General features: G+C 37.8%; 1 protein-coding gene across 1 annotated transcript; it reads left to right on the forward strand.

The window, feature by feature from the left end:
- The first annotated feature begins 4,391 nt into the window (after positions 1-4,391).
- On the forward strand, positions 4,392-51,315 carry LOC132362595 (OTU domain-containing protein 1-like). The gene is made up of 2 exons (XM_059917394.1): positions 4,392-4,421; positions 49,490-51,315. Exons 1-2 carry the CDS (start codon positions 4,392-4,394, stop codon positions 50,549-50,551), a joined length of 1,092 nt encoding a protein of 363 aa, XP_059773377.1. The 3' UTR covers positions 50,552-51,315.
- Positions 51,316-72,089: the final 20,774 nt, after the last annotated feature.

Below are 72,089 nucleotides of genomic sequence, written 5' to 3' on the forward strand. Positions count from 1 at the left end.
ATCCCTTTTTCTCCTGAGATCAGTGAGCATCTTTATGACCATTACTTTGAACTCTTTATCAGATAGGTTGCTTATCTCTTTTTTAAAAGTTTAGTTTTTATTTTCATTATTTTTAAAAAATTTTATTGTAGTATAGTTGATTTATAATGTTGTGTTGCTTTCTGCTGTACAGCAAAGTGAATCAGTTATAGATATACATATATCCACTCTTTTTTAAGATTATTTTCCCATATAGGTCACTACTGTGCTATACAGTAGGTCCTTATTAGTTACCTATTTTATATATAGCAGTGTGTATATGTCAATCTCAATCTCCCAATTTATCACCCCCCCCACCTATCTTCTTTTATTAAGGTCCTTTGCTGGGGATCTGTCTTATTCTTTGGTTTGGAACATACCCCTTTGTCTTCTTATTTTTCCTGACTGTGTTTGTCTATATATATTAGGCAAAACAGCTACCTCTCCCAGTCTTGAAGGAGTGGTTTTGTATAGGAGATGATCAATGGAGCCCAGAAGCACAATCTCCTCTGGCCTCCAGAGCCAGATGCTCAAGAGGCATTTCTTACACGGCTGTATTCCCCTGCCAACTATGGCAGGGCTGCAGCTACTGCACAGGGAGGGTGGGGTGTGATGTGTTCACCTGGTACAGCTGTGGCATAGATACAGCATAGGGTGAACAGGGCTCAAGGCATTCCCTTGGCCCAGTTGTGGCATGGCTGGTGCATGGGAAGGGCAGGGCTTGGGGCCTTCGCCTGGCTGTGGTGTGGCTGCTGTGTAGGGTGATGGGGCTCAGGACACTTGCCCAGCCTGGTTGCATGCAGCTGCTGCTCAGATATGGTAGGGCACCATGTGCTTGCCTGTCCTCCTTGAGGGGTAGCTGTTGTGTGGGGTCGGTGGGGTGCAGAGCATGCCCACAGGTGGTAGTAGGCTACAGAGAGGGCACAAAAATGGTTTGCAGTTGTGCTTCTGTGTCACGGCAAGTTCCTGTCTCTCTGGCAGCTGCTTTAGGATTAGCGAGTAGGTCTCCCTCACTTATGATCTAGGTGATATTTAGACTGTTGTTTTTGCACTAGATCTCAGGATGAGTGGGTCTGCACGTGAACCATTTAGTAGTTCCTAGACTTAATTAAATCCTGTTAATTTTCAAAGACAGATATTTGGGGGGGTTGTCTTTCTGGTGCCAGATCCACGAGTTGGGGTTCATGTCTATGGTAGGGCACAGTCCCTTCACTTCTCTCCAGAATATTTTGTATTTTGGGAATTCTTCCCCAATCGTAATACTATGCCAGGGGTTGGGTCCTGGGCAAGACCAAGTCTCTGCCTCTCCTACCCATTTTGATGCATCTCTTTTATCTTTTGCTGTGGATATGCTGTTCATCTAGTTCTCAGGTCCTTTTCAGAGGATAATTATTCCACATGTAGCTCTAAATTTCTTATGTCTGTGGGAATAGGTGAATTCAGGGCTTCCTCTACCAAAATCTTAAACCAGTTTCCTGTTCCATATTCTTTTAGGTGATGGTGAGTCAGGTGCAGCAACAAGAGGGAACACAGGAGAGACTCAGGGAAACAAAGTTTGCTATACTCATAGGTCCTAAAGAGGCAGAGGCACAACATGCTAAGAGGTCACAGGGAGAAGTGCTGAGGGAGAGGACTCAACAAGAAGATAGGGAGGAAATAGAGAGAGAGAGAACCTGTGAGCAAGTGCTTTTATCGGGGGTTAGGGTGGAGTACACAAGCAAAAAGTGCCAGGGGATTTCATTGGTGTGTTTCAATGTCAGTAGGTGACAGATAGAAGAAGGGGAACTTGTGGCAAGGTCCAACCCTATCATATTTGCTCACCTGGGCAGGGTGCTCAGAGCCTAATTGTGGAGATGTTGAGGCAGCAGGAAAAAATGAAGTTTTAAAATTTACAATACAGTTGGGGCTTCCCTGGTGGTACAGTGGTTAAGAATCCGCCTGCCAGTGCAGGGGACACTGGTTCAAGCCCTGGTCTGGAAAGATCCCACATGCCACGGAGCAACTAAACCCGTGCACCACAGCTACTGAGCCTGTGCTCTAGACCCCGCGAGCCACAACTACTGAGCCCACGTGCCACACCTACTGAAGCCCAGACGCCTAAAGCTCATGCTCCGCAACACGAGAAGCCACCGCGATGAGAAGCCCGCGCGCTGCAGCCAAGAGTAGCCCCTGCTCACCGCAACTAGAGAAAGCCCGAGTGCAGCAATGAAGACCCAGCGCAGCCAAAAATAAATAAATAAAATTAATTAATTAAAAAAATAAAATTTACAATACAGTTGACCCTGTGGGGCTCAACGTCACTGACAATTCTAATTGGGAATCAGAATGGATAATGCTTGCCCCCTGGCTTCTGGAGATGTTAAAGGTGAATGGAGCAGCTTGATTTAGCCACTGAAGGCAAATTTTGATAAAGGTGACAACTAAGAAGAGTTCTATTAGGCATATTATGAAGGTTTGGTACCCAGTTCACATCCAGGCACCATACTTTGTGGGCGAAATCCAGGCACCTCTGGATTAAGGAAATCTGTTGGAAGATGTTGGTTATATTATAAAAGATCTTTACCTCTTGGCCATTCCTCATAGCTTGGTCTGTACCTGTCCAGACTTATTCATACAACAGGAGGTATCCTGAATGGCACAAACCCCTCCTTCACTGGCTAGTAAAAAGACAAGAGCCAGTCTGTTATCCATTACCACCTGGGCTAGAGACTAATGGACTAGTTGTAAAAGGGACAATGTTTTGACCAGCCTTTTAATATTACTGAAAAGTCAACTGAAAGGTCCTAGTTTGCAGTTATAATTTGATTTTTTTCGACAAAGACTGCTGTTCTGATGCCAATTCTGGCAGATCCTATAGCTATGGCAAGTACTATTAAGATAGGGATAAATATAACCCATTTTGCCTGGTGTCCTTGGGTTGATAGAAACAAGGAGGTACCCAGTGGACAAGGAAATAGAGGAATCCCCTATGTAATCATTGCACACTAGGGTATGGTTTCATTAGGGAAAACCTGTGGGGAAGTTGGCAAAGAAAAAATACATAAGGTGCTATGCCTGTGAGTTTGGACCACAATATAACTGGAAGGTGCCATTATTTAGAGCACAATGTATCCTTGAGGATGTTATCATAAGAAGGGTAAAAGCCTCAGCATGGGGAAGTGGCCAAGTGCAGTTGACTCCTCAGTAAAATTGGTAAGACTGTGGGGATGACTTGACTATCATGTGCAGCTGTCCCAGGTGAGTAGAGTTAGGAATGAAGGCAGGTGTGTTTAAGTGACTATGGGCTTTCCTTGGAAGTCATGATAGAACTTAGTCTAGCATGGTGTTGCTGAGGAGGACATTAAGGTGGGGTCCCATCTCTAGAGGGACTTAGTGGCAGGCCCAACAGTTTTAAAGGGCTTGTGTCATGACTGAAACTTCAGTGGCCTGTACATATGAGTTAGAGGTTTTGATTTGCATCCAGGGTGGTGTGGTAGTTGATATAAGTGAGTGGAGACAGGGAGCAGAGGTGTTAATGGGAGTGGTATGTGTGCATGTAGGTATGCACATGTGGTATGTATGTATGTAGGCTTTGGGGTGCCAGCCTCAGGAGTGCTGGGAGATCATCTTTCTGCTATTGGCCTGATCAGACCACAAGGCCGTTTGCAACCACTCATGAAGCAAGAAAAATCCAGACATAGGGAATCTACCTAGCAAAGGGCATCCTGTAGTGTAAGCTGGGCAGGCCCAAGGATATCATCCCTAGTCACTTGAGGCCGGATGATAGGTTGTAGCACTCCAGTGGACAGCATTGCATACATTGGTGGTGCTGCCATCAGTGAATACCAACTTCCTTTCCGTGTCAGACATTTGGTCACAAGGGGCTCCCCATTTTGCCAGAGGATGAGGCAATGGGGACACCATCGCTGTCTCCAGGTCCATGGGCAAGGTGCTGAGCTTGGGGGAAGCCACATACTCCTGTAACTTAGAAAGACCCTGTTTGTAAGGTTTAACCAATTACTGAAGGTTCCTTTTCCTCTTAAGCAAAGTAGTTTCCATGGTCATGCCAAGCCACTCCTGGGAAGAATCTCTCACCCATGACAGGATAGAAATCTGGGTTGGGACAGTGAGAGCCTCAGTATCTATCAGTGCCCAGTAGACAGCTAATATTTGGCTCTCTAAAGGTTTGTATCAGGCAGTGGATGATGGCAGCCTTCAGCTTCAAAAGCCCATTAAGAGCACTTTGGACCATGCTTAGTTCACAGAGTCTCCAGAAAGCACAGTCAGGGGTGATCAATGGCTCAAGTACAAAATCAGTTTGGGGGAACCAGTGGCCTGGCTTGTGGTATGGTCTGCTGAGTTAATTCCCATGTCCCTTGCTGGTGCTCCCCACAATGGAAGATGGTCAACTTCTGAGGGAACTGGTAAATAGGCAGAATTAAAATTGAAAGGCATAGAATGTGATGTTTCCAGACATGAAGAGGTCTAACAGACTTAGCAAGGCATCTGGGGCAGGCTGAGCTCTAAAAGCTGATGTTTACTATAGTAGGGATTTGGTGACCATCAGAAGACCAGATTATGTCCAAGAATTAAACTGAGGTCACCAGGCCTTGGATTTTGTGTGGAGCTATTGCCCAACCCTGTTTTTGGAAATGATATGTAAGTGCATGTAAATTCTCCTTAAAGGGGACCCTGTATCAGGATATTATCTATGTAGAGCCAGCAAAGAGAAGTCTTGAAGGGAATCATGTCCAGGTCCTGAAGGCACAAATCATGGGTAATGGTTAGGTTTAAATAACCTATGAACAGCAGGGTAAACGTATAATGGGTTCCTTCAAAGACAAAGGCAGGGACTTCCCTGTGGTGCAGTGGTTAAGAATCCACCTGCCAGTGCAGGGGACACAGGTTTCATCCTTGGTCTGGGAAGATCCCACATGCCATGGAGCAACTAAGCCTGTGCACCACAACTACTGAGCCTGCGCTCTAGAGCCTGCAAGCCACAACTACTGAACCCGCGTGCCACAACTACTGAAGACTGTGCACCTAGAGCCCGTGCTCCACAACAAGAGAAGCCACCACAATGAGAAGCCCACACACCGCAGTGAAGAGTAGCCCCCGCTCAACACAACTAGAGAAAGCCCGTGCACAGCAACAAAGACCCAATGCAGCCAAAAATAAATAAATAAGTAAATAAATTTACAAATAAATAAATAAATAAATGGCAAAGGCAAACTGAGACTGACTGATTGGCAATAGGCACTGAATAAAACATATTGGTCAGGTACGCCATAGTGAAATAGTAGCCAGATGACCTTTGCATATCTTTAATTAATTTGATTATGTTAGGTATTGGAGCCTTAATGAGTGGAACCTGAACACTGAAATTTCAATAATTAATAGTTAAGCACAACCAGTTGGTGGAAGCCTTTAAGACTGGCCAAAGAGAACTATTGAAAGGAGAAATAGTGGAAATAATCGCTCCCTTCTTTTAGTAAATCTTGACAAATAGGTAGAAGGCCAACAGTGTCTTGTCATGGGATTTTGTGTCATGTTCACTACCTTTACTGTCAGGGGCAGCCCCACAGGGTCTCACTGCAAATCTGACTAGTAGGGTCAGGGACTTTGGTTTGTTCCAGTGTTGCACCTGGCATGCAGTAACATTTATGCTTACAATAGGAAAATTCAAAGCCAAGAGAGCCACCAAGATGTTTAAGAAAGCTGTTTAAGAAAGAATTGTTCCAATAGTGACATCTAGAGGAATCTGTTCTTGCCATGAATGGTTTTACCCACATTACCCTGCAGATTAAAAGAGGTACCTCCTTTAAATTTGGGTGAGTTGCCTGGAATGATGGTAACTTGAGTTTCTATATCTGGTAAAGCTAGAAAATATTCTTTATTTTTAGAGTTCTGATTAACCACCAGAGTCATATATGGGCAATTACCCCAAGGTGGTGGGACGTGGCCTGGGAATGGCCAAATCCCTATTGAAGAGTTTGCAGCAATTGCCAGTTTCAGAGGTCTGGGTATTGGCTGGACACATCTTAGGTTCCCTTGGCCACCAGATATGTGGGCAAATGATGAGATCCTTTTAACGCAATCTCCTTTAGTTGTGATTTGGAGGTGACCTGTCTAGTACTTACTTCATGAGGCTCACCCTATTCAATTGCCAATAAATAGAGAGAATTTGATTGCTCAGAGGCTGTAGGGGGAGTCAGTGAGTCAGAAAACAAATAGCAGGCAAATTGGTTTAGGTGGGGGGTGGTGGCGAGGGGCAGGGTTCCTGTTGCTCCAGGAGGTGGAGTTTAACAGATCAGAATTTGTGAGTCAGGGTGGGTTGAGCCCTCCTGGAGAGCCAGAAGATAAATTCCATTCATGGTTTCCCATATGGTGTGGGAAATGCCAATGAGATTAAACAACTCCACCTGGTAGCTGGGAGGGGTGCCCTGCAAGAAACTATTCCACGGACTCTGTGTCAAAGGGGGCTGCCTCTGATTTAGAAATGTGCTGAGGATCTTCCTTGTCTGAATGTTCAAAGAAATGATAGACCCACTGAACCATACCAGTTATGCAAAGAGCATGCAGACCTCCATCATAGTTTTCCATTGGGCATTTGCCTTAGCAGCAATGATTGCAAAGGAGGGGTGAGCTTGCCGCCAAGACATGAAAATCCAAGTCAGCAGTGGAAAGACTTTGGAATACCGAAGGGTCTGAAGCTTCTATAACCTCCTCAAAAGCTTTGGCCTGTTTATCATACTTTCCCTGGATTTGAGAATGCCCTCTATACTCCCTGGGTACCTTCAGACCTAAATATCTTGTAAGAATTGAGCTCCAAGAGACAAAGAATCTCTAAGAAAATTATGCATTTTAGAATCTTTAGTAATGATGGTGGTTAATCTCTGCAGCCCAAGGCAGGTGCTCCAAGCCCATATTAAACACTCTCAGTGACCAGTTTTCTCCCTTCTCTTCATCTCTCTGAAAAAAAAATCTTTGAGAATAATTTGAATTTCTAGTCTCATCAAATTACAAATTTCAGTTTCTAATTTCTCACAATTTCCCATGCTCTTGACCTGCTGGGTTGTGACAAGAAAGACCTTAAATGCTCCCTTCCCATGATCCCCCTCACAGGCAGCAGCCTCCCACTCTAGGGTGTCCCAGCTGGGTTGGGTCTGCATCTAGGGGAGATATGATAGCCAAGGCTTCCCTGGGGAGAGCTATTAGACCTTGGGAGTGGAGCAGAAGGATCTTGGCATGCTGATATGCAGCAGCACTAATAGAGATGCAAAGAAGTTTTACGTTTCTTGAGTATTTGGTAACCTCCTCTAGCATGTTGGGAGGTGCCAGAATCAAATGCCCCTGTCCCCATCCTAGCCATCTGATCCTGAGCTACTGATCTCCAGGGATAGGGCCTTCCATACCTCATGGGATAGAGAGATTAAAAGCAACAGCAGCAAGGTATGCAGCAGAGAAGGGGTGGCCCCAGCATCAACCCTTAGCAAGCACCATGATAGAATTGACTTGAAGGGGATGTTCCTTCACTGCTTAGGATTGGGGAGGAACTTGAGAAACATGAACACGAGGAAGGAACTTAAACATGAGGAAGCTCCCCCGACCTGATGCCATCTTTGTCTGCCCATGAATCAGCTAATAGTCTGCATCTGATATCCAGTGAGACTTTACTGGGAATAGGGAAGTCACCCTTCCATTCTCACCCTCTATCCTGATGGAACCTTCCTAATATTTTTAGCTGATTGTGCTAGTTTGTCTATTAAAGCACTAAGAGACACTTTCTCCCTCTATTAACAAGTCAGAGCTGGCTAGAAGTGGAATCTCAGGGTGTTCTAGGAGAAGGAGATCCACAATATAGGGTGGGGAGACTCGACAGTACCCAAAAAAGGCAATGCAAATTTGTAGTGCAAAGAGGAACACAGGGACACCAACACTACATCAAGCCTTCCCAGATGGTAAAGCCCAACTGGGCCAGCTGATTAGTAAGCTAAGAGCAGTCAAGCGGCATCTTAAATCTCTTCTCACTGCCGGTGACTAGGCCATCCTGTTTGTTTATTTATTTATTTATTTATTTATTTAATTATTTTTTTAAAATAAATGTATTTATTTTATTTTTTTAGTTTTGACTGTGTTGGGTCTTCGTTGTTGTGTGCAGGCTTTCTCTAGTTGCAGTGAGTGGGGGCTACTCTTCGTTGCAGTTTGCAGGCTTCTCATTGCAGTGGCTTCTCTTGTTTCAGAGCTCGGGCTCTAGGCGCACAGGCTTCAGTAGTTGTGGCTTACGGGCTCTAGAGCGCAGGCTCAGTAGTTGTGATGCATGGGATTAGCTGCTCCGCGGCATGTGGGATCTTCCCGGACCAGGGCTCGAACCCGTGTCCCCTGCATTGGCAGGCGGATTCTTAACCACTGTGCCAACAGAGAAGCCCAGCCATCCTCTTTATGATGCCACTTATTCTGTGTTCTTTTAGGTGATGGTCAGTCAGGTGTGGCCACAAGAGGGGGCACAAGAGAGGCTCAGGAAAACAGCATTTATTATACTCACAGGTCCTAGAGAGACAAAGTCACCACATGATGAAAAGTCACATGGAAGGAGCACCTAAGGAGCAGACTCAGCAAGCAAGTGGGGAGCTGAGAGAGACAGAGAGAGAGAGAGAGAGGGAGGGAGAGAGAGAACCTGTGAGCAACTGCCTTTATTGGAGATCAAGTTCAAGGTGAGTATACAAGCAAAAGGTGCCAGAGATTTTATTGGTGTGTTTGGATGTCACTAGGTCACAGTCAGAGGAGGGCAAGAAGGGGAACTTGTGACAGGGGCAAACCTTATCACACTGGTGCATCTGGTCATCTGGGTAAGGTGTTCATAGGCTATTTGTTGGGATGTTGAGCAGCAGGAAAATATGGTTTTAAAATTTACAGTACACTTTCTTGGTAGGATCCTCCAATGCACAGAATTTTGATGAAGTCCAATTTATTTATTTATTCTTTCATTGCTTATGCTTTTGGTGTCATGTCAAATGTCATGAGATATTTCCCAATATTTTATTATAACAGTTGTATAGTTTTAGCTCTTAAGTTTAGATCTTGATCCATTTTCAGTTAATTTTTGTATATGGTGTAAGGTATGAGTTCAACTCCATTCTTCTGCATGTAGCTATCCAGCTTTCCAAGCACCATTTGTTGAAGAAACTCTCCATTCTCTATTGAATAATCTTGACACTGTTGTTGAAAGTCAGCTGCTCAATATGTGAATGTTTATTTCTGGGATCTCCATTCTATTCCATTGGTGTAATGTCTGTCCTTATGCCAGTACTGTATTATTTTAATTACTGTATCTTTTCAGTAAGTTTCAGACAGGAATTATGAGACCTCCAACTTTAATCATTTTTTAAGATTGTTTTGATTATTTGGCAACCCTTATAATTCCATATGAATTTGAATATTGGATTTTCTGTTCTGTAAAAATAGCTATTCAGAATTTGACAGGGATTGTGTTGTATCTGTAGATTACTTTGGGTAGTATTGCTATCTTAACAATGTTGAGTCTTCCTATTCATGAATATGGGAAATCTTTCCATTTTTTCAGATCTTTAATTTCTTTCAGCAATGTTTTGTAGTTTTTAGCATGCAAATCTTCACCTCTTTGGTTAGATTTATTCTTAAACATTTAATTCTTTTAGATGCTACAGCAAGTCCCCTACATATGAACCTTCAAGTTGCAAATTTTCAAAGATGAGAATTGAGTTCGCATGTCCAGTCACGTAAGTTAGTTCACGTGTCTGGCATACATTATCACGTGTGTGTGTCCTCTATAAGTGGTTGTGCTTTTGTGTACTTTACTGTACAGTACTGTATAGAGTACAGTATTTTTATTTCAAGCTCAGGATGTCTGGAAGCAAGCGTAAAAGCAGTGGTGATGTAACTGGTATTGCTAAGAAGCGCCCAGTGATAATGATGGAAACAAAAGTGAAAATAATTGAGAAAGTGGAGCAAGGTGAAAAGATGGAATTGCAGGCCCAGAGAAAGGATGAAGAGAGAGAGACAAGAGGAAGAAGAAGTAACTTAAGAACCAAAGAGATTCATGATGCAGGAAATGGCAAGGGGATTTTCTTTATTTGAAGAGACACTGTTAGTTTTGGAGGCACAGAACCCAAACGTAGAATAGTACACAAAGTTTTCAGCAGCCTTTCAGAATGCAATCCAGGGCTACCGTGTCATCTATGATGAGAAAAAAAAAAAAAAAAAGCTGCTACCCAGACATCACTAGATCGCTTTTTCAAGAGAGTAGATAGAGTTGACTCCAGCAAGGAACCAGAACCTGTGCCATCAACATCAGGCATGAGTGAAATTGCAGCTTGCCCTCCATCTCCTATTGCTGACAATCCTTCAGTTCTACCATCTCCCACCTCCTTTCCCTCCTCCAGTCAGTAACTCTTCTTGCCTGTTCACTTGATGCCAGCCCCTGTATGCCAGCTGTTGTACTGTACTACTGTACTTTTCAAGGTACTGTACTGTAAGATTAAAAATGTTTTCTTTATTTTTTGTGTTTATTTTTTATGTATTATTTGTGTGAAAAGTATTATAAACCTAATATAGTACAGTACTATATAGCTGATTGTGTTAGTTGGGTACCTAGGCTAATTTTGTTGGACTTATGAAAGCACTCTCAGAACGGAACTCATTCGTATGTAGGGGGCTTACTGTATTGTAAATGGGATTGCTTTCTTAAATTCTTTTTTGGATCGTTCATTGCTAGTGTATAGAAATACAACTGCTTTATGTGTGTTGATCTTGTACTCTGTGAATTTTTAGCTTAAGTAGCTTTCTTGGAGATTCTCCAAGATTTTCAGTATTGTGTCATCTGCCAATAAATATAGTTTTACCTCTTCCTTTCCAATTTGGATTCCCTTTATTTTTCTTGTCATATAGCTCTGGCTAGAACTTCCATAATGATGCTGAATGTGGGCATAGTTGTCTTCCTGATCTTTTTTTTTTTTTTTTTGGCCACACCACGTGGCATGTGGAACTTCCCCGACCAGGGATCGAAACCATGCCCCTGAAGTGGAAGCATGGAGTCTTAACCACTGGACCACCAGAGAAGTCCATGATCTTAGAGGGAAAGCTTTCAGTCTTTCACCACTGAGTATGATATGACATTGAGTTTCTCATAAATATCCTTTATCATGTTGAGGAAGTTTTCCTCTATTCCTAGTTTACTGAGAGTTTTTGCCATGAAATGGTGTTGGATATTGTCAAATGTCTTTTCTGCATCAATTGAGATGGTCAAATGTATTTTTCCCTTTTATTCTATTAATGTGATATATTACATTGACTGATTTTCTTATGTTGAAACCTACTTGCATTCTTGAACTAAACCCCACTTGCTCATGGTGAATAATCCTCTTAATATGCTGTTGGATTCTATTTGCTAACTTTTTAAAAGTATAGTTGATTTATGATATTGTATTAGTTTCAGGTGTACAGCAAAGTGATTCTCTGTGTGTGTGTATACATATATATATATATATTCACTTTCAGAATATATATATGAATATATATTCATTTTCAGATTCTTTTACATTATAGGTTATTACAAGATACTGAATATAGTTCCCTGTGCTATACAGTAAATCCTTGTTGTTTAGCTATTTTATATATAGTTGTGTGTATCTGTTAATCCTATACCCCCAATTTATCATTCCTCCCTTTTCCCCTGTTTCTGCTTTGTAAATGAGTTCATTTGTGTTATTTTTTAGATTCCACATATAAGTGATATCATGTAATATTTGTCTTTGTCTGACTTACATCACTCAGTATGATAATCTCTAGGTCCATTCATGTTGCTGCAAATAGCAATATTTCATTCTTTTTTATGGCTGAGTAATATATATATATATATATATATATATATATATATATATATATTTATATATACACGCACACACAACACATCTTCTTTATCCATTCATCTGTTGATGGACACTTAGGTTGCTTCCATTTCTTGGCTATTGTAAATAGTACTGCTATGAACATTGGGGTGCATGTATTTTTTCAAATTAGAGTTTTCATCTTTTCTGGATATATGCCCAGGAGTGGAATTGCTAGATAATATGATAACTCTATTTTTAGTTTTTTAAGGAACCTCCATAATGTTTTCCATAGTGGCTGCATCAATTCACATTCCCACCAATAGTGTACAAGGATTCCCTTTTCTCTACACCCTCTCCAACATTTATTATTTGTAGACTTTTTTATGATGGCCATTCTGACTGGTGTGAGGTGATACTTCAGTTTGCTAATATTTTTTAGGATTTTGAAATCTATATTCATAAGGTACACTAAATTTTCTTTTTTGTGTGATATCATCTCATTCTCCTCTCAGAGTAATTCTGGTCCATAGAATGAATTAGAAGTTTTTCCTCTTCCACTTTTTGCAAGAGTTAGAGAGTTATTCGTGTTAATTCTTTAAATATATAGTAGAATTGACTGATAAAGCCCTCAAGTCTATAATTTTTCTTTCTTTAGAAGCTTTTGATTATGGATTCAATCTCCTTACTAGTTATATGTCTTTTCAGATTTTCTATTTCTTCCTGAATCAGTTTAGATCATTTGTATATTTCAAGGAATATTTTTCATTTCTTCTAGGTATCTAATCTTGTATTCTCTTATAACTTCTTGTCTTTGTAAGGTCACTGGTAAAGTCCCCACTTATGTTTCTAATTTTAATAACTGTGTCTTCTCTATTTTATTCTTTGTCATTCCTGCTAGAGTTTGTAAATTTTGTTAATATTTTCAAAGAAACAACTTATGTTTCCATTGATTTTCTCTGTTGGTTTTCTATTCTTTGTTTTGTTCATTCCCACTCTAATATTTATTATGTCCTTTCTTCAGGTAGCTTTGGGTTTAGTTTGATCTTTTTGTTTCTTATGATGTAAAGTTAGGTTATCAATTTAACATCCTTCTTCCTAGTAATTATATACATTTACCACTATAAATTTCCCTCTGAGCACTGCTTTTGCTGCATCCCATAACTTTTTGTATGTTGTGTTTCCATTTCATCTTCCTCTAAATATTTTCTAATTTCCCTCAAGATTTCTTTTTTGGCCAATTCATTGTTTAAGATTGTGTTGTTTAATTTCTGTGTATTTTGGGGTTTTCCAGTATTCCTCCTGTTACTGATTTCTAACATTGCTCCAGTTTGGTTGGAGAAAATAATTTGTATGGCATCTATTTTTTTTAATCTATTGAGAATTGTTTCATGGCCTGGCATACAGTATATCTTGGAGCATGTCCTATGTGAACTTGAGAAGGATATATATTCTGCTGTTCTTGGGTAGAGTGCTCTTATATATGTTAAGTCTAGTCCATTTATGATGTTTTCAAATCTGTTGTTTTCCTACTTATTTCTGTATGGTTGATCTATTCATTATTGAAAGTGGGGTATTGAAGTTTTCAACTATTACTGTAGAACTATCTATTTTCCCTTTCAATTATGTCAATTTTTTCTTCAAATATTTTAAAGGTCTGTTATTAGGTGCATAAATGTTTATAATTGTTATATGTTCTTGCTGTATTGAGCCTTTATCAATATACCATGTCTTTCTTTACCTCTTGTAATCTTTTTTTGAGTTTAAAATCTATTTTGTCTGATATTATAGCCATCCAACACACTTTTGGTTACTATTTGCATGGAATACATTTTTATATACTTTTACTTTCAACCTATTTGTGTCATTGGATCTAAAGTGAATCTCTTGTAAACAGCAAATAGTTGCATCATTTAAAAAAAATCTGTTGTGCCAATATCTGTCTTTCGATTATAGAGTTTAATCCATTTACATTTAAAGTAGTTACTTATAAGGAAGGACTTAACTTCTGCCAGTTTGCTATTTGTTTTCTATGTAACATAGCTTTTTTATCCCTCATTTTCTCTATTACTGCCTCTTGTGTTTAGCTGTTCTTTGTAGTGAAATATTTTGATTCCTTTCCCAATCTTTTAATGTATTTTCTATACATATCTTCTTTTTGGTTACTATAAAGATGGTTTATAACATCTTACACTTAAAACAATCCAATTTGAAATTATGCCAATTTAACTTCAAAAGCATACAAAAACTCTGCTCCTACATACTTCTGTCCACCACTTTCTGTTATTGATGTCACAAATTACATCTTTATACATTAAGTGACAAATAACATAGTTTAATAATTACTTATGTATACATCTTTTAAATCCTATGGAAAATAAAAAGTGAAGTTATACGCCATAATTACAATAATAGTGAATTTTACAAGTTCCCATATATTTGTATTTACCAAACATTTTTTTTCTTCAGCTTTGAGTTATTGTCCAGTTTCCTTTCACTTTAAACTTAAGGATTACTTTTAGCATTTCTTGCAGGGTAGTTCTAGTGGTAACAAACTGACTCAGCTTTTGTTTATCTGGGAATGTCAATTTCTCCCTTATTTTTGAAGGACATTTTTGCCAGATATAGACTTCTCAGTTGACAGTATTTTTTCTTTCAGCACTTTGAATATAGCATCCCATTACACTCTGATCTCCAAGGGTTCTACTGGGAAATAGACTGATAGTCTTATTGAGAATCTCTTGTAGATATGAGTTGTTTCACTCTTGCTGCTTTTAATATTCTCTCTTTGCCTTTGTCTTTGAACATTTTGATAATAATGTGTCTCAGTGTGGGTTCCTTTGGATCCATTGCTCAAGATTGCTTTGGCTATTCAGAGTCCTTAGTGGTTCCATACAAATTTTAGGATTGAATTTTTTACTTCTGTGAAAAATGACATTGGAATTTTTAAAATAAATTTTATTTATTTATTTATTTATTTATTTATTTATTTATATTTTTGCTGCATTGGTCTTTGTTGTTGTGCGTGGGCTTTTCTCTAGTTGCAGCAAGCCAGGGGCTACTCTTTGTTGTGGTGCACGGGCTTCTCATTGGGTGGCTTCTCTTGTTGCAAAGCATGGGCTCTAGGTGCGTGGGCTTCAGTAGTTGTGGCACTTGGGCTCAGTAGTTGTGGCTTATGGGCTCTAGAGTGCAGGCTCAGTAGTTGTGGTGCACGGGCTTAGTTGCTCCATGGCATGTGGGATCTTCCTTGACCAGGGCTCGAACCCATGTCCCCTGCATTGGCAGGTGGATTCTTAACCACTGCACCACCAGGAAAGCTGTGCCATTAGAATTTTGATAAGAATCGTATTGAATCTGTAGATTGCTTTGAGTAATATGGACATTTTAACAATATAAATACTTCCAATCCAAGAACACAGGCTATCTTTCCTTTTATTTATGTCTTCTTCAATTTCTTTCATCAATGTCTTATAGTTTTCAGTGTATAGGTATTTCACATCCTTGGTTGAATTCACTCCTATTGTTTTGTTGTTTTCGATGTTACTTTAAATGGTATTGCTTTCTTAATTTCTCTTTGAGATAGTTCATTGTTCATGTATAAAAATTCAACTTATTTTTATATGTTGATTTTGTATCCTGTAACTTTCCTGAATTTATTGATTAGTTATAAAAGTATTTTTGGAGTCTTTAGGGTTTTCCATGTATAAGATTATATAATTTGCAAATAGAGATAGTTTCACTTTTCCCTTTCTGATTTCGATGTCTTTTATTTCTTTTTCTTGCCTAATTGCTGTGGCTAGGACTTCTAATATTATGATGAATAAAATTAGCAAGAGTAGGCATTTTTCTCTTGTTCCTGAGCTTACAGGAAAAGTTTTTATCTTTTCAAGTTGAGTTTGATGTTAGCTGTGGGCTTGTCATATACAGCTTTTATTATGTTGAGGTATGTTCCTTCTATCCCTAATATGTTGACAGCTTTCATCCAGAAAGGCTGTTGAATTTTGTCAAATGCTTTTCTTCATGGACTGAAATGATCCGATATTTGTATCCTTCATTCTGTTAATGTGGCATATCACATTGATTGATTTGCATATATCAAACCATTTTGCAACCCAAGGATAAATCTCACTTTACCATGATGTAGGATCCTTTTAACATACTGTTAAGTTTGGTTTGCTAGCATTGTGTTGAGGATTTTTGCACCAATGTTTATTAGGAGTATTGGGCTGTAACTTTCTTTTCTTGTGTCCTTTTCTGGCTTTGGTATCAGGGTAATGCTAGCCTTGTAAAATGAGCTTAGGAGTGTTTCTTCCTCTTCAACTTTTGGAAAGAGTTTGAGAAGTACTGATATTAATTATTTTATAAATACTTGTAAAATTCACCTGTGAAGTTATCCTGAACTTTTCCTTATTGGGAGGTTTTTGGTCACTGATTTGATCTCCTTACTCATTATTAGTGTTTTTCACTTTTTCTGTTTTTTCCCCTAATTCAGTCTTGGAAAGTTGTATGTTTCTAGGAATTTATCATTTCTTCTATTTTACCTAATTTGTTAACATACAATTGCTCATAGTAATCTCTTATGATCCTTTGTATTTCTGTGGTATCAGTTGTAATGTCTCTTCTTTTGTTTATAATTTTAATGTAGTCTTTTTATTTTTTAATTTAGCTTAGGTAAATGCTTGTCAATTTTATCTTTAAAAAAAAACCAAAACCTTTTTTACCCCTTGGAGTATAGTTGATTTACAATAATATATTTGCTTCTGGTGTACAACAGTGATTCAATATTTTTATAGGTTATACTCCATTTAAAGTTATTATAAAATATTGGCTGTATTCCCTGTGCTGTACAATATATCCATGTATTTTATTTATTTTATACATAGTAGTTTGTACCTCTTAAGCCAACCCTTTGTTTTATTGATCCTTTCTATTTTCCTTGTATTCTATTTAATTTATTTCAGCTCTAATCTTTGTTGTAGCCTTCCTTCTGCTATCTTTGGGGTTAGTTTTTCTGGTGGTGATGAACTCCCTCAGCTTTTGTTTGTCTAAAGAAGGTCTTTTCTTTCTTTTATTTCTGAAGGACAACTTAGTCAGGCAAGGTATTCTTGGTTGGCATTTATTTTACTTTCAACACTTTGAATATATCATCCCACTGTCTCCTGGCCTGCAAGGTTTCTACTGGGAAATCTTCTGATAGCTTTACTGAGTATCCTTTGTAAATGAAGACGTTTTTCTCTCACTGCTTTTGAAAATTCTCACTTTATCTTTGATTTTTGAGAGTTTTTCATAGTGTGTCTTGATGAAGACCCTTTGAGGTGAGTCTGTTTGGGGACCTTTGAGATTCATGTACCTGAATGTCCATGTCTTTCCCCAGATTTGGAAAGTTTTCAGCCATTACTTCTTTAAATAAGCTTTCTGCTCCTTTCTTCTTCTTCTGGGGCTCCCTTAATGAATATATTTGCTCTCATAATGGTGTCCCATAATCCTGTAGGCTTTCTTCATTCTTTTTCACTTCTATTTCTATTTTCTTCTCCGACTGGATAATTTAGAGATATATCTTCGAGTTCACAGATTCTTTCTTCTGTTTAATCAAGTCTGTGGTTGAAACTCTTTTTTGCATTTTTCATTGCATTCATTGTATTCTTCAGCTCCAGCATTTTTGATTGGTTCTGTTTTCATGATATCTATCTTTTTGTTAAACTTGTCATTTTGTTCATGTATTGTTTTCCTGAGTTCATTGAGCTATTTGTGTTCACTCGAAAATCCCTGAGCTTCCTTAAGTTAATTCTTTTGAGTTTTTTGTTTTTTCAGGTAACTGGTAGATCTCCATTTCTTTTGGGTCAGTTACTGGATAATTATTTTGTTCCTTTGGTGGTGTCAGGTTTCCTTATGTTTTTCTGTTTCTAGTGGCTTTGTGCTGATGTCTGTACATTTGAGAGTGCAATCACCTCTTCAAGCCCTTTTGGATTGGCTTCAGTGAGGAAAGACTTTAACCTGCAGGTGGTTGCAAGGGCAGTGATTGATGAGGTGCAGTCTCCAGTTCTGGGAAGGGCACAGTGATATAGTCTCCATGAAGTTCTGTCACCTGTAGTCAGTGTCAGCAAAGACTGTGGGAATCTTTAGTGATCAAGGCTGCAGGTATCTTTGGTGGCAGTGGTAACTAGGGATGTTGGGGTTCTTGGTGACAAAGTCTGCTGGGGTCCTTCTGTTCTTTTTGTCTGTGAGAGGAAATTCTAGCCAATAAGATCCTTTCTGGCACCATGTCTAGAACAATGACACTCAGATTAGCAGCAAAGATGGTGTCTTGTGCCCAGGAGCATGCAGAACTACCATAGTGCCTGGAGCTGGGGGCAAAGACACATTTGCTGCTGTGGTGGCATGAGTGTCTGTGGTAAAGTCATGTGAGGCTATCCAAAGAAGTGAAGTTAGAGCTGGCTGTGGTGACTTGGGCCCCAGGGGAGTGGAGTGGGGGTGATGAAGTAGTGACATGGGCCCTGGGATAACAGGGTGCAGTGGTAGCCTGGACCTAGGGGACAGGGTGCACCAGGAGTGCAGCTCTGGTGATGTCAGGTCATAACTATAACTCAGGCCTCAGGTATCTGAGTGCAGAGCAGCAAAAATAAAGTCACAGCCACAGCTTGGGCCCTAGGGTTGGAGCCCAGAGCAGTGGCAGTGCAGCACTACTGATGGTGGGTCAAAGCCCTGACTCAGGACCCAGGGGATGGGGCACAGCACAGCAGCAGCTCTGGTCCCATATATGGTAAGAGACTGTGGCATCCAAATCTTGGAAATTGGTATGCAGCAGTGACTCATGTCCTAGTGAGCAGGTCTCAGCACAGAAACAGCAACAGCCCTGGGGGAGTGGGGGAGATGTAGTGACAGGGGCTCTGGGCAGCTATATCAACTGCATTCAGAGTTGTTAAAGACTGTGGGTGTTCTTAGTAGCAAAGGTTACAGATATTCCAGCAGTGACAAAGATTGCTGGACTCCTCCTGTTCTCCTCTTCGCCATGCCTAAAATCCCTCCAAGGAATTCCTCTTGGTGCTGAGATGCTTTGGACTGGAAGATGGGATGATACTGGTAAAATACTACCTATGCTTTTCTATGCAGCCATCCTAAGTTTTTGTGCTCTATGGGATTTCTGCTGATCCTTCATTGCAGTCCACAGCTTTTACAGAGCTGTTTTTGTTGGTTTGTAGTTGTTTATTTGTTGTTTTTTGGGGGGAGACAAGCATTGAAATCCCCACTTCCATCATCTTGCTGATGTCACCTCTCAAATTGAGATTTTTTTTTTTTCAGGTTTAACTAAGCACTCAGTCTTACAAAACTATTATAGGCCACCCTTAGTCTACTCAGAGGCTATGAGACAGGCAGCACAGCATGCTATGCATTCTTCTTCTTGGAAGTAAACCTTGCAGCAGTCTTTGTAATAGTTCGCATAGCCACTTCGGATATACTTTCCCTGACCCCACAAAGAAGAGCTCAGTTTCAAAGAAGTGAGATTAACATTGAGTGAAATGTGGAAGTTTCTCTGTCTTAAAAGCCCCATGCTCCTCAGAAGCTTACCACAACCCACAGACGTAACTTTCAGGGTTCCCTCAAGGATATTGTCCAGTTATGAGTCTCACAGTAAGGAAATGCCCCCAAATATGGCTTCTCATGAGGTATTTATAGCTCTCCAAGTCCAGATTCAACTTACCAATCAGGTTCATTTTAACTGAAGCAAATGTTGCTTAGTAACATAGTTGATACATAAAATCCATATTTATTTCCAGAGCTAGAAAACAAACTGAAGATAAAATTTTCATGCAGAAAAGAAAAAAATTTAACCCTTTATTCATACTCTTATCTCCCATGACATTAGCATTTCCTTTAACATAGGAAAAGACAAATTAATACATTGTATAATCACCAAATTTTTTATTATTCAGTGGGACTTTTACAACATTCCTTCTGTCCCTTAACAAATTGGACTTTTCTTTAGCCAATTAGTTTTTAGAATGCCACAGGTCTTTGTATCCTAGGGATGAAATGTAAGTTTACATCAAATATCAACACATCAGAACATTTAATAAACCAAACGTAGTACAGTGTCATTTTTCTCTTTTCAGTAAAATGTTTCTTTCATATACCATCAGTAAATTAGTGGTTTATCCAATCTGGAACAGTCTTATCTCAGTAACTCAAAAATAAGTTTTTGTCCATAGTCTCTTGGCTTAATTTTTCTAAAAAGTTTGTCACTTGAAATCATTTAAGAAATTTTTGCATTCCCATCAGTTTTCACTAGGTGACAACAAAGGACATTATTTAAACTCCAGTAGAGGTTCATACTATATAAAAATGCACTGGCTGACTTGGTTGGAATGATTTTTGCTGCCTGGCTGTGATTTACGTGCTCCCACACATAGTGGGAATTTTGGTAAAACCTTTTTTCCAATGTCCCTTGGCCTTATTAAGTTGTTATCAGTGTGTCTTTCCAAGACACAGCAGATGCTACCATTCCTTGACAGAGGTCTATTCAATATGATATAGGATAGGAACCACAGCTGCTAGTGGGACAGCTGTAAGCATACCTCTTTTGTGGAAGTAAAGCTTGCATTTGTCCTTACAGCAGTCTACACAGCCAGGTAGGAGCTAGTTTCCCTGGCTCCCCAATTATCAGATCAGATATGAAAAAATAAGACTGATTTAAAAAATTCATATCCCTCAAGAGCAAATATCTATTAGAGATGTCATCTTTTAAAATTCTAGATATTGGGACTTCCCTGGCAGTCCAGTGGTTAAGACTCTGCCTTCCAATGCAGGGGGTGAGGGTTCGATCCCTGGTTGGGGAGCTAAGATCCCACAGCCTCACAGCCAAAAAACCAAAACAGAAAACAGAAGCAATATTGTAACAAATTCAAATTCAATAAAGACTATAAAAATGGTCTACATTAAAAAAAAATCTTAAAAAAAAATAAAATAAAATTCCAGATATTGAAAACTTATGGTTTCTCTCACTTTTTCCTCCTAATTAGTCTTGCTAGCTGGTTAGTAATTTTATTAAACTTTTCAAAACAAACTTTTAACTTTTCTTATTTTCTCCATTGTGTGTCTGTTTTCTGTTCACTTATTTCTGCTCCTGTCTTGTTTCCTTTCTTCTATTTTTCCTTAGGTTTAATTTTCTTTCTTTCTACTCTTAAGGTGGAAGGATAGATTTTTAAACTTTTCTTCTCCTATAACTGATGTGTCTAAAGCTTTACATTTCCCTCTAAGCCCTGCGTTAGATGTGTCCCATAAGTTTTGAAATATTTTTTATTATTCTTCAACTTAAAATATTTTCTATTTTCCACTGTGAATTCTCCTTTGAACTGTTGGTTATTTGAAGTATGTTGCTTAATTTCCAAATATTTAGACTTTTTTAAAAGTTGCCCTTTTTTTTCATTGATTTCTAGCTTAATTTCACTTTTGGCAAAGTGAATACTCTGTGATTTCAGCCCTTTGAAATGTATTCAGACTTGCTTAAAGGCCTAATATATGGACAGTTCCCTTGTACACTTGATAAGAATGTATATTCTGAAGTGGTTGGGCATAGTCTTCCATAAATATTGATTATGGTTCAGTTGGATAATAATGTAATTGTAATTTTCTAAATTCTTACTAATTCTTAATATGATTGTTCTATTAATTACCAAAGGTGTGTTAAATCTTACATTATGATTGTGGATTTGTCTTTTTGTCTTTTTAGTTCTGTCAATTTTTGCTTCATATATTTTGAAATCATGTTATTAAATGCATATAAATTTAGTGTTTTTATGTTTTCATAAATGTCTCTTAGCACTTCAAAATGTAGTCTTTATCTTTGGTAATATTCCTTGTCTTGAAATCTACTTTCCCCTATAATAATATTGTCCCATTGGATTCTTCTATAATTAGTATTTTCATGTTGTATCTTTTTCTATCCTTTTTTCAACTTAGTTCTTACACTTAATGTTTCTTTTAAACATAATATAATTAGGTCTTATCTTTTTGATCCAAGAAGAAAGCTACAAAATAAGCTCATCTTGGGGAGGATCAAAATGATGGAGTAAGACAACGTGGAGCTCTCCTGTTCCCATAAACACATAAAAAATACATCTACTTGTGGAAAAATTGTCACTGAAAAGTAACTGGAAACTGGCAGGACTCCTGTACAACCAAGGCTGTAAGAAAGATACACATATAATTGTGTAGGAAGGGGGGAAAAGCAATTGGGTCAGGACCTATGCCCCTGGGAGTGGACTCAGAGGAAAATGGAGATTTCAGGGGCAGACACCCACCCTGGGGAGTAAGCAGGTCAAGACACATAATGGACGTCCTAATCCTGTGGTCCTACAAAGAAGATACAACCACTTTGGCTCGCTGGATGATGCTGGGACAGATACAAAGACAAGAGAAACCTTGACTCTTTGCATGAGGAGAATGCATATGCTCGATAGCCCCCAAGGGAGGGCTTAGAGAGGTCCATGCTAGCAGTTTCCAGGTTTCCAGCCACTGCCTCAACATGCTCCCCAGCCCAAACCAAGTGAATGCTCTGGCACCACTCATTCCAACCCACAGTGTGTAACTGGATCTGGGGTGGCCAGAACCAGGGAAAAGAATTGACCTTGGGATGAAGAGGTGACGCATTCCTGGGGTGTAGCCTGGCTGGGGCAATGGTGGCCATTGTTGGTACTTACTCAAGCAGCACCCAGAAGAAGACTAGAAATCTGATGGCAGCCACTCCACCACAGGCCACACCCTGATACATGCAGAGAAACCACATGGGCCCACCTGCCCTGCAGAGCAGTTCCACACCAGGGCAGGAATGGAAGAGGCTGGGGACAGTGATCAGTGGTTAGAGACAAAGGGGTACTGAACCCAAAGAAGGATGGAGAGAGGTCTGCCTTAGAGGATGCCGAGTTTCCCGCAACCACCTCATTGTGTGCCCCAGCCCGAGCCAACTGAATAATTTGGCCTGACTCAGTGCACACCACAGTGTGGCACTAGATCTGGGGTGGCCATGTCCAGAGAAAATACAGAAACATGGGCTGAATCTGAGCAGATTTGCATATGCCTACAGAGGCAGAGCATCAGACCTCTGTATGCACACAGGTCCCACTTGCATTTGCACTACCCTCCCAGTGCAGGAAGAGGGAAAAACAAACACTTAAATGAGACAGAGCCACTTTCAGCCTGACCCTTAAGGCTTCTGCTCCAGTAATGGGAACAGACCTTGCTCCTGACAGGGTACTAATGGCCACTGAGCAGAAAGGAAGTCCCAACTCAGCATTGGCTCTAGCCACTCCATCTCCAGCCCCACTCACTACCAAGGTGATAGCTACCAGCGCACTGTGATGAAAGACTTGACTGGTGTCCACATCAAATCCAGCCCCCCCACCAGAGGCAATGGGCACACTCAGTCTGCACAGGAGGCTCCTACATAAGAACACCATTTCAAGACCACAATAGGTAACTGTTTCATCTAAATTCATAGAGGCAGAGAAAGTTAAGTAAAATGCAAAGGCAGAGAAACTACTCTCACTTGACAAAGCAAGAGGAAACACCTGAATAAATAACAAATGAAATAGAAATAAACAATTTATCAGATAAATAATTCAAAACACTGGTACTAAAAATATTAACTGAATTAGGGGAAATAATTGATCTAAAACTTGAACATTTTAACAAGAAACAAGAAAATACAAAAAAAGATCCAATCAGAAGTGAATGATTCAATAGCTGAAATGAAAAACACACTAGAAGGAATGAAGAGTAGATTAAATAATACAGAACACAAAAATGATGTGGAGATAGAATAATGAAATCCCCCAATTAGAACAGCAGAAAGAAAAACAATTTTTTAAAATGAAAACAATATAAGAGATCTTGGGGATAACATTAAGCATTCCAACATTTGCATTATAGGGCTCCAGAAGGAGAAGAGAGAGAGAAGGGATTTAAAAAGTTATTTGGAGAAATTAGGGCTAAAAAAGTTCCCAAATCTGAAGACCTACACCAAGACATATCACAATTAAAATGGCAAAAGTGAAAGATAAAGATTGAATTCTAAATGAAGCAAGAGAAAAACAGAGTCACATAAGAGGGAATCCCCATAAGAATATCAGCTGATTCCTCTGCAGAAACTTTGCAAACCAGAAGGGAATGGCGTGATATATTCAAAGTGCTGAAAGGGAAAACCCTGCAACATAGGATACTCTACTCAGCAAGATTATAATTTAGAATACTAAGAGTGATAAAGAACTTTTCAGACAAGCAGAAACAAAAAGAGTTTATCAATACTAAATCTACCATAAAAGAAATGTTAGAAATGTAAAGAAATAAGAATCTATAGGCAAGGGAAAATCCCATTAGAAAAGGAAAATATATAGTAAGGATTGAAGATGGCTTAAATAAGTCATTATGTAGATTAAAGCAAAAAAATTGTAAAAGTGAATATAACTACAATGAACAGTTAAGAGATAAGCATGAAGATATAAAATAGAACATGAAAAATACAAAATGTGGGGAGAAGAGTAAAAAATATAGCTCTTTTGAATGTGTTTGAACTTAAATGACTACAAGATTAAAACAAGTAGAGATAATTATTGGTCAACATATATAATCCCCATGGTAACCACAAATCTAGAGCCTAAAATAGATATGCAAAAACCAAAAAGAAATGAACACAAAATACTACTAAAGAAAATCATCAAACCACAAGGAAAGAAATAAAAAGAAGAAATGAAGACAGAACTACAAAAACAACTGGAAACCAAGTAATAATATGGCAATAAGTACATAACTATCAATAATTACTTTACTGGACTTCCCTTTTGGTGCAGTGGTTAAGAATCCATCTGCCAATGCAGGGGACACAGGTTTGAGCCCTGGTGTGAGAAGATCCCACATGCTGTGGAGCAACTAAGCCCATAAGCCACAACCACTGAGCCTGCACTCTAGAGCCCATGAGCCACAACTACTGGGACCCATGTACCTAGAGCCCATGCTCCTCAAGAAGAGAAGCCACCACAATGAGAAGCCCATGCACCACAACGAAGAGTAGCCCCCACTTGCTGCAACTAGAGAAAGCCCATGCATAGCAATGAAGACTCAATGCAGCCAAAAATAAAAATTAATTAATTACAAAAATAATTACTTTAAATATCAATGGACTAAATGCTCCAATCAAAAGACATACATGTCTGATTGGATTTTTTAAAAAAACACTTAATATGGTACCTACAAGAAACTCACTTCAGATCTAAAAACACACACAGACTGACAATAAAGGGATGGGACAAGATATTTCATGCAAAAGGAAATGACAAGAGAGTGGGGTAGCAATATTCATATCAGAAAAAATAGACTTTAAAACAAAGGCTATAACAAAAGACAGAGAAGGGCACTATATAATGATAAAGGGAACACTTCAAGAAAAGGATATTACACTCATTAACATACATGCACCCAACACAGGAACACCTAAATATACAAAGCAAATTCTAAAATACATAAGGGAGAAATAGACAGTAACACAATAACAGTGGGGGACTTTAACACCCCACTTACACCAATGGACATGTCATCCAGACAGAAAATCAATTAGGAAACACAGGCCTTAAACGATACATTAGAACAGATAGACTTATGCATATATAGAACATTCCACCCCAAGGCAGCAGAATACACTTTCTTTTCAAGTGCACATGCAACATTCTCCAGGATAGATCACATGATAGGCCACAAAACAAACTTCAGTAAATTTAAGAAAATCGAAATCATATCAAACATCTTTTCCAACCACAGTGCTACGAGACCAGGTATCAGCTACAAAAAAAAAAAAAAAAGTGGAAAAAAACACAAACACATGGAGGCTAAATATATGCTACTATACAAACAATGAATCACTGATGAAATCAAAGAAGAAATTTTAAAATACCTGGAGACAAAGGAAAATGAAAACACAATAGCCCAAAATCTATGGGACACAGCAAAAGGAATTCTAACAGGGACATTTACAGCAATAAAAGCATATTCAGGAAATAGGAAAAATCTCAAATAAACAACCTAACCTTTCACCTAAAAGAACTAGACAAAGAAAAACAAATAAAATGCAAAGTTAGTAGAACTAAAAAAATAATAATAAAAACCAGAGCATAAATAAATGAAATAGAGACTAAAAAAAGTATAGAAAAGACAGATAAAACTAAGAGGTGCTTCTCTGAAAAGATAAACAAAATGGATAAAACTTTAGCCAGAATCAACAACACAAACATATAAAGAACAACTAATATTTATCCTTCTCAAACTATTTCAAAAATTTGAAGAGTATGGAACACTCCCAAATTATTCTACAAGGCCACCATTACCCTAATACCAGAACCAGACAAAGACACTACCAAAAAATAAAATTACAGGTCAATATTTTTGAAGAATATAGATGCAAAAATCCTCAACAAAATACTAGCAAACTGAATCCAATAATATATAAAAAGGACTATATACCATGATCAAGTTGGATTTAACCCAGGGACACAAGATGGTTCACCATTTGCAAATCAATGAATATGATACACCATATAAACAGAAGAAAGGATAAAAAAGATCACATGATCATCTAAATAGATGCAGAAAAAGCACTTGACACAATTCAACATTCATTCATGATTAAAAAACTCTCATCAAAGTTGACATAGAGGGAATATAACTCAACATATGAAGGCCATTTATGACAAACTCACAGCTAGAATCATCCTCAACGGTGCAAAGCTGAAAGCATTACCTCTAAGATCAGAAACAAGACAAGGATGCCCACTATTGCCACGTTTATTCAACATAGTGTTCGAAGTCATAGCCATAGCAATCAAACAAAAAAAAAGTAATAAAAGAAATCCAAACTGAAAAGGAAGAAGTAAACTGTTTTTGTTTATAGATAACATGATATTATACATAGAAAAGACTAAAGATTCCACCAAAAAAACGACTAGACCTCATCAATGAATTTGTTTAAGTTGAAGGATACCCAATTAATATACAGAAATTTGTTTCATTTCTATACACTAACAGCAAACCATCAGAAAGAGAAATTAAGGAAACAATTTTATTTACACTAACATCAAAAAGAATTAAATATCTACGAATAAACCTACATAAGGAGGTAAAAGATCTTTACTTGGAAAAATATAAGACACTGATAAAAGAAACTGAAGATGACACAAACTGATGGAAAGGTATATCATGTTCATGGATTGGAAGAATTAATATTGTTAAAATAACCATACAAGGGAGTTTCCTGGTGGTCTAGTGGTTAGAATTTGGTGCTTTCACTACCGTGGCCCATGTTCAATCCCTGGTCTGGGAACTGAGATCTGCAAGCAGTTTGGTGTGGCCAAAAAATAAAAAATAAATAACCTTACCACCCAAGGCAATCAACAGATTCAATGCAATCCCTATCAAAATACCAATGGCATTTTTCACAGTACAAGAACAAATAATTAAAAAATTTATATGGAAAGACAAAAGATCCTGAATAGCCAAAACAATATTGAGAAAGAAAAAAAACATGCTGGATGTATCATGCTCCCTGACTTCAGACTATATTACAAAGCTACAGTAATCAAAACACTATGTTACTGGCACAAAAACAGAAATATACATCAATGGAGCAGAATGGAAAGCCCAGAAATAAACCCATGCACCTAAGGGCAATTAATCTACAACAGAGGAAGCAAGAATACACAATGGAGAAAAGACCCTTTCTTCAATACACAATGGAGAAAAGACACTCTCTGAGAAAACTGGACAGCTACATGTAAAAGAATGAAATTAGAACATTCTCTAATACCATGTACAAAAGAAAATTCAAAATGGAGTAAAGACATGACGTAAGACCAGAAACCACAAAGCTCCTAGAATAAAACCTAGGCAGAAGAACCTTTGACCTTAATTGTAGCACCATTTTTTGGAATCTGTCTCCTAAAGCAAAGTAAACAAAAGCAAAAATAAACAAATGGGACCTAATTAAACTTAAAAGTTTTGCATAGCAAAGGAAACCATCAACAAAACAAAAGGACAACCTACTGAATGGAAAATATTTGCAAATGATATGACAATTAAGGGGTGGATATCCAAAATATATAGACAGCTCATATAACTCAATATTAAAAAAAAAACTCATTTCAAAATTAGGCAGAAGACATGAATAGAGATTTTTCCAAAAAGACATGCAGATGGCCAACAGGTACATGAAAAGATGATCAACATTGCTAATCATCAGTGCAAATCAAATCCACAATGAGATATCACCTCACACATGTCAGAATAGCTATCTTCAAAAAGAACACAAATAACAAATGTTGCTTAAAATATGGAGAAAAGGAAACCTTTGTACACTGTTGGTGGGAAAGCAAATTGGTGCAGCCACTTTGGAAAACAGTATGGAGGTTTCTCAAAAAACTAAATTTAGAAGTACCATAGGACCTAGCAATTTCACTCCTGGGTACATATCCAAAAAAACCAAAAACACTAATCCAAAAACACACATGCACCCCAATGTTCATAGCAGCATTATTTACAATTGTCAAGATATGAAAGCAACCTTAGTGTCCAGCAACAGATGAATGGATAAAGAAGATGTGGTATATATTTACAATGGAATACTGGTCAGCCATAAAAAAGAATGAAATTTTGCCATTTGCAGCAACATGGGTGGACCTAGAGGGCATTATACTAAGTGGAATAAATCAGAAAGAGTAAGGCAAACACAGTATGGTATCATTTATATGTGGGATCTGAAATATACAAGGGACTAGTAAATATAACAAAAAAGAAGCAGACTCACAGATATAGAGAACAAACTAGTGGTTATCGGGGGGAGAGGGAAGGGGGAGGGGCAATATGGGTAGGAAATTAAAAGCTACAAACTACTATGTATAAAATAACCTACAGGGATACATTGTACAACATGACAAATATAGCCAATATTTTATAATAACTATAAGTAGAGTATCACCTTTAAAAACCATGGATCACTACATTGTAAACCTGTAACATATAATATTGTACATCAGCTACACTTCTTTTTAAAAATATGAATAGAACTAGAAAGCATATCAACAAAGTAATAAAAGACTGAAACAAAACTACAAACAGGCTAGACGTAACAGACTTCTACAGAATATTCCACCCAGAAACAATAGAATATACATTCTCCAATATAGACCATATGCTAGGCCATGAAGTAAACATCAATAAATTTAAGAGACTAGAAATAACATAAAATATATTCTCCAACCACAGTAGAATAAAATTAGAAATCAATAATGGGAAAATTCAGAAAACTCACACATATCTGGAAATTAAACTACACGCCTAAATAATCAATCGTTCAAAATAAAAATCAAAGGGTACATCAGAAAATACTGAGCTTAATGAAAATCAAGACAAACCTTAGAAAATGTTATGGCATGCAGATAAAGCAGTGCTTTGAGAGAAATTTAGAGATGTAAATACCTACATTATGAAAGAAGCAATATCCCAAATCAACGACTAACTTTCTACCTTGAGACACTGGAAAAAGAATAGCAAAACTAAGCCTAAAGCAAGGAAAAGGAAGGTAATAATAAGATTAGAGTGGCAATTAATGATAGAATAGAAGTGCATTAGAGAAAAATTAATAAAATCTAAAGGTAGTTCTTTTAAAAGAACAAAAAAATTGACAAACATGTAGTTTGGCAAACTGTAAAAGAGAACACTCAAATTATTAGAATCACAAGTGAAAGAGGGGATGTTACTATTGATCTTACATAAATAGAATTATGAAAAACACAATGAACAATTGTATGCCAACAAATTAGATAACTTACATAAATGGCTCTTGCTCCTTTTTTTCTATATTATAATTGAGGTAATAGCTAGGAAATTAGACAGGATAAAGAAATATACGGAATCCAGATGGAAAAGTGAAAGGAATTTGCTTAAAATAACTATTAGAGCTAGTCAATTAATTCAGCAAGGTTACATTATACAAGATCAATTACAAAAATGAATTGGATTTATTTTTGCTGTTGTTGTTAGAAAGATATTTTTTGTTACATTTATTTTTTATTGAAGTATAGTTGATTTAAAATGTTGTGTAAGTTTCAGGTGTACAGCAAAGAGCTTCAGATAGATAGATAGATAGATAGATTCCTTTTCAGACTCTTTTCCCATATAGGTTATTACAAAATATTGAGTGTAGATTCCTGTGCTATAAAGTAGGTCCTTGTTGTTTACTTATTTTATATATAGTAGTGTGTATATGTTACTCCCAAATTCATAATTCACCCCTCCTTTCCCCTTTGGTAACCATAAGATCATTCACCATAACTGTGAGTCTGTTTCTGTTTTGTAAACAAGTTCATTTGTATCATTTTTTTTAGATTCCACATATAAATGATATCATATGACATTTCCCTTGTCTAATTTAATCTACTTAGTATGATCATCTCTTGGTCTATCCATGTTGCTGCAAATGGCATTATTTCATTCTTTTAAAAAAATATTTTATATTGGAGTATGGTTGATTAACAATGTTGTGTTAGTTTCAGGTGTACAGAAAAGTGATTCAGATATATATATACATGTATCTATTCTTTTTCAAATTCTTTTCCCATTTAGGTTATTATAGAATATTGAGCAGAGTTCCCCATGCTATACAGTAGGTCCTTGGTGGTTACCTATTTTGAAGATAGCAGTGTGTACATGTCAATCTAAAACTCCCAATCTATCCCTCCTCCCCACCCTTCCCCCCCGGTAACCATAAGTTCATTCTCTAAGTCTGTGAGTCTGTTTCTCTTTTGTAAATAAGTTCACTTGTATCATTTTTTTGATTCCACATATAAGTGATATCATATGATATTTGTCTTTCTCTGTCTGACTTAATTCACTTACTGCTTGCAGATGACATGAAAATATACATAGAAGATCCTAACGATGCAACCAGAAAACTACTAAAGCTCAACAATGAATTTGGTAAAGTTACCGGATACAAAATTAATACACAGAAATCTGTTGCATGGTAGTTCTATTTTTAGTTTTTTAAGGAACCTCCATACTGTTCTCCATAGTGGCTGTATCAATTTACATTCCCACCAACAGTGTATGAGGGTTCCCTTTTCTCCACACCCTCTCCAGCATTTATTGTTTGTAGATTTTTTGACGATGGCCATTCTGACTGGTGTGAGATGATAACACATTGTAGTTTTGATTTGCATTTCTCTAATGATTAATGATGTTGAGTATTCTTTCATGTGTTTGTTGGCAATCTGTATATCTTCTTTGGAGAAATGTCTATTTAGGTCTGCCTATTTTTGGATTGGGCTGTTTGTTTTTTGGATATTGAGCTGCATGAGCTGCTTGTAAATTTTGAAGATTAATCCTTTGTCAGTTGCTTCATTAGCAAATATTTTCTCCCATTCTAAGAGTTGTCTTTTCATCTTGTTTATGGTTTCCTTTGCTGTGCAAAAGCTTTTAAGTTTCATTAGGTCCCATTTGTTTGTTTTTGTTTTTATTTCCATTTCTCTAGGAGCTGGGTCAAAAAGGATCTTGCTGTAATTTATGTCATAGAGTGTTCTGCCTATGTTTTCCTCTAAGAGTTTGATAGTGTCCGGCCTTACATTTAGGTCTTTAATCCATTTTGAGTTTATTTTGGTGTATGGTGTTAGGGACTGTTCTAAATTCATTCTTTTACATGTAGCTGTCCAGTTTTCCCAGCACCACTGATTGAAGAGGCTGTCTTTTCTCCACTGTATATTCTTGCCTCCTTTATCAAAGATAAGGTGACCATATGTGCGTGGGTTTATCTCTGGGCTTTCTATCCTGTTCCATTGATCCATATTTCTGCTTTTGTGGCAGTACCATACTGTCTTGATTACTGTAGCTTTGTAGTATAGTCTGGGAGCCTGACTCCCGCACCTCCGTTTTTGTTTCTCAAGATTGATTTGGCTATTCGGGGTCTTTTGTGTTTCCATACAAATTGTGAAATTTTTTGTTCTAGTTCTGTGAAAAGTGCCAGTGGTAGTTTGATAGGGATTGCATTGAACCTGTAGATTGCTTTGGGTAGTATAGGATGAAGCAATCCCACTACTGGGCATATACCCTGAGAAAACCATAATTCAAAAAGAGTCATGTACCACAATGTTCACTGAAGCTCTATTTACAATAGCCAGGTCATGGAAGCAACCTAAGTGTCCATCAACAGATGAATGGATAAAGAAGATGTGGCACATACATACAATGGAATATTACTCAGCCATAAAAAGAAACATAATTGAGTTATTTGTAGTGAGATGGATGGACCTAGAGTCTGTCATACAGAGTGAAGTAAGTCAGAAAGAGAAGAACAAATACCGTATGCTAACACATATATATGGAATCAAAAAAAAAAAAAAAAAAAGGTCATGAAGAACTTAGGGGCAAGACAGGAAATAAAGACGCAGACCTAGTAGAGAATGGACTTGAGGACATGGGGAGGGGGAAGGGTAAGCTGGGACAAAGTGAGAGAGTGGTAGTGTATATATGGACATATATAAACTACCAAATGTAAAATAGCTAGCTAGTGGGAAGCAGTCACATAGCACAGGGAGATCAGCTTGGTGCTTTGTGACCAGATAGAAGGGTGGGACAGGGAGGATGGGAGGGAGGCAGATGCAAGAGGGAAGAGATATGGGGATATATGTATATGTATAACTGATTCACTTTGTTATAAAGCAGAAACTAACACACCATTGTAAAGCAGTTATACTCCAATAAAAATGTTAAAAAAAAAGTCTGTTGCACTTCTATACACTAACAGTGAAAGATCAGAAAGAGAAATTAAAGAAACAATCCATTAACCATCACATCAAAAAGAATAAAATACCTAGGAATAAACCTACCTATGGAGACAAAAGACCTGTATGGCAAAAAGTATAAGATACTGATGAAAGAAATCAAAGATGATACAAATGGAAGGAAATAACCATAACTGTGGCATACAGGCTATAGAGTGCATGTTCTTAGATTGAAAGATTCAATTTTGTCAAAATGACTATACTACTCAAGGTAATCTACAGATTCAATGCAATCCCTATCCAATACCCAATGGTATTTTTCACAGAACTAGAACAAAAAATCTTAAAATTTGTATGGAGACAAAAAGATCCCGAATAGCTAAAGCAATCTTGAGAAAGAAAAATGGAGCTGGAGGAATCAGATTCCCTGACTGTAGACTATACCACAAAGCTACAGTAATCAAGACAGTATGGTACTGGAACAAAAACAGAAATATGCATCAACGGAAGAGGATAAAAAGCCCAGAGATAAACCCACACACCTATGGTCACCTAATGTATGACAAAGGAGGCAAAAATATACAATGGAGAAAAGACAGTCTCTTCAATAAGTTGTCCTGAGAAAACTGGACAGCTACATGTAAAAGAATAAAATTAGGACACTCCCTGGCATGATACAAAAAAATACAGTCAAAGTGGATTAAAGACCTAAATGTAGGACTGGATACTATAAAACTCTTAGAGGAAAACACAGGCAGAATAGTCTTTGACATAAATCACAGCAACATGTTTTTCAATCTGTCTTCTAGAGTAATGGAGATAAAAACAAAAATTTAAAAATGGGACCTAATTTAACTCAAAAGCTTTTTCACAGCAAAGGAAAGCATAAACAGAACAAAAACACAACCCACAGAATGAGAGAAAATATTTGCAAACAATGAAACTGACAAGGGATTAGTTTCCAAAATTTACGAACAGCTTATGTGGCTCAATATCAAAAAAACAAACAACCCAATCAAAAAATGGGCAGGAGACGTAAATTTACATTTCTCCAAAGAAGACATACAGATAGCCAAGAAGCACATGAAAAGATGCTCAACATTGCTAAGTATTAGAGAAATGCAAATCAAAACTACAATGATATATCACCTCACACCAGTCAGAGTGGCCATCATCAAAAAATCTACAAACAGTAGATTGCAATCAGTAGATTGCTGTGGGTATTATAGTCATTTTAACAATATTGATTCTTTCAATCCAAGAACATGGTATTTCTTTCCATCTGTTTGTGTCATTTTTGATTTCTTTCATTAGTTTTCAGAGTACAGGTCTTTTGTCTCCTAAGGTAGGTTTATTCCTAGGTATTTTAATCTTTCTGATGAGATGGTAAATCATATTGTTTCCTTAATTTTCCTTTCTGATTTTTCTTTGTTAGTATTTAGAAATGCAACAGGTTTCTGTATATTAGTTTTGTATCCTGTAACTTTACCAAATTCATTGAAGAGCTCTAGTAGTTTTCTGGTGGCATCTCTAGGATTTTCTATGTATAGTATTATATCATCTGCAAACAGTGACAGTTCTTCTTCTTCTTTTCCAATTTGAATGCCTTTAATTTATTTTTCTTCTCTGTTTGCTGTGGCTAGGACTTCCAAAACTATGTTGAATAAAAGTGGTGAGAGTGGGCATCCTTGTCTTGTTCCTTATCTTAGAGGGAATGCTTTCAGCTTTTCACTGTTAAGTATGATGTTAGCTGTGGGTTTGTCATATATGGCCTTTATGATATTTAAGTATGTCCCCTCTGTGCCCATTTTCTGGAGAGTTTTTATCATACATGGATATTGAATTTTATCAAAAGCTTTTTCATCTATTGAGATGATCATATGGCTTTTATTACTCAATTTGCTAATGTGATGTATCACATTGATTGATTTGTGGATGTTGAAAAATCCTTGCATCCCTGGAATAAATCTCACTTGATCATGGTGTACGATCCTTTTAATGTTTGTTGGAATCAGTTTGCTAGTTATTTTGTTGAGGATTTTTGCCTCTATGTTCATCAGTGATATTGGCTTATAATTTTCTTTTTTTGTGTGGTATCTTTGTCTGGTTTTGGTATCAAGGTGATGGTAGCCTCATAGAGTGAGTTTGGGAGTGTTCTGTCCTCTGCAATTTTTTGGAAGAGTTTCAGAAGGATCAGTGTTGACTTTTCTCTAAATGTTTGATAGAATTCACCTGTGAAGCCATCTGGTCCTGGACTTTTGTTTGTTGGAAGATTTTTTTTTAAATTTTTATTTATTCATTTATTTATTTATTCATTCATTTATGGCTGTGTTGGGTCTTCGTTTCTGTGCGAGGGCTTTCTCTAGCTGTGGCAAGCGGGGGCCACTCTTCATCACGGTGCACGGGCCTCTCACTGTAGCGGCCTCTCCCGCTGCGGAGCACAGGCTCCAGACGTGCAGGCTCAGTAATTGTGGCTCACGGGCCCATTTGCTCCGCGGCATGTGGGATCTTCCCAGACCAGGGCCCGAACCCGTGTCCCCTGCATTGGCAGGCAGACCCTCAACCACTGTGCCACCAGGGAAGCCCTGTTGGAAGATTTTTAATCACAGTTTCAATGTCAGTACTTGTAATTGGTCTGCTCATATTTTCTGTTTCTTCCTGGTTCAGTCTTGGGAGATTGTACCTTTCTAAGAATTTGTCCATGTCTTCTAGGTTGTCCATTTCATTGGCATATAGTTGCTGTGGTAGTCTCTTATAACCCGTTGTATTTCTGTGGTGTCAGTTGTAACTTCTCTTTTTTCATTTCTAATTTTATTGATTTGAGCCCCCTCCCTCTTTTGCTTGATGAGTCTGGCTAAAGGTTTATCAACTTTGTTTATCTTTTCAAAGAGCCAGCCTTTAGTTTAATTGATCTTTTCTATTGTTTTCTTCATCTCTATTTCATTTATTTCTGCTCTGATTTTTATGATTTCTTTTACTAACTTTGGGTTTTACTTGTTCTTCTTTCTTTAGTTGCGTTAGGTGTAAGGTTAGGTTGTTTATTTGAGATTCTTCTTGTTTCTGGAGGTAATCTTGTATCACTATAAACTTCCCTCCTAAAAATTGCTTTTGTTGCATCCCATGGGTTTTGAATTGTCATGTTTTTGTTTTCATTTGTCTCTAGGTATTTTTTGATTTCCTCTTTGATTTCTTCAGTGATCCATTGGTTGTATAGTAGCATATTTTTTAGCCTCCACGTATTTGTGTTTTTTGCAGGTTTTTCTTTTTTCTTGTAGTTGACTTCTAATCTCATAGCATTGTGGTCAGAAAAGATGCTTGATATGACTTCAATTTTCTTAAATTTACCAAGGCTCACATTGTGGCCCAGCATGTGATTTTTTCTGAAGAATGTTCCATTTGCACTTGAGAAGAATGTGTATTCTGTGGCTTTCAGATTAAACTCTCTATAGAGATCAATTAAGTTCATCTGGTCTAATGTGATATTTAAGACTTGTGTTTCCTTATTGATTTTCTCTCTGGATGATCTGTCCATTGATGTAAATAGGGTGTTAAAGTCCCACGCTAATATTGTGTTACTGTCAATTCCTCCTTTTATATTTGTTAGCATTTGCCTTATATATTGAGGTGCTCCTGTGTTGGGTGCATATATATTTACAATTGTTATATCTTCTTCTTGGATTGATCCCTGGATCATTATTTAGTGTTCTTTCTCTCTTGTAACAGTCTTTTTAATTAATTAATTAATTATTTAATTAATTAAGTTGTGCCGGGTCTTAGTTGTGGCAGGAGGGCTCCTTAGTTGTGGCATGCGAACTCTTAGTTGCAGCATGCATGTGGGATCTAGTTCCTTGACCAGGGATTGAACCCAGGCCCCCAGCATTGGGAGCATGGAGTCTGAACCACTGCACCACCAGGGAAGTCCCTTTCTTGTAACAGTTTTTATTTTAAAGTCTATTTTGTCTGATATGAGTATTTCTACTTCAGTTTTCTTTTGATTTTCATTTGCGTAGGATACCTTTTTCCACCTCCTCACTTTCAGTCTATATGTGCCTCTAGATCTGAAGTGGGTCTCTTGCAAACAGCTAATATACAGGTCTTGTTTTTGTATCTATTCAGTAGTCTATGTCTTTTGGTTGGAACATTTAATCCATTTACATTTAAGAAATTATCAATATGTATGTCCTTATCGCCATTTTGTTAATTGTTTTGGATTTGTTTTTGTAGGTCTTTTTTTCTTCCTTTCCTCTTTTCTTCTCTTCTCTTGTGATTTGATAACTATTTTCAGTGTTGTGTTTGGATTCCTTTTTCTTTTTTGTGTGTATATCTATTATGGATTTTGGGTTTGCAGTTACCATAAGGTTTTGACATAGCAGTCTATACAAATACAAGATTGTTTTAAGGTGACAGTCTCTTAGTTTCTTTTTTTTTTAATATTTATTTATTTATTTGGCTGCATCAGGTCTTCACTGTGGGATCTTTCATTGTGGCACGTGGGCTTCTCTTTATTTGTGGCACCCGGGCCCAGTAGTAGTTGCAGCATGCGGGCTCTCTAGTTGTGGCATACAGGCTATAGAGTGCATGGCCTTAGTTGCCCTGCAGCATGTGGGATCTTAGTTCCCCAATCAGAGATCAAACCCACATCCCTTGCATTGGAAGGCAGATTCTTAACCACTGGACCATCAGGGAAGTCCTGATGATCTCTTAATTTCAAATTTATTTCAAATATCCTGCATTTCTACTCTCCACCTCTCACACTTACTGGTTTTGATATCATATTTGTGTGTGGATGATTTCCTCCCTTTACTGTATGTTTCCCTTTACCAGGGAGCTTTGCCATTTCATAATTTTCTTGTTTCTAGTTGTGGCCTTTTCTTTTCCACCTAGAGAAGTTCCTTTACCATTTGTTGTAAAACTGGTTTGGTGGTGCTGAACTCTTTTAGGTTTTGCTTGTCTGTAAAACTTTTGATTTCTCTGTCAAATATGAATGAGAGCCTTGCTGGGTAGAGTATTCTTGGTTTTAGGTGTTTTCCTTTCATCACTTTAAATATATCATGCTATTCCCTTCTGGCCTGCATAGTTTCTGCTGAAAAAATCAGCTGATAATCTTACAGGGATTCCCTTTTATGTTATTTGTTGCTTTTCTCTTGTTGCTTTTAATATTTTCTCTGTCTTTAATTTTTGTCAATTTGATTAATATGTGTCTCTACATGTTCCTCCTTGGCTTAATCCTGCTTGAGACTCTCTGTTCTTCCTGTACTTGGGTGACTGCTTCGTTTCCCATGTTAGGGAAGTTTTCAGCTCTTATCTCTTCAAAATTTTCTCAGGCCCTTTCTCTCTCTCTTTGCCTTCTGGGACCTCTATAATGGGAATGTTGGTATGTTTAATGTTGTTCCAGAGGTCTCTTAAACTGTCCTCATTTCTTTTCATTCTTTTGTCTTTCTTCTGTTCCATGGCAGTAATTTCCCCCATTCTGGCTTCCAGGTCACTTATCCGTTTTTCAGCCACATTTATTCTGCTATCGATTCCTTCTAGTGTAATTTTTTCATTGTATTCTTCAACTCTGGTTATTCTTTATATTTTCCAATTCTTTGTTAAAATTTCTCGTAACTTCTTGCACTGTGCATCCATCCTTTTTCTGAGATCTTGGATCATCTTTACGATCATTACTCTGAACTCATTCTCTGGTAGATTGCCTATCTCCACTTCACTTAGTTGTTCTTCTGGGGTTTTTATTTTGTTCCTTCATCTGGAACATATTCCTCTGCCATCTCAGTTTGTCTAATTTCTGTGTTTGTGGACTTGGTTCTGCAGGCTGCCAGATTGTAGTTTTCCTGCTTCGGGTGCCTGCCACCTTGTGAATAATGCTGGTCTAGAGGCTTGTGCAGGTCTCCTGTTGGGAAGAGCTGGTGCCTGCTTGCTGGTTGGTGGAGCTCGGTCTTGGCCCTCTGGTGGGCAAGGCCTTGTCAAGAGGTGTGTCTAGAGGTGGCTGTGAGCTCAGGAAGTCTTCAAGAAGCCTGTCTCCTGATGGGTGGGGTTGTGTTCCTGCTCTGTTGGTTTTTTGGCATGAGGCATCCCAATACTGGAGCCTACAGGCTGTTGGGTAGGACCAGGTCTTGGTGTTGATGATCCAAGCAAGTTGTTTGCCTTCTCGAGAGTTCAACTAGCTGAACACTCCCTGAAATCTCCACCATCAGTGTCCACGTCCCCAGGGAGAGCAACAGTCATACCATGCTTCCCCAGGAGAATCTCTGAGACCAGCAGGTAGGTTTGGCCCAGGTTCCTAAGAAGTCAGTCACTTTGCTCTGTGTCCCAGTATGCATGAGACCTTGTGTGTTCCCTCCAAGAGTGAAGTTTTCATTTCCCCCCAGTCCTATGGAGCTGCTGAATAGGAGGAGCCTTGTTGGCCTTCAAAGCCAAATGCTTGGGGGCTTCTTCTTCTGATGCCAGATCCCTGGGCTGAGGAGCCTGATGTGGGGCTTAAAACTCTCACTCCTGTGGGAGAACTTCTGCAATATAATTATTCTCCAGTTTGTGGATTGCCCAACCACGGGTTATGGGATTTGATTACATCATGAATGTGCCCCTCTTACCCTCTTGTTGTGGTTTCTTCTTTATGTTCTTGGATGTAGAATATCTTTTCAGGCAGGGTCTAGTCTTTTTTATCGATGGTTGTTCAGCATTTAGTTGTGTTTGTGGTGTGCTCATGAGAGGAGGTGAGTCCAAGGTCCTTCTACTCTGTCATCTTGGTTTTGACTTCTCTTCAATTGGATTTTTATACACTTGTAATTATCAATCTGAAAATGAAATTAAGAAAACATTTCAATTCATAATAGCATCAAGATGAATAAATATGTAGGAAGACATTTAACAAAAGAATTATAAAACTTAGACTCTGAAAACTTCAAAACATTGTAGAAAGAAATTAAAGACAATCTAAATCAATGAAAAAACATTCCCAAATTCATGGACTGAAAAACTTGATATTGTGAAGATGGAAATAGCCCTCAAACAGATGGGCAGATTTAACATAATTCCTATAGAATTCCAGCTGACTTTTTTTGCTAACTGATAAGCCAATTGTAAAATTCATAAGGAATTTCAGGAGACCAAGAATAGTTGAAACAATCCTGAAAAAGAAGAATAAAATAGGAGAATTTACCCTTGCTAATTTCAGAACTTACTACAAAGCAATAGTAATCAAAAGTGTAGCAGTAGCACAAGGATATACCTAGATTAAAATGCAATAGAAGTGAGAGTCCTGAAATAACCCCATACATCTATAGTCAACAGATTTTTAATGAGGGTACCAAGACCATTCATGGGGGAAATAATGCTTTTAAAATAAGTTGTACTGGGCAACAGGACAGTCACATGCAAAGGAATAAAGTTGGATTATTTCCTCATATCATACACAAAAATTAACTCAAAATGGGTAAAGACCTAAGTGTATGAGTAAAAGCTATAAAATTCTTAGAGGAAAACATAGGAGAAAACCTTTGTTACCTTGGATTTGGCAAAGGATTCTTATATACGACACCAAAAGCACAAGCAACAATAAAAAAGTAGATAAACTGGGCTTCATTAAAATTAAAAACTTTGTACATAAAACAATACCATCAAGGATGTAAAAAAGACAACTTATAAAATGGAGAAAATATTTACATATCATTTATCTCAGGATAAATTTATATTTAGAGCATATAAAGTACTCTTCCAACTCAGTAATAGAATGACAACCTAGTTTTTTTAATGGAAAAATAATTTGAATAGACAACTCTCATAAGAAAGATATACTTGGGACTTCCCTGCTGGCTCAGTGGTTAAGAATCTGCCTGCCAATGCAGGGCACATGGGTTTGATCCCTGGTCTGGGAAGATCCCACATGCTATGGAGCAACTAAGCCCATGAGCCATAACTACTGAGCCCACGTGCCACAACTACTGAAGCCTGAGCACCTAGAGCCCGTGCTCTGCAACAAGAGAAGCCACCACAATGAGAAGCCCACGCACCACAAAGAAGAGCAGCCCCCGTGGGCTGTAACTAGAGAAAGCCCGCACACAGCAATGAAGACCCAACGCAGCCAAAAATAAATAAATAAATAAATAAATTTGTAAAAAAGAAAGAAAGATATACTTATGGCCAATAAGCACATGAAGCGATACCCGACACTATTAGTCACAAGGGAAATGCAAATCTAAACTACAATGAAAAAAATAATGAGATACCACTTCACATTCAGAAGGATAGCTAGAATTTAAAAGTCAGTTAAATTTCAGTTTGGTATGTAAGGTGATTGGAAGGCTTTACTACATTTTGATAAGTAAAAAGCTGAAACTAAAAATTAAACAACTCTTCTTAGATCGATCAGAGAAGTGGGTTCACAGGGCAAACCACCACCTCCAAAATTGGAGAGATAGACACACAGATATAGAGCATCACAACTTACTAGAGCAGAAACCCATGAGTAGGAATCTCTGTGGGAACCAGCACAGGAATAGAAAAACCTAAACTTTGACAAATTGCTAGATACTTAGTGTGGACAAGTCTGAGAGCTAAAAATCCTGGGCTGGGTCGGGGCAGTCATAAGGTTGTCTCCCACACTTTTGACAGTCTTACCTCCAGGAGCTCTCTGAGGTTCACATGGTGAGTAGTAGAGAAAGAATCCCCTTGTGTTTCCAGGATGAGTTGGGGAAAAGTAACATTTTGAAATATGTTAGAGAATTCTGTTCTTCTTAACAAGGTCTGTCCTCAAGAGAAACAATCCTACCAGAACCTAACCTACCAGGTTTTTTTCAGAGCCTAACTGTAATGGTTACTTTTATGTGTAAACTTGACTACATCCCAGGATGCCCAGAAATTTCCATAAATATTTTTTTTCTGGAATTTTCTGTGAGGGTGTTTCTGGTTGAGAATAGCATTTGAATCAGTAGACAGAGTAAAGCAGATTTCCATCCCTAATGTAAGTGGGCTTCACCCAATTCTTTGAGGGGTGAAAAGGAAAAAAAAAATATGGAGGAAGGAAGAATTTGCTCTATCTCAGCCTGACTGAAAGAGCTGGGATATCAGATTCTTCCTGCCTTAGGACTAGCACTTACACCATTAGTGTTCTTAGTTCTCAGGTCTTTGAACTAGGACCAGAAACACACTACTTGATCCCGAATATACAGCATGCAGCTGGAAGATTGTGGGACTTCTCAGCCTCCATAATCATATCATATGAGCCAATTCCTGAAAATAATTCACTATATATATATGTGTGTGTGTATCTCCTATTGGTTCTGTTTATCTGAAGAACCCTGGTTAATACACAAACCAGTATGGCGGAAGAGAAATACCCAACTCCAGCCTGCTATAACCGTCCTGTTCCACTTAAGTGGGGGAAGAACTAAGAGGCATTTGTAAAGTTAACAGCTTTACAAAGGCACTTGTAAAGTTGGCACAGGCTCACTAAAGTACTGAGACCAAATCATAGTACTACAGAACGCTTCCCCTCTCACCACATCTTACCACCACATTACTAAAGGCCTATTTTGGGTTTCTTTTACCTAGTACATTATGTCTGTTTTTTGACAAAAAATTACAAAGCATACTTAAAGAAAGAAAATACAGGTGGAGCAACAGAGCATCAAAGCAGACTTAGCTATGGCAGAGATATTGGAATAATCAGACCAATAATTTAAAGAAACAATGATGCTAGGGACTCTAGTAGAAAAATATACAATATGCAAGAACAAATGGGTAATGTAAGCATACAGATCAACATACAAAGAAATGACCAATAAGAAATGCTTGAAATCAAGACCACTGTAACAGAAATTAAAAATGCCTTTGATAGGTTCATTAGTAGATGAGACATGGCTGAAGTAAGACTATCTGATATTTAGAACATATCAACAGAAACTTCCAAAAACTAAAAAAAGCAAAAGAAAAGATTGGGAAAAATAACAGAATGTCCAAGAACATTGGGGAAACCACAAAAACTGAAAGGTACACATAATAAGATTACCAAAAGGAAAAGAAAGAGAGAAGGGAACAGAAGAAATATTTGAAGGAGTAATGACTGAGAATTTCCCTAAATTAATGCTAGACAGCATATCATAGGTCCAGTAAGATTAGAAAATACAAAACAGAATTGATGCCAAAATAAAACCAAAAACCCCTACACCTAGGCATATCATGTTCAAACTGCAGAAAAAAGGATAAAGAAAAAAAATCTCTAAAGAAACCACAGAAAAAAACTACAATCTACTTTTCCTCAGAAACCTTACAAGCAAGAAGAGATTGGAGTAAAATATTTAAAGTATGAGAGGAAAACCCCATCGACCTGGAATACTGTATCGAGAAAAATTATCCTTCGACATGAAGGAAATTCAGAGGCTTCCAGGAAGATGGCAGAGTAGAAAGAACCATATATCTGTGTCTCCACCTAGACAACAATTGCTTGGCAGAATCTGTCCGATTTAACTATTTTGGTACTCTGAAGTCTACTGAAGACTCAATTTCCAAGAGAAGTCTTGGATGGTAAATTGCATGGATGGTTAATTTCATCTTTAACACAGTCGAAGTTACCCATCATTCAACTAGCAGCCTGTGACAGACAGCTGTGAAAGTGTTCCTGGAGGAACTTGCACAAAGCTTGCAGGAGCCAAGGTGAGCAAAAAGAACCCTGTCCTCTAAACACTGGGGGTCTGTGCTCTGATCACAGATTGCTGTTTCTGATCACAGAAGTGTGAAGAAAAAGTTGGTAGTCATTGTTGTTGCAACTCCCCCCATTGTTGCAAATCCCTCCTCCTCTGGCTGAATTGAACTAAAGGGGAATTAAAGGTTGGCACATTCCTATCCCTTTCTTCCCCCGCCCCCCCCCCCCATTTTGGAGCAAGACATTGAAAACTAGGACATTTAAAATCAAGCACATATATGGACGAAATTAGAAATTCACCACGCATGTCCAAGGGAAGGCACAGGCTCAGAAAAGACCTTAACTTTGCAACTCAGTCTGATCCTCAGCACAAAGACAGAATACAACAATAAAAACAAAAACAAAGCAAAACAAAAGCCAAAAAACCATGGGGAAAGGGGAAAATTTGATTTCTAGAGTTACCATATTATTAGATTCAAATGTGTGCTTTTCGACAAAAAAATCACAAGTCATACAAAGAAGCAGGAAAATATGGCCCATTCAAAGGAAAAAAATAAACAAACAGAAACTGTCCCTGAAAAAGACCTCATGGTGAGGAGGAGCTTCAAGATGGTGGAAGAATAAGACGTGGAGATCACCTTCCTCCCCACAAATACATCAGAAATACATCTACATGTGCAACAACTCCTACAGAACACCTACTGAATGCTGGCAGAAGACCTCAGACCTCTCAAAGGGCAAGAAACTCCCCACGTACCTGGGTAAGGCAAAAGAAAAAACAGAGACAGAAGAATAGGGACAGGACCTGCACCAGTGGGAGGGAGCTGTGAAGGAGGAAAGGTTTCCACACACTAGGAAGCCCCTTCGTGGGCGAAGACTGTGTGGCAGAGGGGGGAAGCTTAAGAGGCATGGAGGAGAGCAGCAGCAACAGGGGTGCAGAGGGCAAATTGGAGAGATTCCCGCACAGAGGATCGGTGCCGACCAGCACTCACCAGTCCGAGAGGCTTCTCTGCTCACCCGCCGGGATGGGTGGGGGTTGGGAGCTGAGGCTCGGGTTTCAGTCGGATCGCAGGGAGAGGACTGGGGTTGGCTGCATGAACACAGCCTGAAGGGGCTAGTGTGCCACAGTTAGCCAGGAGGGAGTCCGGGAAAAAGTCTAGAGCTGCTGAAGAGGCAAGAGACTTTTTCTTGTCTCTTTGTTTCCTGGTGCGCAAGGAGAGGGGATTAAGAGCGCCACTTCAAGGAGCTCCAGAGATGGGTGCGAGCCGAGGCTATCAGCACGGACCCCAGAGACAGGCATGAGACGCTAAGCCTGCTGCTGCAGCCACCAAGAATCCCGTGTGCAAGCACAGGTCACTATCCACACCTCCCCTCCTGGGAGCCTGTGCAGCCCGTCACTGCCAGGGTCCCGTCATCCAGGGACAACTTCCCTGGGAGAACACGCGGCGCACCTCAGGCTGGTGCAACGTCATGCTGGTCTCTGCTGCCACAGGCTCACCCTGCACCCCGTACCCCTCTTTCCCTCCAGCCTGAGTGAGCCAGAGCCCCTGAATCAGCTGCTCCTTTAACCCCGTCCTGTCTGAGTGAAGAACAGACGCCCTTAGGCGACCTACAGGCAGAAGTGGGTCCAAATACAAAGCTGAACACCAGGAGCCATGAGAACAAAGAAGAGAAAGGGAAATTTCTCCCAGCAGCCTCAGGAGCAGTGAATTAAATCTCCACAATCAATTTGATGTACCCTGTATCTGTGGAATACCTGAATATACAATGAATCATCCCAAATTGAGGAGGTTGACTTGGGGAGCAACGAAATATATATATTTTTTCACTTTTTCTCTTTTTGTGAGTGTGTATGTGTATGCTTCTGTTGGTGATTTTGTCTGTATAGATTTGCTTTTACCATTTGTCCTAGGGTTCTGTCTGTCCGTTTTTCTTTTCTTTTTTTTAAGTATAGTTCTTAGTACTTGTTACCATTGGTGGATTTGTTTTTTGGTTTGGTTGCTCGCCTCTTTTTTTTTTTCTTTTTTTTTATTACTTAAAATAATTTCTTTTAATAATTATTTTTTATTTAAAACATATTTTATTTTATTTATATTATTTTATTTTATCTTCTTCTTTCTTTCTTTTTTTTCCTCCCTTTTATTCTGAGCTGTGGGGATGACAGGCTCTTGGTGCTCCAGCCAGGCATCAGGGCTGTGCCTCTAAGGTGGGAAAGCCAAGTTCAGGACACTGGTCCACAAGAGACCTCCCAGCTCCACATAATATCAAATGGCGAAAATCTCACAGAGATCCCCATCTCAACACCAAGTCCCAGCTCCACTCAACGACCAGCAATCTACAGTGCTGGACACCCTATGCCAAACAACTAGCAAGACAGGAACACAATCCCATCCATTAGTAGAGAGGCTACCTAAAATCATAATAATGCCACAGACACCCCAAAACGCACCACCAGATGTGGACCTGCCCACCAGAAAGACAAGATCCAGCCTCATCCACCAGAACACAGGCACTAGTCCCCTCCACCAGGAAGCCTACACAACCCACTGAAGCAACCTTAGCCACTGGGGACAGACACCAAAAACAACGGGAACTATGAACCTGCAGCCTGCAAAAAGGAGACCCCACAGTAAGTTAAGCAAAATGAGAAGACAGAGAAACACAGAGCAGATGAAGGAGCAAGGCAAAAACCCACCAGACCTAACACATGAAGAGGAAATAGGCAGTCTACCTGAAAAAGAATTCAGAATAATGACAGTAAAGATGATCCAAAATCTTGGAAATAGAATGGAGAAAATATAAGAAACGTTAAAAAAGGACCTAGAAGAACTAAAGAGCAAAAAAATGTGATGAACAACACAATAAATGAAATTAAAACTTCTCTAGAAGGGATCAATAGCAGAAGAACTGAGGCAGAAGAACGGATAAGTGACCTGGAAGATAAAATAGTGGAAATAACTACTGCAGAGCAGAATAAAGAAAAAAGAATGAAAAGAATTGAGGACAGTCTCAGAGACCTCTGGGACAATATTAAATGCACCAAGATTCGAATTATAGGGGTCCCAGAAGAAGAAGAGAAAAAGAAAGGGACTGAGGAAATATTTGAAGAGATTATAGATGAAAACTTCACTAATATGGGAAAGGAAATAGTTAATCAAATCCAGGAAGCACAGAGAGTCCCATACAATATAAATCTAAGGAGAAACACGCCAAGACACATACTAATCAAATGATCAAAAATTAAATACAAAGAAAAAATATTAAAAGCAGCAAGGGAAAAACAATGAATGACACACAAGGGAATCCCCATAAGGTTAACAGCTGATCTTTCAGCAGAAACTCTGCAAGCCAGAAGGGAGTGGCAGGATATATTTAAAGTGATAAAGAAAAAAAACCTACAAACAAGATTACTCTACCCAGCAAGGATCTCATTCAGATTTTACGGAGAAATTAAAACCTTTACAGACAAGCAAAAGCTAAGAGAATTCAGCACCACCAAATCAGCTCTACAACAAATGCTAAAGAAACTTCTTTAACAGGAAACACAAGAGAGGGAAAAGACCTACAATAACAAATGGAAAACAATTAAGAAAATGGTAATAGGAACATACATATCGATAATTAACTTAAATGTAAATGGATTAAAGGCTCCAACCAAAAGACATAGACTGCTTGAATGGATACAAAAACAAGACCCACATATATGCTGTCTACAAGAGACCCACTTCAGACCTAGGGACACATACAGGCTGAAAGTGAGGGGATGGAAAAAGATATTCCATGCAAATGGAAATCAAAAGAAAGCTGGAGCAGCAATTCTCATGTCAGACAAAATAGACTTTAAAACAAAGACTATTACAAGAGATGAAGGAGGACACTACATAATGATCAAGGAATCAATCCAAGAAGAAGAGATAAAAATTGTAAATATTTATGCACCTAACATAGGAGCACCTCCATACATAAGGCAAATACTAACAGCCATAAAAGGAGAAATCAACAGTAACACAATCATCGTAGGGGACTTTAACACCCAACATTCACCAATGGACAGATCATCCAAAATGAAAATAAATAAGGAAACACAAGCTTTAAATGATACATTAAACAAGATGGACTTAATTGATATTTATAGGACATCCCATCCATAAACAAAAGAATACACATTCTTCTCAAGTGCTCATGGAATTTCTCCAGGATTGATCATATCTTGGGACACAAATCAAGCCTTGGTAAATTTAAGAAAATTGAAATCGTATCAAGTATCTTTTCCAACCACAACGCTATGAGACTAGATATCAAATAAAGGAAAAAATCTGTAAAAAATACAAACACATGGAGGCTAAACAATACACTACTTAGTAACCAAGAGATGACTGAAGAAATCAAAGAGGAAATAAAAAAAATATCTACAAACAAATGACAATGAAAACAAGACAACCCAAAACCTATAGGATGCAGCAAAAGCAGTTCTAAGAGGGAAGTTTATAGCAATACAATCCTACCTTAAGAAACAAGAAACATCTCAAATAAACAACCTAACCTTACACCCAAAGCAATTAGAGAAAGAAGAACAAAAAAACCCCCAAAGTTAGCAAAAGGAAAGAAATCATAACAATTAGATCAGAAATAAATGAAAAAGAAATGAAGGAAACAATAGCAAAGATTAATAAAACTAAAAGTTGGTTCTTTGAGAAGATAAACAAAATTGATAAAGCATTAGCCAGACTCATCAAGAAAAAAAGCCAGAAGACTCAAATCAATAGAATTAAAAATGTAAAAGGAGAAATAACAACTGACACTGCAGATATACAAAGGATCATGAGAGATTACTACAAGCAACTATATGCCACTAAAATGGACAACTTGGAAGAAATGGACAGATTCTTAGAAATGCACAACCTACCAAGACTGAACCAGGAAGAAATAGAAAATATGAACAGACCAATCACAAGCACTGAAATTGAAACTGTGATTAAAAATCTTCCAACAAACAAAAGCCCAGGACGAGGTGGCTTCACAGGCGAATTCTATCAAACATTTAGAGAAGAGCTAACACTTATCCCTCTCAAACTCTTCCAAAATATAGCAGAGGGAGGAACACTCTCAAACTCATTCTACGAGGCCACCATCACCCTGATACCAAAAGCAGACAAAGATGTCACAAAGAAAGAAAACTACAGGCCAATGTCACTGATGAATATAGATGCAAAAATCCTCAACAAAATACTAGCAAACAGAATCCAACAGCATATTAAAAGGATAATAGACCATGCTCAGGTGGGGTTTATCTCAGGAATGCAAGCATTCTTCAATATACGCAAATCAATCATTATGATACACCATATTAACAAACTGAAGGAGAAAAACCATATGATCATCTCAATAGATGCAGAGAAAGCTTTCGACAAAATCCAACACCCATTTATAATTAAAATCCTCCAGAAAGTAGGCATAGAAGGAACTTACCTCAACATAATAAAGGCCATATATGACTAACCCACAGCAAACAGTTCTTCCTCAATGGTGAAAAACTGAAACTATTTCCACTAAGATCAGGAACAAGACAAGGTTGCCCACTCGCACCACGATTTTTCTACATAGTTTTGGAAGTTTTAGCCACAGCAATCAGAGAAGAAAAAGAAATAAAAGATATCCAAATCGGAAAAGAAGTAAAGCAGTCACTGTTTGCAGATGACACGATACTATACATAGAGAATCCTAAAGATGCTACCAGAAAACTACTAGAGCTAACCAATGAATTTGGTAAAGTAGCAGGATACAAAATTAATGCACAGAAATCTCTTGCATTCCTATACACTAATGATGAAAAATCTAAAAGTGAAATTAAGAAAACACTCCCATTTACCATTGCAACAAAAAGAATAAAATATCTAGGAATAAACCTACCTAAGGAGACAAAAGACCTGTATGCAGAAAATTATAAGACACTGATGAAAGAAATTAAAGATGATACAAATAGATGGAGAGATACACCATGTTCTTGGATTGGAAGAATCAACATTGTGAAAATGACTCTACTACCCAAAGCAATGTACAGGTTCAATGCTATCCCTATCAAACTACCACTGGCATTTTTCACAGAACTAGAACAAAAAATTTCACAATTTGTATGGAAACACAAAAGACCCCAAATAGCCAACACAATCTTGAGAAAGAAAAACGGGGCGGCTCGGAGCCCGGCGCCCGCCGCCCCGCGTGGCCGCTGCCTCCTGCTGGCCCTGCCGCCCGGCGCGCCGGTCCCGCCGCGCCGGGGCTCCTCGGCCTGGCTCCTGGAGGAGCTGCTGAGGCCCGACGGCCCCGAGCCCGCCGGCCTGGATGCGGCCCGCGAGGGGCCCGACAGAAACTTCCGACTAAGCGAACACCGCCAGGCCCTGGCCGCCGCCAAGCACCGCGGCCCCGCGCCGCCCCTGGGGAGCCCGGAAGCCGGCCCCGGCCCGTGGGCCGAGGAGCGCCCGGCGGAGAGGAGCCTCCGGGGCTGGGACAGGTCCGGTGACCGCGGCGACCCTCCTCCCAGCGCCGACGAGCCGCGGCGGCCTGACCCGGAGGCCGAGGGGCCTCCAGCGCGGAGCGGCGAGGCGGTTCCAGGCGGCGCGGCCGAGGCGGCGATCGTCTCCAGGTCGGATCCCAAGGACGAGAAGCTGGCCCTGTACCTGGCCGAGGTGGAGAGGCAGGACAAGTACCTGCGGCAGAGGAACAAGTACCAATTTCACATCACTCCCGACGGCAACTGCCTCTACCGAGCGGTCAGCAAGGCAGTGTACGGGGACCAGAGCCTGCACCGAGAGCTGCGAGAGCAGACGGTGCACCACATCGCCGACCACCTCGACCACTTTAGCCTCCTGATTGAGGGCGACGTGGGGGAGTTTATCATCGCTGCTGCTCAGGACGGGGCGTGGGCCGGATACCCTGAACTTCTGGCTGTGGGGCAGATGCTGAACGTGAATGTACATCTAACTACTGGCGGGAGGCTGGAGAGCCCCACGGTGTCTACCATGATTCACTATTTGGGCCCAGAGGATTCCCTAAGGCCTAGCATTTGGCTCAGTTGGCTCAGTAACGGACATTACGACGCGGTGTTTGATCACTCCTATCCGAATCCGGAGTATGACACTTGGTGCAGGCAGACTCAAGTGCAAAGAAAACGCGACGAAGAACTTGCCAAGTCCATGGCCATATCCCTATCCAAAATGTATATTGAACAAAACGCATGCTCTTGAAGTGTCTGAAGCCCTCCACCCTGGGAAAATTGCAGACCTAATTTGTGTTTGGAGAATTACGTGAACTCTAATCAGGGTAATAGCACTTTTAAACTTTGAAGTAGATTTACTGTAGGTGTAATGCCTTAATCATGTTTTTGAATGTTTTCTCCTCAGAGCTGAAGGTTGCTGGGCACCTAAGTGATGTTTCATGATAGCTTTGGGTGATCCTACTGCTATTTATCATTTGCTGTATAAAGTTGGCACTACTTAATTTGCAAGCTGATTTCTCACAGTGTAAATTTTGTTCATTCCTGGTAATCTATTTTCTATAAAAATGTATTTTTGCACAACATTTTTAACAATTGGTGTATCTTCATCTATGACGTGTTCCATTTTGACACACAGCTTTCCGGTGTAAATCCAGAGAAGTGCTTTATATGAAGTTTATTATTTTGAACAGAGTTTGTGATTTAGTATTTTTTGTTGTTGAATTTGAAATTTACAGTTCGTAAGTAGTTATTTAAAATGGATATTGATGCATTCATATTACCAGATGATTGGCCCATTCCGTTTTGATGAAACAGATTTGTTGTTTGGAAAATCATTATTTTTCTAGAAATGGTCAACCTTTTAAAGAGAAAATACTTAAGGGGAGGTTATGGGAAGAATTTTTTTTTTCCTTTAAAGAATAGTACCAGCTCTTACTTGAATGAAAGTCTGATATTTGCTGATGGCAGAGTGATTATTCTGTACTCTGGTTGAGGTTTAGAATAGATTGTCTGGTGCTCTCAATTGTTTTTATTTATATTTGTCATTTTGTTGAAAAAATAATTGTAACGTGACAGAAGACTTTGTGACGAGATAAGCCTCCTGCTTTATATATAGCCTCTTGGATTCAACCAAGAGATTGAAAAACTAATGGCATAAATGCCCCCAACCAACCTTGGCAGTTATTTTCCAGCAGAAGAATACTGTCTTCATAGTCTATTCCTTTTAAATTCTTTCACAAGGCAAAATAGGATTGCCCTGTATTATGTACAAATAAAAATGTCTGTATACAAGAGCTTGTATGGTTTGCTGGGTCAAACAATGTTTCCAACCTAAAACCTATCTCATTTCCACTTTAACTACTTTTAGTCGTATTTATTAAGTAATGCAGTTTGTACTTTTTTATTTTGTAACATTTTGTGATTTTTTTGTACAATATCGTATTTGTACAATTGAGCAATTCTCAGCTGATGGAATGAATGAATAAAATGTGTAATTTTACTTTAAAAAAAAAAAGAAAAACGGAGCTGGAGGAATCAGGCTCCCAGACTTCAGACTATACTACAAAGCTACAGTAATCAAGACAGTATGGTACTGGCACAAAAACAGAAATATAGATCAATGAAACAGGATAGAAAGCCCAGAGATAAACCCGCACACATATGGTTACCTTATCTTTGATAGAAGAGGCAAGAATATACAGTGGAGAAAAGACAGCCTCTTCAATAAGTGGTGCTGGGAAAACTGGACAGCTACATGTAAAAGAATGAAATTGGAACACTCCCTAACACCATACACAAAAATAAACTCAAAATGGATTAAAGGACTAAATGTAAGGCCAGACACTTTCAAACTCTTAGAGGAAAATATAGGCAGAACAATCTATGACATAAATCACAGCAAGATCCTTTTTGATCCACCTCCTAGAGAAATGGAAATAAAAACAAAAATAAACAAATGGGACCTAATGAAAGTTAAAAGTTTTTGAACAGCAAAGGAAACCATAAACAAGATGAAAAGACAACTCTCAGAATGGGAGAAAATATTTGCAAATGAAGCAACTGACAAAGGATTAATCTCCAAAATTTACAAGCAGCTCATGCAGCTCAATATCATAAACACAAACAACTGAATCCAAAAATGGGAGATAGACCTAAATAGACATTTCTCCAAAGAAGATATAAAGATTGTCAACAAACACATGAAAGAATGCTCAACACCACTAATCATTAGAGAAATGCAAATCAAAACTACAATGAGCTATCACCTCAGACCAGTCAGAATGGTCATCATCAAAAAATCTACAATCAATGCTGGAGAGGGTGTGGAGAAAAGGGAACACTCTTGCACTGTTGGTGGGAATGTAAATTGATACAGCCACTATGGAGAACAGTATGGAGGTTCCTTAAAAAACTAAAAGTAGAACTACCATACGACCCAGCAATCCCACTACTGGGCATATACCCTGAGGAAACCATAATTCAAAAAGAGTCATGTACCAAAATGTTCATTGCAGCTCTATTTACAATAGCCAGGACATGGAAGCAACCTAAATGCCCATCGACAGATGAATGGATAAAGAAGATGTGGCACATATATACAATGGAATATTACTCAGCCATAAAAATAATGAAATTGAGTTATTTGTAGTTAGGTGGATGGACGTAGAGTCTGTCATACGGCATGAAGTAAGTCAGAAAGAGAAAAACAAATACCATATGGTAACACACATATATGGAATCTTAAAAAAAATATTGGTTCTGAAGAACCTAGTGGCAGGATGAGAATAAAGACACAGACCAACCAGAGAATGAACTTGAGGACATGGGGAGAGGGAAGGGTAAGCTGGGACGAAGTGAGAGAGTGGCATGGACTTATATATACTACCAAATGTAAAATAGATTGCTAGTGGGAAGCAGCTGCATAGCACAGGGAGATCAGCTCAGTGCTTTGTGACCACCTAGAGCGGTGGGATAGGGAGGGTGGGAGAGAGGGAGACACAAGAGGGAAGAGATATGGAGATATATGTGTATGTATAGCTGATTCACTTTGTTATAAAGCAGAAACTAACACACCATTGTAAAGCAATTATACTCTAATAAAGATTTTAAAAAAATAAATAGATACACATTGTAAAAATGCAAAAAAAAAAACGACCTCATGGTGTATATACTAGACAAAGATTTAAAAACAAGTATCATAAAAATGTTAAAATAACTAAAAGAAGGTGTGAAGAAAGTCAATAAATCATATAAGAGCATGAAAATATCAATAACGGGAAAAAAACGTAAGCAGAAACCCAAAAGTAATTCAAGAGCTGAAAAGTACAATAAATATAAAAAAACTCACAGTGGAATCTGAAGGCCAATTGAATCAGTCAGAAGAAAGAATAAGTGAATGTGAAGATAAAACAATGGGAAGTATTGAGTATGAGGAGGCAGGAAAAAAAAGATTGAAGAAAAGTGAAGAAAACCAAAGGTACCTGTGCAACACCATGAAGAAGACCAATACATGCAATGTGGGAGTCCCAGAAGAGGAAAGAGAAAGGGAAATGTCTGAAGAACTAATGGCTGCAATTTTTCCAAATTTGAAGAAACACATGGATATAAACATCAAAGAAACTCAACAAATTCCAAATAGAATTAATTCAATGAGATTGACAGTGAGAAAAAATATAATCAACTATTCCTGCTTCTTTGTCAAAGGCCAACGACATAGAGAACTTAGGAAGCAGTAAGAGCAAAGCAACTCTTTACATATAAGAGATCTTCAATAAGATAACAGCAGATTTCTCATCAAAACCTTTGGAGACTATAGCCTGATATATCCAAATCACTAAAAGAAAAAAAAAATCCCTGACAGCTAAGAATTTCAGTTCTGGCAAAACTCTTTCAAAAGTAAGGAAGAAATTTAAAAACTCTCAAAAAAAAAAAAAAGCTTAAGGAGCTCAATACAATTAGACTTGCCCTATGAGAAATACTAAAGAGAATCCTGAAGGAGGAAGGATATTCCATACAAAGAGTAACCAAAGCTGTTGGGGTGGATATACTAATATCAGACAAATAGACTTCAAATCAAAAGAGGTAACATGAGATAAAGAAGGATATTACATATTAATGAAAGGTCAATACAGCAATAAGATAGATCAGTTATAAACATTTACATACCTAATAACAGGCTATCAAAATATATGAAGCAGAAACAGATAGAACTGAAGGGAAAATAGACAGCTGTACAATATTACTTGGAGATTTCAATACCTCACTGTTGATATTAGATAGAAAATCCAAACAGAAGATAAGTTTAAAAAACAAAACAAAAAATAGAGGACTTGAGCAACACAGCAAACCAACTAGATCTAACAGACATATACAACACCCACTATGCAACAACAATGGAATAAACATTATTCTCAAGTGTATATGGGACATTTCAAGCAAGTATAGACCAAATGTTAGGCCATAAATTGTTTTGATTGATTCACAAATTTGTGGAAATTTAACAACACACTCTTTTTAAAAATGGATCAAAGACATAATTAGAAGAGTAATTAGAAATAATTAGAGATGAATGAAAACAAAAACACCACCTACTCAAATTTATGTGACATAGTAAAAGCAGTCCTAAGGGGAAATTTTATACCTATAAATAATTATATTAATAACTAATGTCTCAAAATAACAACCTAACTTTACAACTTAAGGAACTAGAAAAAGAACAAATGAAACTCAAAGCTAGCAGAAAAAAATAATAGCTAGATCAGAGATAAACATAAGAGAGAATAGAAAAATAATAGAGATAATAAACAAAACCCAAAATTGGTTCTTTGAAAATAACAACAACCAAAGAGGACAAATGTTTTGGTAGATGGACTGAAAAAAAAAAGATTCAAATTACTAAAATCAGAAAAGAAGGTGGGAACATTACTACTGATTCTACAGAAATAAGATGTATCATAATAGAATATTATGGGCAATTGCATGGCAACAAATAGAATAACCTAGATGAAATGGACAAACTTCTAGAAACATAAAACCTACCCAAACTGAGTCATGAATAAACAGAAAATCTAAACACATTGATAACTCTTAAGGAGATTAAGTCAGAAATGAAAAACCTACTGACCAAGAAAAAACCCTGGACTTGATGGCTTCATTGTTGAGACCTACTAATCATTTAAAGACTTAACAACAGTCATAGTAAAGTGTTTCCAAAAACTTGAAAACAGAACACTCCCTAACTCTATGAGACCAGCATTACCCTGATACCAGGGCCAGACAAAAGCACTATAAGAAAACTACTCACAATGCCCATTGTAAACACTGATGCAAAAATTCTCAACAAAATATAATACTAGCAAACCAAATTCAGATACAAATTAAAAGGATTATATGCCACAAGCAAATTAAATTTATTCCTGGAATGCAAGGATGGTTCAACATATGAACATCAACCAATGTAAAACACCACATTAACAGAATGAAGGGGAAAAAAACACATGATCATCTCACTGATGCATAAAAATAATTTGACAGAATTGAACACACACATTCATGCTGAAAACACTCAACAAACTAGGAATAGAAGAAAACTACCTTAATGTAATAAAAGCCATAAATAATAAATTCACAACAAATATCATACTAAATGGTGAAAGACTAAAATCTTTTCACTTAAGATCAAAACGAAGCAAGGATACCCACTTTTGGCACTTTCATTCAACACAGTACTGGAAGTTCTAGCCAGAGCAATTAAGCAAGAAAAATAAATAAAATCGTCCACATTGGAAAGGAGAAAGTAAAATTATCTCTGCAAATGATATAATGTAAAATATAGAAAATCCTAAAGATACCACAAAAAAACTTAGAATTGATAAATTAATTCAACAAAGGAGCACAATAAAAATCAACACACAAAAACAGTTGCATTTCTATACAGTAACAATGAACAATCTGAAAAGGAAACTACAAAACCAATTTCATTTGAAATGGCATCAAAAGTAACAAAATGCTTAGCAATAATTAGCCAAGGAGGTGAAAGACTTGTACAATACAAACTACAAAATATTGCTGAAAGAAATTAAGGGAAACATGAATAAATGGAAACACATCTTAAGTTCATATATTGGAAGACCTACTATTGTTAAAATGTCAATACTATCCAAAGTGATCTACAGACTCAGTGTAATCCCTATCAAAACTCCAATGACTTTTTGGTTTTTTTTGCAGAAATAGAGAAACCTATCCTAAAATTCATATGAAATCTCAAGGGATCCTGAATAGTTAAAAGAATCCTGAAAAATAAGAACGAAGTTGGAGTACTCACACTACCTGATTTTAAAACTTACTGCAAAGCTACAATAATCAAAACAGTGTTGTATTGGCATAATAAGATATAGACCAATAGAATAGAAAAGAGAGTCCAGGAATGAACCCTCATATGAATGGTCAAGTGATTTTTGACAATGGTACCAAGAGCATACAATCAAGAAAAGACACTATTTTCAACAAATACTACTGAGTATACACAATGCAAACAAATGAAGTTGGACCCTTACCTATCACCATATATAAAAATTAACTCAAAATGCATCCAGGACTGACCTAAATGAAAGACCTAAAACATAAAATTCTTAGAAGAAAACACTGGACAACAACTTCACGGCATTGGCTTTAGCAGTGATTTCTGGGATACGACACCAAAGCCACAGGTATCAAAAGAAACAATAGAAAAATTCAACATCCATTCATAATAAAAACTCTCATCAAAGTGGGTATAGAGAGAATATATCTCAACATAATAAAGGCTACTTATGACAAACCCATAATTTACATCATATTCAAAGGTGAAAAGCTGGAAGCCTTTCCTCTAAAATCAGGGACAAAGGACTTCCCTGGCAGTCCAGTGGTTAAGACTTCACGTTTCCAATGCAAGGGGCGCAGGTTCCATCATGTTCAGGGAACTAAGATCCCACATACTGCACAGCAGAGCCAAAAAGAAAAAAAACATCAGAGACAAGACAAGGATACCCACTCTCCAAACTTCTATTCAACAAAGGTTCGGAAGTCCTAGCCACAGCATTCAGACAAGAAAAAAAAAAAAATAAAAAGTATCCAAATTGGAAGGGAAGAAGTAAAACTGTCACTATGTGCAGATGACATGATATTATATATAGAAAACCCTAAAGTCTCCACCAAAAAACTATTAAAACAAATAAATCAATTCAGTAAAGTTTCAGGATACAAGATTAATATACAGAAATCTGTTGCTTTTCTATACACTAATAATGAACTATAAGAAGGAGAAAGCAAGTAAACAATACCACTTAAAATCTCATCAAAAAGAATAAAATACCTAGGAACAAACTTAACAAAAGAGGTGAAAGACCTATACTCTGAAAACTATAAAACATTGATGAAGGAAATTAAAAATGATACAAGAAGTGGAATAATATCCCATGCTTCTGGATTGGAAGAATTAATATTGTTAAAATGGCCATACTACTCAAAGCAATCTACAGACTTAATGGAATCTCTATCAAAATACCCATGAAGTTTTTCACAGAACTGGAACAAATAATCCTAAAATGTATATGGAACCACAAAAGACCCCGATTTGCCAAAGCAATCTTGAGGAAAAGAACAAACCTGGAGGTATCATTCTCCCAGACTTCAGACTATACTACAAAGCTACAGTAAAACAGTACAGTACTGGCACACAAACAATGATGCAAAGATTAATGGAACAGAATAGAGACCTCAGAAATAAACCCACACACTTATTGGCAATTAATATAGGACAAAGGTGGCAAGAATATACAATGGAGAAGAGACAGCCTCTACAATAAGTGGTTCTGGGAAAAGTGGACAGCTAACATGTAGAAGAATAAAATTAGAACATTTTCTTACACCATATACAAAATTAAATGCAAAATAGATTGCAGGGACTTCCCTGGTAGCCCAGTGGTTAAGAAACCACCTGCCAATGCAGGGAACACGGGTTCGAGCCCTGGTCCAGGAAGATCCCACATGCCGCAGAGCAACTAACCCTGTGCACCACAACTACAGAGCCTGCGCTCTAGAGCCCATGAGACACAACTACTGAGCCCACAAGCCACAAATACTAAAGCCTGTGTGTCTAGAGCCTGTGCTCCACAACAAGACAAGCCACAGAAATGAGAAGCACACACACTGCAATGAAGAGTATCCCCGCTTGCCAAAACTACAGAAAGCCTGCACACAGCAATGAAGACCAACACAGGCAATAAATAAATAAATAAAGACACCTTTAAAAAAATGGATTACAGCTGCAATTGAAATTTCTCAAAAATTCAAAATAGAATTACCATATAAACCAGTACTTCCACGTCTGGATATATACTCAAAGAATTAAAAGCAGGATTTTAAAAATTAATGAATTAATGAATGAATGAATTAATTTTCGGCTGGTTTGAAAACATGACAACCCAAAACCTATGGGATGCAGCAAAAGCAGTTCTAAGAGGGAAGCTTATAGCAATACAGTCCTACCTCAGGAAACAAGAAGCATCTCAAATAAACAACATAAACTTACACCTAAAGCAATTAGAGAAAGAAGAACAAAAAACCCCCAAAGTTAGCAGAAAGAAAGAAATCATAAAGATCAGATCAGAAATAAATGAAAAAGAAATGAAGAAAACAATAACAAAGATCAATGAAACTAAAAGATGGTTCTTTAAGAAAATAAAAAAATTGATAAACCATTAGCCAGACTCATCAAGAAAAATAGGGAGAAGACTCAGATAAGTAGAATTAGAAAGGAAAAAGGAGAAGTAACAACTGACACTGCAGAAATACAAAGGATCCTGAAAGATTACTACTAGCAACTATATGCCAACAAAATGGATAAACTGGAAGAAACGGACAAATTCTTAAAAAGCACAAACTTCAGAGACTGAACGAGGAAGAAATAGAAAATATAAACAGACCAATCACAAGCACTGAAAATGAGACTGTGATTAACAATCTTCCAACAAACAAAAGCCAAGAACCAGATGGATTCACAGGCAGATTCTATCAAAGATTTAGAGAAGAGCTAAAACCTATCCTTCTCAAACTCTTCCAAAATATAGCAGAGGGAAGGACACTCCCAAACTCATTCTATGAGGCCAAAATCACCCTGATACCAAAACCAGACAGAGATGCCACAAAGAAAGAAAACTACAGGCCAATATCACAGATGAACATATATGTAAAAATCCTTAACAAAATACTAGCAAACAGAATCCAACAGCACATTAAAAGGATCATACACTATGATCAAGTGGGTTTTATCACAGGAATGCAAGCATTCTTCAATATACGCAAATCAATCAATGTGATACAACATACCAACAAATTGAAGGAGAAAAAACATATGACCATCTCAATAGATGCAGAAAAAGCTTTCAACAAAATTCAACACATATTTATGATAAAAAACCAACAGAAAGTAGGCACTGAAGGAACTTATCTCAACATCATAAAGGCCATATATGACAAACCCACAGGCAACCTCATTCTCAATGGTGAAAAACTGAAACCATTTCCACTAAGATCAGGCACAAGACAAGGTTTCCCACTCTCACCACTATTATTCAACATAGTTTTGGAAGTTTTAGCCACAGCAATCAGAGAAGAAAAAGAAATAAAAGGAATCAAAATTGGAAAAAAAGAAGTAAAGCTGTAACTATTGGCGGATGACATGATACTATACAAAGACAATTCTAAGGATGCTACCAGAAAACTACTAGAGCTAATCAATGAATTCAGTAAAGTAGCAGGATACAAAATTAATGCACAGAAATCTCTTGCATTCCGATACACTAATGATGAAAAATCTGAAAGAGAAATTAAGGAAACACTTCCATTTACCATTGTAACAAAAAGAATAAAATACCTAGGAATAAACCTACCTCAGGAGACAAAATACCTGTATGCAGAAAACTATAAGACACTGATGAAAGAAATTAAAGATGATACAAACAGATGGAGAGATATACCATGTTCTTGGATTGGAAGAATCAACATTGTGAAAATGACTATACTACCCAAAGCATTCTACAGATTCAATGCAATCCCTATCAAACAACCAATGGCATTTTCCACATAACTAGAACAAAATATCTCAGAATTTGTATGGAAACATAAAAGACCCAGAATAGCCAAAGCAATCTGTAGAAAGAAAAAAGGAGCTGGAGAAATCAGGCTCCCAGACTTCAGACTATACTACAAAGCTACAGTATTCAAGACAGTATGGTACTGGCAAAAAAAGAGAAACATAAATGAATGGAACAGGAGAGAAAGCCCAGAGATAAGCCCACACACATATGGTCAACGTATCTTTGATAAAGGAGGCAAGAATACAATGGAGAAAGACAGCCTCTTCAATAAGTGGTGCTGGGAAAACTGGACACCTACATGTAAAAGAATGAAATTAGAACACTCCCTAACACTATACACAAAAATAAACTCAAAATGGATTAGAGACCTAAATGTAAGGCCAGACACAATAAAACGCTTAGAGGAAAACATAGGCAGAACGCTCTATGACATAAATCAGAGCAAGATACTTTTTGACCCACCTCTTAGAAAAATGGAAATAAAACCAAATATAAACAACTGGGACCTAATGAAACTTAAAAGCTATTGCACAGCAAAAGAAACCATAAACAAGATGAAAAGACAACCCTCAGAATGGGAGAAAATATTTGCAAATGAAGCAACTAACAAAGCATTCACCTCCAAAATTTACAAGCAGCTCATGCAACTCAATATCAAAAAAACAAACAACCCATTCCAAAAATGGGCAGAAGACCTAAATACACATTTCTCCAAAGAAGATATACAGATTGCCAACAAACACATGAAAGAATTCTCAATATCACTAATCATTAGAGAAATGCAAATCAAAACCACAGTGAGGTGCCACCTCACACCAGTCAGAATGGCCATCATCAAAAATCTACAAACAATAAATGCTGGAGAGGGTGTGGAGAAAAGGGAACCCTCTTGCACTGTTGGTGGGAATGTAAATAAATATAGCCACTATGGAGAACAGTATGGAGGTTCCTTAAAAAACTAAAAATAGAACTACCATACGACCCAGCAATCCCATTACTGGGCATATACCCTGAGAAAGCCATAATTCAAAAAGACTCATGTACCACAATGTTCATTGCAGCTCTATTTATAATAGCCATGACATGGATGCAACCTAAGTGTCCATCGACAGTTGAATGGATAAAGATGATGTGGCACATATATACAATGGAATATTACTCAGCCATAAAATGAAACGAAATTGAATTATTTGTAGTCAGGTGGATGGAGCTAGAGTCTGTCATACAGAGTGAAGTAAGTAAGAAAGAGAAAAACAAATACCATATGCTAACACATATATATGGAATGTAAAAAAAAAAAAAGGTTGTGAAGAAACTAGGGGAATGATAGGAATAAAAACGCAGACCTAGAGAATGGACTTGAAGACACAGGGAGGGGGCAGGGTAAGCTGGCACGAAGTGAGAGAGTGGCATGGACTTATAAATATTACCAAATGTAAAATAGAGAGGTAGTGGGAAGCAGCTGCATAGAACAGGGAGATCAGCTCAGTGCTTTGTGACCACCAAGAGGGGTGGGATTGGGAGGGTGGGAGGGAGATGCAAGAAGGAGGAGATATGGGGATATAGGTAGATGTATACCTGATTCACTTTGTTATAAAGCAGAAACGAACACACCATTGTAAAGCAATTACACTCCAATAAAGAGGTTAAAAAAATGAATTTGGGTTGGTTGTAAAAGTACATTGCCAACTTTAGTGCAATCACTAAAAAAAAGTTAAAAAGAGAACTATAGAGAGGGCAGACAGCAGAAGCAAGAAGGACTACAATCCTGCAGCCTGTGGAATGAAAACTACATTCATAGAAAGATAGACAAGACAAAAGGCAGAAGGGTATGTACCAGATGAAGGAACATGATAAAACCCTAGAAAAGGGCTTCCCTGGTGGTGCAGTGTTTGAGAATCTGCCTGCTAATGCAGGGGACACGGGTTTGAGCCCTGGTCTGGGAAGATCCCACATGCCGCAGAGCAACTAGGCCCGTGAGCCACAACTACTGAGCCTGCGTGTCTGGAGCCTGTGCTCCGCAACAAGAGAGGCCACAATAGTGAGAGGCCCACACACCGTGCTGAAGAGTGGCCCCTGCTTGCCGCAACTAGAGAAAGCCCTAGCACAGAAACGAAGACCCAACATAGCAAACAATCAATCAATCAATCAATAAATCTTTAAAAGAAAAAACCCTAGAAAAACAACTAAATGATGTGGAGATAGGCAACCTTCCAGAAAAAGAATTCAGAATAATGATAGTGAAGGTGATCCAGGACCTTGGGAAAAAAATGGAGGCAAAGATCGAGAGGATGCAAGAAATGTTTAACAAAGACCTAGAAGAATTAAAGAACAAACAAACAGAGAAGAACAATACAATAATTGAAATGAAAACTACACTAGAAGGAATCAATAGCAGAATAACAGAGGCAGAAGAATGGATAAGTTATCTGGAAGACAGAATGGTGGAATTCACTGCTGCAGAACAGAATAAAGAAAAAAGAATGAAAAGAAATGAAGACAGCCTAAGAGACTTCCGGGACAACATAAAACGGAAAAACATTCACATTATAGGGGTCCCAGAAGGAGAAGAGAGAGAGAAAGGACCCGAGAAAATATCTGAAGAGTTTATAGTCGAAAACTTCTCTAACATGGGAAAGAAAATAGCCACCAAAGTCCAGGAAGCACAGAGAGTCCCATACAGGATAAACCCAAGGAGTAACATGCCGAGACACATAGTAATCAAATTGGCAAAAATTAAAGAGAAAGAAAATTTATTGAAAGCAGCAAGGGAAACATGACAAATAACATACAAGGGAACTCCCATAAGGTTAACAGCTGATTTCTTGGCAGAAAATCAACAAGTCAGAAGGGAGTGGCATGGTATACTTAAAGTGATGAAAGGGAAGAACCTACAACCAAGATTACTCTACCCAGCAAGGATCTCATTAAGATTCGATGGAGAAATCAAAAGCTTTATAGACAAGCAAAAGCTAAGAGAATTCAGCACCACCAAACCAGCTCTACAACAAATGCTAAAGGAACTTCTCTAAGTGGGAAACACAAGAGAAGCAAAGGACCTACAAAAACAAACCCAAAACAATTCAGAAAATGGTCATAGGAACATACATATCGATAATTACCTTAAACGTGAATGGATTAAATGCTCCAACCAAAAGACACGGGCTTGCTGAATGGATACAAAAACAAACCAATATATATGCTGTCTACAACAGACCCACTTCAGACTTAGGGACACATACAGACTGAAAGTGAGGGGATGGAAAAAGATATTCTACGCAAATGGAAATCAAAAGAAAGCTGCAGTAGCATTAGTCATATAAGATTAAGTAGACTTTAAAATAAAGAATGTTACAAGAGACAAGGAAGGACACTACATAATGATCAATGGATCAATCCAAGAAGATATAACAATTATAAACATATATGCACCCAACATAGGAACACCTCAATACATAAGGCAACTGCTAACAGCTATAAAAGAGGAAATCGACAGTGACGCAATAATAGTGGGGGATTTTAACACCTCACATACACTAATGGATAGATCATCCCAAAAGAATATTAATAAGGAAACACAAGCTTTAAATGACACAATAGACAGATAGATTTAATTGATATTTATAGGCCATTCCTCCAAAAACAGCAGATTAAACTTTCTTCTCAAGTGCACATGGAACATTCTCCAGGATAGATCACATCTTGGGTCACATATCAAGCGTCAGTAAATTTAAGAAAATTGAAATAATATCAAGCATCTTTTCTGACCACAACGCTATGAGATTAGAAATCATTACAGGGAAAAAAAACCTAAAAATCACAAACACATGGAGGCTAAACAGTGCGTTACTAAATTACCAAGCGATCAATGAAGAAATCAAAGAGGAAATCAAACAATACCTAGAGACAAATGACAATGAAAACACGACAATCCAAAACCTATGGGATGCAGCAAATGCAGTTCTAAGAGGGAAGTTTATAGCTATACAAGCGTACCTAAAGAAACAGGAAAAGTATCAAGTAAACAATCTAACCTTACACCTAAAGGAACTAGAGAAAGAAGAACAAACAAAACCCAAAGTTAGAAGAAGGAAAGAAATCATAAAGATCAGAGCAGAAATAAATGAAACAGAAACAAAGAAAACAATAGCAAAGATCAATAAAACTAAAAGCTGGTTCTTTGAGAAGATAAACAAAATTGATAAACCATTAGCCAGACTCATCAAGAAAAAGAGGTAGAGGACTCAAATCAATAAAAGTAGAAATGAAAAAGGAGAACAAGAGACACCGCAGAAATACAAAGCATCCTAAGAGACTACTACAAGCAACTCTATGCTAATAAAATGGACAACCTGGAAGGAATGGACAAAATCTTAGAAAGGTATAACTTCCCAAGACTGAACCAGGAAGAAATAGAAAGTATGAACAGACCAATCATAAGTAATGAAATTGAAACTGTAGTTAAAAATTTTCCAACAAACAAAAGTCCAGGACCAGATGGCTTCACAGGTGAATTCTATCAAACATTTAGAGAAGAGTTAACACCCATCCTTCTCAAACTCTTCCAAAAAATTGCAGAGGAAGGAACACTCCCAAACACATTCTATGGGGCCACCATCACCCTGATAGCAAAACCAGACAAAGATACTACAAAAAAAGAAAATTACAGACCAATATCACTGATGAATATAGATGCAAAAATCCTTAACAAAATACTAGCAAACAGAATCCAACAACACATTAAAAGGATCATACACCATGATCAAGTGGGATTTATCCCAGGGATGCAAGGATCTTCAATATATGCAAATCAATCAATGTGATACACCGTATTAACAAATTGAAGAATAAAAACCACATGATCATCTCAGTAGATGCAGAGAAAGCTTTTGACAAAATGCAACACCCATTTATGGTAAAAAAACTCTCCAGAAAGTGGGCATAGAGGGAACCAACCTCAACATAATAAAGACCATATATGACAAACCCACAGCAAACATCATTCTTAATGGTGAAAAACTGAAAGCATTTCATGTAAGATCAGGAACAAAACAAGGATGTCCACTCTCACCATTATTATTCAACATAGGTTTGGAAGTCCTAGCCACGGCAATCAAAGAAGAAAAAGAAATAAAAGGAAAACAAATTGGAAAAGAAGAAATAAAACTGTCACTGTTTGAAGATGACATGATATTATACATAGAGAATCCTAAAGATGCCACCAGGAAACTACTAGAGCTAATCAATGAATTTGGTAAAGTTGCAGGAGACAAAATTAATGCCCAGAAATCTCTTGCATTCCAATACACTAATGATGAAAAATCTGAAAGAGAAATTAAGGAAACACTCCCATTTACCATTGCAACAAAAAGAATAAAATACCTAGGAATAAACCTACCTAGGGAGACAAAAGACCTGTATGCAGAAAACCATAAGACCCTGATGAAAGAAATTAAAAATGATACCAGAAGCTGGAGAGATATACCATGTTCTTGGGTTGGAAGAATCAACATTGTGAAAATGACTATACTACCCAAAGCAATCTACAGATTCAATGCAATCCCTATCACCAATGGCACTTTTTACAGAACTAGAACAAAAAATCTTAAAATTTGTATGGAGACACAAAAGACCCCAAATAGCCAAAGCAGTCTTGAGGGAAAAAAACGGAGCTGGAGGAATCAGACTCCCTGACTTCAGACTATACTACAAATCTACAATAATCAAGACAATGTGGTACTGGCAAAAAAACAGAAACATGGATCAATGGAAAAAGATAGAAAGCCCAGAAATAAACCCAAGCACCTACGGTCAACTAATCTATGACAAAGCAGGCAAGGATATACAATGTAGAAAAGGCAGTCTCTTGTATAAGTGCTGTTGGGAAAACTGGACAGCTACATGTAAAAGAATGAAATTAGAACACTCCCTAATACCATACACAAAAATAAACTCAAAATGGATTCGAGACCTAAATGTAAGACCGGACACTATAAAACTCTTAGAGGAAAACATAGGCAGAACACTCTTTGACATAAATCACAGCAAGATATGTTTTGATCCACCCCCTAGAGTAATGGAAATAAAAACAAAAATAAACAAATGGGACGTAATGAAACTTAAAAGCTTTTGCACAGCAAAGCAAGCCATAAACAAGACAAAACAACAACCCTAAAATGGGAGAAAATATTTGCAAATGAATCAATAGACAAAGAATTAATTTCCAAAATATATAAACAGCTCATGCAGCTCAATCTTAAAGAAACAAACAACCCAATCCAAAAATGGGCAGAAGACCTAAATAGACATTTCTCCAAAGAAGACATACAGATGGCCAAGAAGCACATGAAAAACTGCTCAACATCACTAATTATTAGAGAAATGCAAATCAAAACTACAATGAGGTATCACCTCACACCAGTTAGAATGGGCATCATCAGAAAATCTACAAGCAACAAATGCTGGAGAGGATGTGGAGAAAAGGGAACCCTCTTGCACGGTTGGTGGGAATGTAAATTGATACAGCCACTATGGAGAACAGTATGGGGGTTCCTTAAAAAACTAAAAATAGAATTACCATATGACCTAGCAATCCCACTACTGGGCATATACCCAGAGCAATCCATAATTCAAAAAGACACATGCACCCCAATGTTCATTGCAGCACTATTCACAGTAGCCAGGTCATGTAAGCAACCTAAATGCCCATTGACAGATGAATGCATAAAGAAGATGTGGTACATATATACAATGGAATATTACTCAGCCATAAAAAGGAACGAAATTGGGTCATTTGTAGAGATGTGGATGGATCTAGAGTCTGTCATACAGAGTGAAGTAAGTCAGAAAGAGAAAAACAAATATCGTATGTTAATGCATGTATGTGGAACCTAGAATCATGGTACAGATGAACCGGTTTGCAGGACAGAAATTGAGACACAGATGTAGACAACAATCTTATGGACACTAAGGGAGGAAAGCAGCAGGGGGTGGGGGTGGTGTTGTGATGAATTGGGTGATCGGGATTGACATGTATACACTGATCTGTATTAAATGGATGACTTATAAGAATCTGCTGTATAAAAAAAGACATAAAATTAAATTTAAAAAAAGAACTATAATTGATATTATAAGAGAGGAGACAAGTGAAATAATATAAAATGTTCAATTAAAATTGCAAAGGGTAGAAAAAGAGTGGAAGATAAAAATGTGGACAAAGGTCAAGGGCAATGAATAGAAAACAGTAACAAATATGGTAGGTATTAATCAACTATATCAATATTCGCTTTAAATGTCAGTGGTCTATGTATACCAGTTACAAGATAGAGATTGTTGGTGTTAAAATCAAATATAAAATAAAGACCAGGCTTGAAAGTTTCCTGAGTAGACAAACCCAATTAAGCTATATAAGCAACACTTAATTTAGCTTACTGTGTGAAACAAGTGAAACTTAACTTGAGCCTCTTCTTGTAAATAGTTCAGAAAATCATAAATGAGGTTTAAGCTGTTCTCCAAAATTGGCAAGAAATAACTATTTATAACCAATCCCTTATCAGGAGGAAAACTTTAATGCTATAACCAATTATTGTAAAGAATAAACATCTTCTGCATTTTCACAATCTAAGCTTTCTTCTAACAATATTCCTCTAAGCCTCACTCCACTGTCAATTTGATAGTTCTCAGTTCATGAAATGTTTCTATATGCACAATAAACTCTTACTAATCACTAATTTAGTGATTTAGTAGTTTTGCTTTTGCTATTTCTGGATTTTTGGCATCAGAGTAAATATAAAAATCAAGACCTACATGTTACCTATGAGAAACCCAGTTTAAACATAAGGACACATGTAGATGAAAAGTAAGAGAAGGAGAAAGATATATCATGATAACACTAATCAAAAAAAATCTGTAACAGTTATATCAACCTCAGACAGGGCAGGTTTCAAAACAAGGAAAATCATCAGTTATAAACTGCAGCATTACATAATGATAGAGGAGTCAATTTTCCAAGAAGATACAACAATCCCAAACATATACATGCCTAGCAACAAGGCAACAAAATACGTGAGGCAAAAAGTAACAGAATGGCAAGGAGAAATGGATGAATCCACTAATATATTCAATCCACACTTGAATATCAGAAATGGACAGATCCAACAGGCAGAAAATCACTATGGACATAATTGAACTCAACAGCACCATCAATCAACTGGATATAATTGACATCAATAGACTAGTAATCCAACAGAGGCAGAGTACTCATTCTTTTCAAGCTCACATGGAACATTCACCAAAATAGACCACATTCTTAGATATAAAATAAACCTTGAGAAATTTACAAGAATAGAAATCATACAACGTATGCTCCCAGACCATAATAAAATCAAACTATAAATCAATTGGCAGGAAGATAGCTATAAAATCCCCAAATATATGGAGATTAGATAACATACTTCTAAATAACACATGGATTAAAGAAGAAATTTCAAAAAAAATTAAAAAAAATTTAAACTAAGTGAAAATACAATTCATCAAAATTTGTGGAATTCAGCAACAGCAGTTGTCTTAATTTCGTTTCTTTTTATGGCTGAGTAATATTCCATTGTATATATGTGCCACATCTTCTTTATCCATTCATCTGTCGATGGACACTTAGGTTGCTTCCATGTCCTGGCTATTGTAAATAGTGCTGCAGTGAACACTGTGGTACATGACTCTTTTTGAATTATGGTTTTCTCAGGGTATATGCCCAGTAGTGGGATTGCTGGGTCATATGGTAGTTCTATTTTTAGTTTTTTAAGGAACCTCCATACTGTTCTCCATAGTGGCTGTATCAATTTACATTCCCACCAACCGTGCAAGAGGGTTCCCTTTTCTCCACACCCTCTCCAGCATTTATTGTTTGTAGATTTTTTGATGATGGCCATTCTGACCAGTGTGAGGTGATACTTCACTGTAGTTTTGGTTTGCATTTCTCTAATGATTAATGATGTTGAGCATCCTTTCATGTGTTTGTTGGCAATCTGTATATCTTCTTTGAAGAAATGTCTATTTAGGTCCTTTGTCCATTTTTGGATTGGGTTATTTGTGTTTTTTGATATTGAGCTGCATGAGCTGCTTGTATATTTTGGAGATTAATCCTTTGTCAGTTGCTTCATTTGCAAATATTTTCTTCCATTCTGAGGGTTGTCTTTTCGTCTTGTTTATGGTTTCCTTTGCTGTGCAAAACCTTTTAAGTTTCATTAGGTCCCATTTATTTTTGTTTTTATTTCCGTTTTTCTAGGAGGTGGGTCAAAAAGGATCTTGCTGTGATTTATGTCAAAGAGTGTTATTTGTAGTGAGGTGGATGGACCTAGAGTTTGTCATACAGAGTGAAGTAAGTCAGAAAGAGAAAAATAAATACCATATGCTAACACATATATATGGAATCTAAAAAAAAAAAAAGTGGTTCTGAAGAACCTAGGGGCAGGACAGGAATAAAGACGCAGACATAGAGAATGGAACTGAGGACACGGGGAGGGGGAAGGGTAAGTTGGGACGAAGTGAGAGAGTAGCATTGACATATATACACTACCAAATGTAAAATAGAAAGCTAGTGGGGGGACTTCCCTGGTGGCGCAGTGGTTGAGAATCTGCCTGCCAATGCAGGGGACACGGGTTCGAGCCCTGGTCTGGGAAGATACCACATGCCGCAGAGCAACTGGGCCCGTGAGCCACAATTACTGAGCCTGCGCGTCTGGGGCTTGTGCTCCGCAACAAGAGAGGCCGCAATAGTGAGAGGCCCATGCACTGTGATGAAGAGTGGCCCCCACTTGCCACAACTAGAGAAAGCCCTCGCGCAGAAACGAAGACCCAACACAGCCATAAATAAATAAATAAATAAATAAATAAAAGAAAGAAAGCTAGTGGGAAGCAGCTGCATAGCACAGGGAGATCAACTCGGTGCTTTGTGACCACCTAGAGGGGTGGCATAGGGAGGGTGGGAGGGAGATGCAAGAGGGAAGGGATATAGGGATATCTGTATACATACAGCTAATTCACTTTGTTATACCGCAGGAACTAACACAACATTGTAAAGCAATTATAGTGCAATAAAGATGTTTAAAAAAACAAAAAAAGCAGTTGTTGCCTTAGTGCATTCGGGCTGCTATAACAAAATACCACAGATTAAGTGTCTTATAAACAACAAACATTTATTTCTCACAGTTCTGTAGACTAGGAAGTCCAAGATAAATTTACCAGCTGATTAATTGTCTTGTGAGGGCCCAATCCTAAGCTCACAGATGGCTGTCTTTTTGCTGTGTGCTCACATGGCAGAAGGGGAAAGGGAGCTCTCTGCGGTCTCTTTTACAAAGGCACTAAGCTCATTTATGAGGGCCCTGCCCTTGTGACTTAATCAACTCCCAAATGCCCCACCCTTAGTTACCCTCACATTGGGAATAACTTTTAATCTATGAGTTGTTGAAGATAAGGGAGAGGGCAAACATTAAGTTTACAGTAGTAGCTCTTAGAAGGAAATTGAGAGCTTTGAGTGCATATATTAAGAAATATCTAAAATCAATAATGTGAGATTCTTCTGTAGGAAACTAGAAAAAGAATAAGACTTTAAATTGATTGTAAACAGAAGACAAGAAATAATAAAAGTCAAGGTAGAAATCAGTGACATTAAAAACAAGAATTCAGGGCTTCCCTGGTGGTGCAGTGGTTAAGAATCCACCTGCCAATGCAGGGGACACGGGTTCGAGTCCTGGTCTGGGAAGATGCCACATGCCATGGAGCAACTAAGCCCATGCACCACAACTACTGAGCCTGAGCTCTAGAGCCCACAAGCCACAACTACTGAGACAGCGTGCCGCAACTACTGAAGCCCACACACCTAGATCCCATGCTCCACAACAAAAGAAGCCACCACAGTGAGAAGCCTGTGCACTGCAATGAAGAGTAGCCCCTGCTCACTGCAACTAGAGAAAGCCCATGCACAGAAACGAAGACCCAGCACAGCCGAAAATAAATAAAATAAAATAAATTAATTAAAAAAAATAACAAGAATTCAACAGAGAAAAATCAATGAAACTAAAAGTTTGTGCTTTGAAAAGATCAATAAAATTGATAAGCTTCTAGCCACTAAAAAAAAGAGAGAACACAAATTACTAATATCAGAAATGAAATAGAACCGTCACCACAGACCCCATGGACATTAAAGTATAATAAAGAAATACTATGAATAAGTCTATGACCACAAATTTGATAACCTAGATGAAATGGACCAAATGAAAGACTCAATCTGGGAAAATTCACACGAGAAAAAATAGAAAATACAAATAGGCCTCTATCTATTAAGGAAATTGAATCAATAATTAATTACCATCCAACATAGAAAGCACCAGGCCTAGATGTGTTTATTAGTGAATTCTACCAAATATTTAAGTTAGAAATTATATAAATTCTCTATAATCTATTCCAGTAGATAGAAGAAGGAGGAATACTTCCTAACTCATTGTATGGGGCTAGCAATACCATAATATCAAAACCAAAGACATTACAAGAAAAGAAAACTACAAATGAAGTCTTGGACCATTCCTCCCCTGCCACCACCAACACATCAAATAAACAACAATGCATGGACAAATTTGCTTTGTGAGAAATCCA

The sequence above is a fragment of the Balaenoptera ricei genome, chromosome 1, assembly GCF_028023285.1.
Source record: "Balaenoptera ricei isolate mBalRic1 chromosome 1, mBalRic1.hap2, whole genome shotgun sequence".
NCBI classification, from domain to species: Eukaryota; Metazoa; Chordata; class Mammalia; order Artiodactyla; family Balaenopteridae; genus Balaenoptera; species Balaenoptera ricei.

Coding starts and splice junctions, on each gene's coding strand:
- LOC132362595 (XM_059917394.1), top strand. CDS start 4,392: ATGGAAGATGGTCAACTTCTGAGGGAACTG. Junction 4,422..49,489: donor GTCAACTTCTGAGGGAACTG/GTAAATAGGCAG, acceptor ATCTTGAGAAAG/AAAAACGGGGCGGCTCGGAG.